This window comes from Sycon ciliatum, chromosome 5, assembly GCF_964019385.1.
Source record: "Sycon ciliatum chromosome 5, ocSycCili1.1, whole genome shotgun sequence".
In the NCBI taxonomy this organism is placed as follows: domain Eukaryota; kingdom Metazoa; phylum Porifera; class Calcarea; order Leucosolenida; family Sycettidae; genus Sycon; species Sycon ciliatum.
Genome location: NC_088647.1, coordinates 18,231,675 through 18,303,349, shown reverse-complemented (window position 1 = coordinate 18,303,349; position 71,675 = coordinate 18,231,675). Strand labels below are relative to the sequence as shown.

At 49.7% G+C, this 71,675-nt stretch overlaps 3 protein-coding genes across 4 annotated transcripts; 1 reads left to right on the top strand and 2 right to left on the bottom strand.

The window, feature by feature from the left end:
* Window positions 1–6,933: 6,933 nt before the first annotated feature.
* LOC135817918 (uncharacterized) lies at window positions 6,934–9,827 on the bottom strand. The gene is made up of 2 exons (XM_065331221.1): window positions 9,362–9,827; window positions 6,934–8,789 (listed from the first exon to the last, which is right to left on the bottom strand). The coding sequence occupies exons 1-2, from the start codon at window positions 9,409–9,411 to the stop codon at window positions 7,823–7,825; spliced, it is 1,017 nt and encodes a 338-aa protein (XP_065187293.1). The 5' UTR covers window positions 9,412–9,827; the 3' UTR covers window positions 6,934–7,822.
* Window positions 9,828–20,949: 11,122 nt separating this feature from the next.
* Window positions 20,950–28,102, bottom strand: LOC135816856 (circadian locomoter output cycles protein kaput-like). Its single transcript, XM_065329956.1, has 2 exons — window positions 27,798–28,102; window positions 20,950–21,130 (listed from the first exon to the last, which is right to left on the bottom strand). The coding sequence occupies exons 1-2, from the start codon at window positions 28,100–28,102 to the stop codon at window positions 20,950–20,952; spliced, it is 486 nt and encodes a 161-aa protein (XP_065186028.1).
* Window positions 28,103–28,779: 677 nt separating this feature from the next.
* LOC135817917 (E3 ubiquitin-protein ligase TRIM33-like) lies at window positions 28,780–65,755 on the top strand. Of its 2 annotated transcripts, none has more exons than XM_065331219.1 (3): window positions 28,780–29,443; window positions 33,154–34,086; window positions 64,707–65,755. In XM_065331219.1, the coding sequence occupies exons 1-3, from the start codon at window positions 28,901–28,903 to the stop codon at window positions 65,400–65,402; spliced, it is 2,172 nt and encodes a 723-aa protein (XP_065187291.1). In that variant the 5' UTR covers window positions 28,780–28,900; the 3' UTR covers window positions 65,403–65,755. The 2 variants fall into 2 exon arrangements, with proteins under 2 accessions (XP_065187291.1, XP_065187292.1); XM_065331220.1 differs by lacking the exon at window positions 64,707–65,755 and adding an exon at window positions 35,047–35,956 and having other exon boundaries at window positions 28,783–29,443.
* Window positions 65,756–71,675: the final 5,920 nt, after the last annotated feature.

The window sequence follows — 71,675 nt, the reverse complement described above, 5'->3', positions numbered from 1 at the left end:
GTAACAGTTGTTTCTGGTGGGGAATCCCCGGGATGCCTGAACATGTGCTACAGTGTATGTACACGGCGTATTGTGAAGTTGTCGGGCGAAGGCCTGCTTCTAACTTTGAATTCTAAGGTCGAAAGGTCATGGCACCGGATTAGCATCTATTACAGCAGACCACTTACATGTACATGTACACTGTGCATGTGTGTCATTTCCTTCCAGGATGTGCACGAACATGTACACATACGGGAGAAATACAGAGAAAGAGGTTCGATTGGAATTCGCTCGTAACTTTTAAGTTTCATGCTTAAAAGGCAATCATGTATTCAGTGGTGTTCAAACAGCTGATCTGAACCAATGAGCTGCGGTGGACCGTGCCAGTACACCTACTGCAGTGTGTCGTCACGCATTCGTACCCTGTTCCACGGACATGATTGTATGTTTCTTGCATGACTTGTGAGGGTCATTACTCGGCGTACATGATGCTCGACCGGCGTTCCAATTGCCACATAAAAGGCTATCACTCACGGGCCACGGCCAATACCTGTGTTTCACAGATGGTATTTGAAGAATACACACAAGTGGCCAGCATTTGCTCAGAACACTTGTCAGCACTGCTCCGTAACACAGAGGAACAACAAGCACCGTATCTTGAAGTACATGTACATGTACATGTACGCGAGTAGCATATCTTAGTTCTTGAAGCAATGGACATGCCTGCTTCCACCCCATCGCATACCATGTACATAATCATTATACAAGTATGTACCAGCGCTCTTGTGTTGCGTGTGTGTACGTGTGTGCGCGTGCGTGCGTGCGTTCGCAGGTAATTTTATTTTTACATGTATATTATGTGAGCGCATGTACATGTACATGTACGTGGGAGTGTATGACATGCATGTTTGTGCGTGTATTGTGTTGTGTCGGCTGCGACCCCACTAGAAGGAGCCTAGATAAGATGCCACCACACCTGTATGGCATTTGTCTCCGTCAGACAGGACACAGGAACTAACACAACACAACAGAAGAGCATCAGTGCAGTGGCCTACCATACAAAATTTAATGGCGTTTGTCACCCCTGATCGAGCGACAATTCTCAAGAACCATCTGCCAACAGAGTTTTCCTGCGCGTAACAGCGTCTTTGGGACAGCAACACTGGAAAGCCTCGACCATGAGCACAACAGGAAATGTGTTTTGAGGACAATACTTCACTCACATCACAGAAACACATGGCCTTAAATGATGTCCTAGATCGTGGTAGCAGGGCAACGACACGGTTTGCATACACAGTTTGAATATCATGCTCCCACATGTTTTAAACATCTTTTCCAGAGTCCCAACTAACGTGGACTGTGCACAAGTCAAGGAACACAAAGGAAAGGAACACAAAGGAAAGGAACACAAAGGAAAGCAACACAAAGGAAAGGAAGCTGGAATGCACATGGATTAGACCAGAATCTTGCCAAAGACGACGTCAAACCAGCAACCATTGAGCACTGTCTGTGTCGCGGCAAGGTTTAGCACCCCTCGACCCATGACAAATGTGTGACAGTAGGTCGGTTCTGACTCCGGCATGCCTGTGAGTGTGAGCATTCATATTGTGGTGTGAACGCCTCAGCACTCGCCAGAAAGCCTCTGACTCTTGCCATGGCGAGGATGAACAGCTGATCAAGTGTTGGCCTGTCGCGTCGCTTCCCTGCTTGATCGTATGCAACCCACACTCCACAGTCATGCACTGCGGTCTGCGATATTGTAGAACGCGAGGCTCTCTATGACTATTTCAAATTTTACATTTTGCTGGTGCGATCAGTAATCACGGATAAGACATGGTGTCATGCACATACCGGTACTGCCTACTGGTACTGTGCACCCGCATGTGCAGTTCTGGCCGGAGAAATCCGAACCACGAATAGAGTAACGCCGAGCTCAAGTGAGCAGAGTGGTGTTTGTGATGCTAGGGCCGCGTAGCCCTCGGCGCTATTGTATTCATCAGGTCGGGTTTCTCTGGTCAGGACTGTACCTTGGGTTCCTGACCACAAGGGGAAGTCACCGTACTTGCCACGGACCAGACAACAAACACCGTAACAATGCTGTGAGAGCTAGCAGAGAAGCAAAGTGCTAAGATGCTGAACATTTAACTCCGTACTTGAGGCAATGGTGCTATTATTTTATTAAGATACATGTGCTGGTCTGCACCATGTATCACTGGGAGTAAAGTACCACATAATTGTACACATGCGTGAACATGACGACACAACGATGTTACAATGTTTATCAGATGGAAAACACGGTACGCGGACCTGCGCAATTATGTCCAGCGGAAAAAAACTGGTATACAAGTCATGTATAATGTGCCTGATCCAAGCATTGCTCCAACTCAGACTTCTATAAGAACGCAGGCCAAGGGTGCCAGGTGTACAAAATACTGAAAGGATCAGCCGTAACTCAAGTGGGAGCTCTTGAAGAATCCCAGCACACGCCCTTCGCACTTAGCATGGACAGTAATAACGTTTCGTGACGTCACACAAGGGCCTGTTTGTCAGCTCAAGGGAGTCATTCATGGAGCTGATAATGGGCTCTTCAAGTTTGGAGAAGCTTGTTTCCGATCAAACCCGCGCTCAAGCGACACGAGCCAAGTGGGTAGCGCGTCGCGTTAATCAAATCCCATGTCCTTCGACGCTTGTTGTGCAAATTGCCTCAAACTGCTGTCGAGCCGAGGAGCACCACTTCAGTGACAGTGAAGGGCTGACGGTCTCCACTCAAGATAGCCTGAAACATGGCTCCGGATATTCAGCACATGCACACGATCCTTTCATGAAAACACTGTACTGTCGAATTCACACCAGGAAAGCACCATCAGTCTAATCCTAGCTTGCGTAATAAAATGGCCGCCAAGACTACAACAATGTGAGTTAAGGTGATGTGGTAGCTTGTTCCCATAGTGACTGCGCAATGTATTTATACACGGAGATCGACATGGAGAAAATGCGGATATGTCCCGGTTTCCCACTAACAATACGCCCTCATACCACGCTCCATACCCAGCACTGATGCTATCTTCTGTTTGTTTGTTTTTATCTCCCAAAAACTGCGATGAAGGCCAGAGAATGCCGCCTACTCGTACATGTACATGTTCACTCATGGAATTGTAATGCCACGGAAAGAGCAAGGAACAGGTTGGCACACTACTGGGACATTCCCAAGGACGCACGCACGCCGAACGAACAGGTGCTCATTCTTTACCGAACAGAAACCATTGATCGAACACACTCCTCCTGATTTCTACTTACCCCCCCCCCCCCCCTCCCCGCAAGCCAATACATGTACCGGCAAACATACGCCATTGTGGTAAGCAACCAGAAAAGCAGCTCCCCCTTCCACTGACAATATGGAGAAGCCCCGTGCCCACTACACCCACAAATGCTGTGTTGGAGATTTCCGCCTGGCATAGCCATACTGCCTATAGCACGCAACCAGGTGAACTGATCAGTGATCACCGCTACAAAGCCACCAACGAGGTATTCAGGGAAGATTTGGTGGGACACCGTCTACAGTACGATCATGTATTTCTACTCGGCAGTTTACCAATACAAACCATGGACTCTTCCTTGCGGCTGCATGCTTTTTCTGTGTACATGTACAACGTATAATAATAATTATTATTATGATTGTGCTTATTCTTGAAGTGACCACACATACAGGTACATGTACATGTACTGTACATTTACCGCATCAACAATGGATCTCTGGCCTATACATTCCACAGCGTTGACATTGTTCTCCCAGCTGCGCATGTGCACGACTGGTATTCTACCCTGCTCTCATGTATGCCCACTGTAGATAATGCAGCTTTTATCGTCACGAGGGTAACGTGCACGCAGATACACACACGCCATTCACGCCCGCAATGCTATTCACGTCCGCAATAATTTCACGAATTTGTGCTGACGAGCAAAGGATGGCTACAGCAGGGGATGGTCCATGCGATCTGGCGGAGGAGTTGTTGTCAGTATTATACGCCATCAAGGAGAACAAAGACGTTACATGATGTTGAAGTACATTATTTCTCATGGCTACATGAGGAGATCAAACGCAATTTGTCCTGTCGGCTTCGTTTTGAACGGAAATTCCAAAGGCGTGTTCTTTTAGTTCGTGCAGACTCATTGCAGTCATTGTTCCGTGAATACGATCTTCTGCTGATAGCTCCCCTTTAAAGCTTGCAAGCTGAAGACAAGCTATAGCTACCTCTGGTGTCGTTTGACAAGATAAAGAGTTGTAAAGACCTATTCTTGTCAGGATGTGAATTCAATTTGCCCCTGCAGGGCCTCGACTTGATTCTCCGCGCGCTCTTTGAACTCGTCACAGCGTCAGCGTTCATTGTTCTTGTACGTCGCAAAGGCGTTTCTCACGTCTATGCTGTGTAGGTGCGTGAGTGTTCAGATTCCGAACAGCAGCTCAAAGCACTGAGAGTGGAACCCCTCCCTGCTTCCCTTATCTGTGTTTTACATGATTGTGTGGAGCTCACCTTCCCTGGAGCCAGCTCCGATTGCCGTAAATCGGATGCCAAGAAACGGCTACTTGACGATAATAGTGAACTGAGATGGCTCCATGTCCGCCGTGAGTTGTGGTTGAAGCCTGCTCGCCGCCACGAAGAGAGACCGTTGTCCGCCATTCATGGGTTCCTGGCTTCGGGTATGAACTGAGTGCTGGTGCCAGCTTTGGTGGAGCCGCTGAATACTGACCGTTACGCCGGAGTCACGTTGCGATATCGAACAACAGGGCAAAGGGGCACAATTTGACAGTACTAAAGTTGTTAATCTATCTTTCCCATGTATCTGCCTATGAAACGTGATGAGTTTCTGAGTCGCGCAAAACCCCGATAGGACTCTCCCACTTCCAAAGGAACCCCATCCACTGGTACCAGGTCGAAGCAGCATAGCGTTTTATGCCCCTGCTTTCTGCTGGAAGAGTTTTGCCTATTCCCCAGAGTAACCCTTGCTGGTGCCATCGCCAAGGACGCCGGTAGATGCTCTCTTGATTCTTGAAGTAGAGAACGGGTGTACGCTGAGAACATGAACAATGAGGCCACCGGTATAACAATCCATTAATCTGCTGGCACGTACCACTACCAGAAGGTATACATGCATGCCTGTTAGCCACGCCACTGGCCAGGGATACAAGTAAGAGGCAAGATGTCGTACATGTAAACTCGATCAGAGCGCTCAAGAAGGAATCTTTCCTGGGCCGCGCGCGGAATGGGCCACCTGATCAATGGTATCTCATACCCATACGTGCAGTAGCACAGAAAGTTTCTTTTCAGTGCATTGTAAACGTGCACGACTGCAGATCTACCCTATCAACATTGCCATCAAGTCTACTTGTAGTTCGTGGGTAACTCATAATCTTATGATACAAATTGCAATCTGGAAACATACATGTACGAACTGCTCTTCTTATTGTCCCCGATATTGCGATTAGATTCTACCATTATGTCTATGTTCGGACGTGGTGTCACGCCGAATGAAAGAAAGCGAGTTGGTGATAGTACCAAGTACAGCGACCAAGTACTTCAATCTCCACCATTGTGACTTAATGTGCAACGACTGGTTAGTGCAATGCACACCGCCCACACTGTACTGCGACAGTCAACACTCCAAAAGTGACCATACCGGGTTATTAGAAGTAACCTTGTCATGGAACGTGAGTTTACTTCAAACCTCACCTTGCCTTGATAGGAGCTATCTCCGCAGGCGACTCCACTGGTACTGAGCAGGCCACTAATCCACAATCGCTCTACGAATGCAAAACAGTCTCTCTTGAAGCCGTGACACTTTTGCAGGCTAATGCGCTCCGGGCTATAATTGGATCTTGGGGAATTCAATATCCTACTGCGTACTAGCAAATGCTGGACAGCGCTGCTGCTAAAGTCACTCCGACTCTCAGCGTATCCTGTCAGGCGTTGGAAGGAGGGTCAGAGTACCTGGCATGACCAACTGATTCTAGAGTCTTTCCGAAGTGAGAAGTATTACTATTACTGAAGTAGTTCTGAGTCAATGTGGTTTGTGCAAGCGCACGTGATATCAGTGGGAAGTTTGACTGGCACTGACAAGATTGCACCTCGATCTCGGGGTAACTTTGTTGGCGAGGCTTCGAGTGCCACTGTACTGACGGCTTCCCCGCCCAGTGGAGCCGTCAAACGGGGATCCCCGCAAAGGGCACGACATAGGAAAACCGCACCAGCGGAACAGGCACGGATCTCACCATCCAACCCAGAAACTTGTCACCGACGTTTACCCAACTGACAGTTATCACAGTTCTGGCGCTAATTCTTAGTATCTACCTGCTCCCCCGTGGTTCCATCCTCGGCAGGATGTCTCCATGTTCTTCACAACATAGCGGATACACACAGGTCGATGCCCGGGTCTTACCCAACTGGTCAGTCGTAGCGGATCAACACAGAGAACAGGTGGAATCACTAGGAAGGATCTTGCAGGCTGACAATTTACATGTTGCTAACAATAGGCCTGGTGTAGATGTAGCTCCAACTAACTTCTAGAGTTTGAAAATAGGCAAAGCATTCTAAAAATGACCTCACATTGCTTACAGGTGATATCCTGTTGTACCTGTTCTGTTTCGCAGTGGCGGATCACTGGGCGACCAAGCCTCCACCAGCCACCGTCACGGAGCATTTTATTTCCGGATGTTTTTAACTTCTCATGGCCTGAGTAAATAGGGTCTAGTTGCTGGGGGGCTTTTGAAGGTCCTCTATGCCAGGCTCAGCCCAAACAAGACAGGGAGATTACGCACGGTATGGCCCATTCGAAATGGGTGTGAATTGCCAGAAAATATTTTTTTACCGCGAGTTCGTGTAATCATAGTGATCCCCTTCTTGCCACATGGAGACCCCACAGTTGCCCCACTCACCCCTCAACACACCGCAACAAGGATGAGGTCTTAATACCAAATTTTCTTTCTGGCAGATCCAATCCAACATAAATATACAGCGTGAATGCTACCACTGTACCGTACGTGGTATTGGGATAATGTTGCTACTTTTGTTCACGAAAACGATTCCTGATCCGAAGAAAACCTGGTGATAAAGGTAGATAAAAGGATAGATTCCGAAGAAGCTCTCGCCTACTATGAGTGTTGCAGGGATGCAAAGGTGTGACTGAAGGAAGGATGAACACAACAGTATAATAGTATCTCTCGGCTGCTGGCACACGGAACGCATGCCGAGCAGCCAGGGAAGAATCTGACAGGCTTCAACGTGGAGCAATCGGTGCGGAAGAATCGAGCAATCAAGTCCTGGAGTCTGCGATGCCAAGCCTGGATCTGGGTTGAAGGTTTGTGAGCAAGGGGGGAAATAGGTCTCAAGTGCCTGGGATCATCTGCCTGAGATGGATCTGTTAGAATGCTGACAGTGCCACTGGATATCGCGAGGATCATCCCCCGACTATCCTGGGGGAAACCAACTGTCTGTAGCTATCAGTAGTGGCATCATCATCAGCAGCATCAGCAGCAGATGCTCAGATACCGTATGCTGTGCTTGAAGTCAGCAAAGCCAGCCGTGGGTTTATGCCAGCCCGCATGCCAGTCTGGCGCACGGCCCTCTGAGCATGCGCAGTCAAGCCGTAAATGGCTACTTATGGACTCTTTTGCCTCTCGCTCTTCAAGGCCGATGAGCCGGTGTGCTGGACCCTGGGGGCACTTTAGCAGGCTGATATTGCATAAACGTCATTAGCGGCAACACGTCCAGGGAACTGATATAATTCTCATTGATGTGTGGATAACTGGAAATGATACAAAGCTAGAATGTGTTCTCTGCTGCACGGATCAAGCACCACACGCCGAGCATGCACAGGTGTCGGCTTGTCGCAGCCAGACAAAGTCGTGACTGCCATCAGAACACCTACGGTGATGTTTCACTAGCCGGGACGTGTGCGCTTTACAGCATCGGCAGTGGGACGCTCTGGAAATCACGTCACGGTGCTCGATGTCCATCGCCGATACGGGCACGGCTTGTAGCTCAATGACCGAACTGCATACTCCTCTGCACACCGGCACGTAGAACGTCTTCGTCTCCTTGCCTTTGCACAGGCGCTTCTCCAGCCGCTTTGTGGAGCGCGTGCAATGCTCGTGCTGCCGCAGTTCCTTGGTGAAGGCTGCTAACCGTTCTGGGTTGTGCGCTACCACCGGCGGATCTGTTTTCGTCTCCGGCACAAGGTTCCGCTCTCCGAATGGGATAATGCCCGGTATCCGGTCCGGGAGTGAGGCCGTGCTGACCGGGGTGCCAAGTGTTCCGCTTTCTTCCGTAGCTGCAGTGGTTCTTGGAACATCAAAGCCCAGCAGGTTTCTCAGTAGGTCTCCATTGATGTCACCGTCCGCGTACTGGCGAATCTTGCCTCCTGGATGATTCTGGCTCAGGCTCACTGATGCTTGCTCTGCACTGGTTGATTGGGTATTGGCAGTTGCAGTAGCACTTACTAGTGCGTTATGGTCTTCAGCTCCAGACTCTGTGCTGTTCCCAGGAACTGCTGCAGTGGAACTGTCAGTTGGTCTGTCAGCCATGCCTGTACTTGTACTGGTGGGCAAGGGGCTAACCAGGGCCACGCACGCGGAAGCCAACAAGTAAGCCAGCACCAGGTGAGCCAGCGTGCATCTGCTTGACGTTGTGAAACAGCTTCTGGCAGTAGTGCCGTACGGTGTCGACCGTCTGCCTAATGAGTTCCCCTGCAGTGACACTGACAGCCTTCCTGAGCGTTCCCCTGCTGATTGGGGGCAAGAGCGGTCCTCCCCAACTCTGTACGAACAAAAGCAAAGAAATGCAAGAAACAAATTATTGTTAGGAAACGTCAGTGTCTGCACGGCTGTAGGGCTGGACAGAACGATCTAGGATCACTTCATTCCAACCAGGTGCCGCCCCGTAGCCTGCGCCGCGAGCGATAAGGGATCGCCAATACAAGAAACATGCCCTTCTTTCCTGAGGGCAAGACGAGCAAGGAGCGAATTGCAACTTCAGCCTGGCGGTAGAACTGGTCGTGCGCAGCGAGGCCGACTCGACCAGACTGGGTTTCGGAGGTTCGACAGAGTCGAGGCAGGTAACCGCCAAGGCCCTTGCATGCTGTCACGCATATCGCTACACAGCGGACGACATGAGAAACTTGGACGATTGCCAAGAAGATGGATGGACTACACGTGCCCAGCAGCAAGGTGTAAAGTCATTGAGCATTGAGAGCTTCTACAATGGCTCCATATTCGTGTGCGCACACCCACATGCATTTCTGATGGCGCAAGCAAATCATGGGCACCACATGTCATTCGCGAGCCAAGCAGGAAATTATCCGCAGGTACAAGCCTGTCATTATTCCTTACCTTACAACTCCTTGCGCTTGAGCGTGGCGTTCTGAACGTTCGACAGCCATTGTAATTTTTTGCTGCAGTCCACCAAACGAAGTCGACTTGAAAAGGAGCGTTGGGACCGGGATGGCGTGCGTTTCAAGGCCCCACAGGCCAGTGTGAGTGATGGGAGCACACGCGGATTGCCAGGCAATCCGTAGAATCTACACGCTGGGCATGTGTGTATGCGCGAGTACGCTGAGGGGTGGTGTCTGGGCTCGACACTCCGCACTGGGAGTGGGACTCACTCTATGCCGCTCACAGAACCGTGAGGACTGATGGTGTTCGCAGGTGATATGGATGGCACAACCAAGCTCTGCAGTTCCAGCTACTGGCCATACGAGAGACCAGCCCAAGTAGCAGATAGAACTCAGCACCAGGCGGCTGCAGGTCAGGCTCCTCAAGGGCTGTGTGAGAGGTGAGCCACTTCCGAGCGTTGACAGTTCAAGAGCTCTCAGCCTCCGACGATTCGAAGCGAGCAGACCACTGAAGTCGGCTAGGCTAGCTGTTGTGTAATGACCTCTCGCCTCTGTATCAGTGTATGCTATGCTATGCTGATCAACTGAAAGTTGGGTCAGATTGGTACGATACCGTGCTGCACTGAAGGGGTCAAGTCTAGGACTCCGCCGTTTGCGCAAAGATCTCACAGCACGTAGACTCTACAGAAAAAGACTATTGTCCACGAACCCTAGCTAGCTCACCTTTTCTGCGCCAAGCAGCCCGTCGACTGAGCCAGGGGAAACTGATGAGTGTTAATTATAGGGACGGCCTATTACTCCAATTCAATGGCCACTGCTATCAAATTGATAAGTGCAAGGTGACACTAAAGCGTCCTTGCCCCTGTCTTTTAGAATAGCCCTCCTTCCAAGACCAGCGTTCGGATGCATGCGGTGTAACGTGGTAGGCCACAACTGGACAGCGGAGACGAGCAAACTTTCCGACGCTAGGCCAAAGTTCATGAGCGGCTGCGGCAGACCGATAATACAATGATTAAGGGATGTGCGAATGTCGGATGGCCCATATAATCTGGATTCTTGTGGCGGTGTGAGGAATTCGCTTGTGAGAAGGAACAGGGACAGCATGGGGCTCACACGATGGCCACATATGCAGCTTGGGTTGTGTTTCCTCAGTCTTTGTTTGCTCGCGGGGGCGAAAGAGGAGAAGTCCGTCATGAATATTGTTGGTCTCATCCCTGCGTCAGCAGTTCCACTGGACCAGTCTAGCCCTAGCAGTGGGAGCCGTGACGGAGATCCGTTAATTCCGTCTGTACACTTGTAATTGTGGAGATGAGTGTGGCGTTGTGTATGTAACTGACAGCTAGCAGGTCTGCAGCGATTTATCACAAGCGCACACTTGAGCGCAGACGTTCCCAAACAATGCGTCTCACACTAACAGCTCAGATCCAGTTTTTTATCAGAGTGCACGCGCTAATTATAATAATGCCTTCGGTCTAACTCACCAAATGAACTAAACCGGCCAGATCCGTGGAAAGGTATGAGTGTGTGTGTGTGGGGGGGGGGGGGGCAACACGCAGGTCCACGCTGAGATGCGCTAGGAAGAATGACCTTTCTCCGGCTTTTGGGCCCGGAAGAAACATCGTTGGTCAGAACAATGGATTTGTGACTGTTGCGTGATGGAATCTTTTGAAGACAATTCATTGTGAAGTGAGCGCGTGAATCATGTCGTATACCGGTATATGTACATTAGCAGCGTGATCGTCATGTAGCTACAGGTATGAAGTATGCGATGTGCCCACATCCCAGCCTGCTTCAGTCCATGACTTGAGGATTGCGTATGTGTTGTGACTGATTGCTCAGTACATGCACCGCCATTACCCACTCCTGATGAGAGGTAGAAAGAGCATGTCATGGAGCAATACAGTGAAATCAACATGATTGTGTCCAGTTGCTAAAACTTGCATCCGAATCGTGTCGAGGGGATTGAGGTAGACAGACAGGCAGACAGAGACAGTGGAAGATACAGACTCACGATGTGAGGGCTGCTGTTGGCGTTTGAACAATGGGGCGAATAAGGAGAGGCACGGTGGCATGAATTTGTGAAGAGAGAGAGAGAGAGAGAGAGAGAGAGAGAGAGAGAGAGAGAGAGAGAGAGAGAGAGAGAGAGAAAGAAAGAGAGAGAGAGAGAGAGAGAGAGAGAGAGAGAGAGAGAGAGAGAGAGAGAGAGAGAGAGAGAGAGAGAGAACGAATGGGTGTGAGATACTCATAGGTAGATGATAAAAGCAGACCCTAGTGCAAAGCTAGCTGCGTTTCTCGCAGTTAGCGCGCTCTGCTTTCAAAGTGATTCTTTCAAATAATTGCTCTGTTGTTCTCTAGACGGCCTTGCAGTCGGTTCTGCCAGCCACTACAAGTCTAAGCTCCGGCGAGCAGGCCTAAAAAGGTCGAAACAGCTACATGTAGATGTAGAAATCGAGGGTACAACCTCACCACGGGACACCACCACTGCCACGATTCCGGTTGTGCGTGCTTCCCCTAGCTGCATATCATGTTTGGCATTTTAAAAGTGGTCTTTGTAAAAAAACAACAAAAAAAACACTTAGCTACAATAATACTCAATCTGCGGACAGAACTGTTTCGTCCTTTGTGGACTCGTCAGCGCAGCACAGAGGAAATGAGGCCGAACCTGATAGCAATGGAAATAAAAATTTCCAATCAGGTCCGAACGTACCTTGCCAGAGTGCTCAAACTGACAAGTCAGTGAGCTCTGCATAACGCAAACAGCAAAGGCACTACCCCACGCAAGAGTGCTCAACTGCTACAAGAGCAGGAGCGAAATACTCAATCTGCGGATAGACGGAGAGAGAAGGGAGAACATTGTGTGCCTAAAGCTGAATATAAAATACTTCGGGGCACCATAAAGTCACAATGATGATACTCGATCGAGTCCAGTCCCTTTACTATGGGCTATACACTGATGATGCACATGTACATGTACGTCAGAAATTGGCTCCTCGAGCATAAGAGACACAAATCTGAGCGGGGAATATCTATTTGGACATGTAAAAAAGGTTCCCTAGCCAGCGGAGAGAGATCAATACAATAACGTGGAGCACTATTGCACACAAAAAGGAACGAAGGAAGACGGTTTGCGGAAACTCCAAGTTTCTTCCTCAATGCAATCATGACTTCACGAGGCAACACAGAAACTGGTGATCATCCTTTGTCCTTCTTGTATTTTTAGAAGGGTTATTTCGAACTGACCAAATGAGGGCATATTCCGCATATTCATACATGTATTTTGTTATACACTGTAGCTAAGAATACAATGCTGAAGTTGTATTTTTCTTCTTTTTACTTCAAGAAGTTTACGATAGGATATAAAGCAAACAATAATCATGTATTAAAGTCTTGTGTTTTAGGCGTACTGCAAGGACACTGCTGCATCTCCCAAACTCTATACCGTGCACAATCGATCAAAACGTATTTGACGTATTTAACTAGCCGATTGGGATGGTGATCTCTGACTCTGAGCCTCTTTTACTGGCCAGATATATTTCTCAAGTTCTAAATAAAATGAGCCAGAAACCACAAACACATTATACGAGCATACATGTACTGTTGTAGTACATGTAGGTAAGCAGTAGCAAGTTATCCAGTCAAATGAAAATGTAAAGATGTGTAGCATAAAAAAATTAATGATGTTATACCGCTCAAAAAAACCTTGAGTCACCTCCACCATTATACCGCTCAAATAATATAAAATTAGCCCTGTACTCGGGCCGTTGCCACTGCTAGTGCAGCAGAGATATCACCCACTGCCAAGGCAGATGACTGACTAAAGTGAAGAGCCGTCTGCATCCACGCAGATTGGGATCGAAGTACATGTATTACTACTATTAGTTCCTTCCAGATGTGGCTTGTCTAACCGGGAGCCCAGGTCTTAGAGTTCATCAATGGGCCGGAGGTTTCAAAGAAAGCGCTGCCTGGTCATCACTGATTCCAGTGTGTGCGGAAGTGCATTGTGTATCTTGAAACGCTGAGCCTAACTGTGTACCATCTGCGTATTCCAATGAAGTGAGCGCTTCCCAATGGGTTGTCCCCAGAGCGCGGCCTCACACTTAAGATATTGTTTGTTTGCCATGTTTATGCATACGTGTGAGGAACGCATCCGAAACACTCAGGTTTCAGAAAGTCGATATCCCCATTACGGAGAATGCCGTCATTACATGTGGGCTGGCCTGATAAGTAACCGCATGAATCCTTCCGGAAAGACGAGAATGATTGAAAGACATCGCTATTCATTCCCATCAAAATGCTTCGTGTCGTCGGATGACATGAGGCATACTGTATGCGGTGTGTGTTCAATGTACGCACGTTGGTCCTGTTTTAAAGATTCGGGAATTTCCCTACCTTGGGATTAGACTTAGGCCAGCACGTTAGGGTTCCCTCTGCCCTCTGGCATTCTCGCGCTAGTCGTGGAGCCTGGAGGTGGATGATGTTGGTGGGAATATTATTAAATCGAGGTTTGCTTGACAGTGTGGGCCACTATATTATTGTTCAAGTGTTGATGCTTTAGCTTTGCGCCGCTAGTGCGACTGTGCAGTGTCTGTGCAGCAGCTACTGTGCAGCTGTGTGTGGCTTCTGTGCACTGAGTGTGCAGTACATGTGTAAGATTGTAGGTGTGCAGCATGGGCTGTGATCACTGATCAGCCTACTACTGAGTAGTACTCCAACTACATGTACATAATTCTCCGAGAAAGTTATTAAATTTTCATTCTGGAGGGTTTCTGCTCTCTGGACACTGAGTATTGGGTACTACTGGTCCGTGCAACTTCATACATGCACATGTACATGTATGCATGCATGCGCTCTCGCCGCCGTAGTCTTATTACTCGTCTTCTATTCTTCTTTGCTTCTCTCTGTTATTCACATTCCTCTTATTGCGGGGCATGCTTGCTTGTTTTAATCGCGAATTGAGATCAAAGCACACATTATCAAGGTGATGAGAAAATCGTACATGTACTAGAAAGCAGTGTGCATTGCCCCTTGGCCTCATTGTAACACCAAACATACACACACGCGCGCGCGCGCACACACACACACACACACACACACGTACACCCCCCCCCCCCACACACACACACAGAGTATGATCACTACCATTTACGCTCGTCAGTTGGTGATTTATTGCATGCATGCATATTCCTGTAGCAGCCGATATCAGTGCTAGGCTTCTATTCAAGTCCGGCTTCTATTCGAAACACGTACTGTACTTCCTCCGCGTCATCGAAATTGTCGCAGTTTGACTTTTGATATAAAACGGGGTATTTACTCACCAGCACTCGTACCACAGGTAAGGAATCGGACATAGGCGACGGTCATCAGTATGAAGTACATGATGTACATGTACATGTACGTGTATCTCTGTATATGTCAGCACTAAACCAGGCTCATGTGCTGAAAGTGTTTCAGGCTTGTATTCAAAAGAGGCTTTTAAACAGTACACTACGGTAGGAAGAAGAGGTTGGTGCGACTTCGGCGATAGTCAAGTGAGAATTCAAGTCGGCAGGAAAACCGCGAGCTCTCATGCAGGGAGCAACACACTCTTTCCGCACTACAGTATGTTTGTTTGATAGTGCAAGGCGAGAAACAACGCGGAAATACACTCTTTTCAATCCTTACAAGATGCGGAAAGTCGTTCCAGAATCCAGATGTACAATGTGCCTGCACTTGTATCTTGCTCCAGATTTAAAACTTATTGCCAACGGTGAGTGCTACAGGATAGCCGTAAAGCTAGGCCAGAGTGCTCAATTCGAGTGCTGAATGGTTAGCACACCAGAGCTTTCACAAAGATGAATGTTAGAACATAGCCTCGTGTCATCACTCACTATTATCAGTCCTGGTGGCTCATAATGATGCTACACGGAATGCAATATTTGACCCAGAATGAAGCGTGGGCTGACTGGAAAGATGTCATGTATATGTACATGTATGCAAGTATACTTGCACTTCAGTATGAAATGGACTTTCAAAGTACCTTTCTGTGTGTAAAAGGTGCTTTAACATCGTCATGCTAGCACTTAAAAATGCGAGAGAAGAATGGGACGATAACAGTTAATGACGGTAAACATGGAACAAATAGTTATTCATAAAGTTGACCATGAATGCTTCCGTGCAAGGCAACTTGGACGTTTTGTTTGCCGAGAGATAAACTGCAAGACATGCTCTCGATTCTACCTCCACAACAATTAGCCTGAAATGCTGTGTTCGCTGACGATAAACAAGGTAGAAGTGGAGGCAATTGACCTTCCTGTAACGAATGCTCTCATTACATGCATACATGTCCATGTCCACATACTTGCCATGTGTTTGCCTTCATTTCCTGCATAAGCATGCAGCTTACATTCTAAAGGGGATGCATGCAGAGAAGCAGAAAATAGTCTTACTCAGCTTTAGGGTCCGGCGGATTCTGCCGGCAGAAAAATTGGCAGATTTCGGTACTCTTTCTGGTAAGTTTCATGCATGTTTGGTATGTGGATAAAGAAATGGAGCAGAATTCGAGGAATTGCCCGCCGTAAGGTTTGTACGGTTCTGCCAATTTCACTGCTTTTCGAGCAGAATCTGCCACCTTTTCGAGCAAAATCCGCCGGTCCCTACTCAGCTTTTTTGGTAAACATACAATGAACACTAGCAATGTGCAGTCCGCCATCCCGGGCAGAGTGCTCAATGTCAATGAACACAGAGCACAGTTGAGTACAATGTACATGTGCAAACAGGTAAATGACGATGAACAGTGTTAGTCGTGACTCAAGAGTTGCACGCGCTTCAGACGACCGTCCACAACATACACTAAATGAACATCAGTGCAGCTGGGGATACCACATCGCAGAGAGGGAAATTGGGCCACGATATTGCTCAACATTGTAGATGGATCATAGATCGGCGTACAGAGACGGCTGTAAATAGTCACACTCACACAATTGCCAACAAGTCAGCGCAGAGAATGTGTTGAACGCTTCTGTCCAGCCTGACTCCTCACAGGACTCCCTCGCACGTACCTAATGTTGAAATCTACTTTTGAAGTGCATGTACAATCAGGCTGAATAGACCTGCAGAGTACATGTAGATCAGAAATCATAGTCACAGTCGCTACACCATGGGCATTCACTCACGGAGCATGCATGATTCACCGGTTAGCGCCATTTTCGATGCTAAAGAGTGCGAGGGCAGTCTATTGCCACACAACTCTTCAAAATCAACCAACTGAAAACTACAATAGTTGTTGCAAAACTTGAAAACACACCACGCATGACGCTGAGCTCTAACAGAGAGCTATGACTACGCGAAAACCATTTGGCTGATGTCGTCTGACGGTGATTGTTACGTGATGGTGAGGGGGCAGATACCACAATGCTAGTATCAAGAGTACATAACCCCACTCTTGCTAGTATTTGATCTTCAGTCCAATTAGGCTTTGTGATGTCCTCGTGTGATATACAACTGATGGAAGGTGTTGGAATGCTTACACAGAGAGTTACAGTGGCCAAAACAATAAGGGCGAGAGGAGGGGCACTGCTATGCTTCAATGTAAATGTTCAGTTGCGATACTAAAGGTCTCATCCGTAAGTTGAATGGCTGTCTGCGTGCTTGAGAGCAGTCATGATCAAATCGTTAGCCAGCTAGACAGCAACTACACTCAGTATCAAACATCCATGTACATGTAATCATGCAATGCATTCCACAAAAAGAAAACTTCATATCCGTCTCAATATGGATCGGTGCACATGTAAAGAGAAACAACAATATAGCACAGGATAAACGTGGAAAAGGTGTACATGTACTCGGAGGTGTTGACAAAATCGTGAATGCACAGGCAAAGGATCGGATTCGTCAACGGGCAAAGGATCGGATTCGTCAACGGGCAAAGGATCGGATTCGTCAACGGGCAAAGGATCGGATTCGTCAACAATATTAACAGATGTACAGCTCATCTTCTTAATCCGACAGCTCCACGTGCTGCATATCAGCAAATACAATTCTCTCAAGTGTGCACCGATGGTGTTTTGTCACTGAACACATTGCAAACAGGAGAACCACTGGTGCATGCCGGTGGAAAGTACATGTTTTTACGGATGGTGGTCAGACCGGTGTTGCAGCTGGCGACGCCAAATCCGTGACGGAAATAGAACGCTGCGATGAAAGGACACTATCAAGTGCGCTCAAAGCGGAATAGTGAGACTTCAACTGTGCTTATGCCTATTCGACACGCTCACAGATGTCACGAACATCAGTTATGACTATCACGAATCAACCCTTGGAACTGTGCCTGACTCAGACTGTTAGCACTCCTTCCATTTCGGACCGTTTCCTGCTCCACAAAACCTCCTCCAGTCTGCTTCAACCCTGCTCAAATTCCCCTCCGGAATACCAACTACACGTACACGAATCTCCGCTCCAATATAAGCAGTGTATCATTCGCTTTCTTTTTAGTAAACCAGCGCAACGATGCTGTGTGAACCAGTTGAATTGAGTGCCGCGAGGCAGTAGGCACTGGCGGATTCTGCTCGAAAAGGTGGCAGATTCTGCTCGAAAAGCAGTTAAATTGGCATGCAGAACCATACAAACCTTATGGCGGGCAATTTCTCGAATTCTGCTCCATTTCTTTATCCACATACCAAACATGCATGAAACCTACCAGAAAAAGTACCGAATTCTGCCATTTTTCTGCCGGCATAATCCACCGGTGCCTACCAGGCAGCCTTCTTCACCACATGCCTTCTACGCAGCCTGTTCTGCGAAACATAACGGCATTGTATACGCAACGTCCGCTGCTTCATTTAACTTTTTTTCACACACTCACTTTAGGGTAGACGTCTACCCTGTAACAACACCTACATGATTTGATGATGATGATGATGATTGTACATGTACATATTTGTATAAGATATAGATTGTAGTCTGTGGTCATTGCCCTAATAAGATAATAAAATTAATATAACAACGATTGCTGTCGTGTGGCTCTAAGCTTCCTCGGGTTCTACACTACAGTAGAGGCGAATGCACCACCATAGTCCATACTACTGTCTCAAGAGTCACATGACTGTACATGATTGTTGTTTGGTTGTGAGAGCTTGGACAATCCACTTGTCCGGGCAAGAAGGCAGCAATGCCTGTTCATTCTGGCGAAGTAAAATAAAATATACCATACCAACGTCATGTTACTACAGGGCGGAGGACGCACTGTATTTGAAAACAGTGCTCCTTACTACAACCTCCACGGTTGGCAGAGCCCCAGGTTTGCGCAAGACCACCTGAACCGTACGGGGGTTAGCCCTGGTTCTCACCCTCATTATGCTACTAGGGAGTTGTTTAACCCTTCTTGCTTTTGATTTGTACTCTCAGTTGTGTATTCATTGCTCGTTCCTTGGACGTGAGTCCTGGGTACAAATGTAAATCCTCTTGATCCTTAGTCCATTCTATACTCTTCTCTTTGTTTCTCCAACTTCTGCCAATGGCATCCTTCTCTCAGCTCGTCAGCTGACAACAGTCACTGTCACCACTATGACACTGTCGTGAGAAGGTGCTTGCAGAAGAGGTTAGTGATGTCCCGGCGCGGTCATAACAACTTGTTTTCAACCAAGCAAGGCTTATAGATTGAGTAATATGATAGTTTCAAGGGTTGAAACTCTTGAAACTATCATCATTATAAACAGTCGTATTTTTCAGTTTAGAAGCTCACAATGAGCTACAGTCAAACTGTACTGGGTCAGTGAACGTTGACCGAGGATGTTGGTGTTTCAACACGCGCAATGCCGAGTCGCTGACCAGTCGGATCGCTTTGCCTAACACCAACTCTGCCCTAGGTCCATAAAGAATGAGCAGAAAGAACGGACCTTTTCTCAGCTGCGGACCCAGCGTTGGATAATACTTGACTGACATTACATTTTGCTAGGGACCTCAACTTACGATGCTGAAATACATGTACAAGTGCTTGGATACTCATTGTGCATATTACGTTTGTTTGTTTTCCTCTAGTTTTCTTTTGTTTGCGGAGAAGGCGGAGAGCCGGAACGCAGAACCTTAAAATTTTTTCATTGAGAAAGCGGAGAGCCGGAACGTGCCTGCCCTTGTATCACACTGATGTCCTGATTGATTGTTTGAAAGACGATGTGCTATTCATTGTGCATATGCATGACTGTACAACATGTACAACGTACATGTTGTACAAGTAAATGCACATCACGTAGCAGATACGGATGATGAGATGACAGGTACAAGTGTGTTGACAATCACCGTCAGTACTTGTCAGGTGAGTTTGAAAATGAGGATACAGCACGTCAGCAGTACAATCATGTACATGTACATGTACATGTACAATCATGTACATCATGAAAAGAGGATACAGTATTCTCTGGTGATCCCAAGCGACCCTCTGCCATGTAGTACAAGTACATGTACGTGTAGCAGAGGTTTACGTGAGAATTAAAACTTTTTAGAGATTGTTGTTTTACGTGTGTATCTTTCGCCTCAAACAAAAACACCGACACTGATATTCATCATTGTACATAATACATGTACTTTGTAAGCGGAGCGTTTAATGTTTTAGTCATTCTGTGAAACAAAGGAAATAGTAGTTCTACTCACGCGATCCGGTGCGTTGGTTTAACTACTTGTGTTTCCTTTTAGTTGAATGCGCAAGCCGAACAGACTGATGCACTGATACACTGATACAGATCTAATGACAAGGAAGCGCACGAGGTCTGAGTATCCAAGACATGTCACGAGATACTAAGTCTTGGAAAAGGGCTGAGCCACGTTAACATTAGAGCAACATTGGCACAATCTCACTCGTCACATTTTTTTTAAATTCTTTCAGAAAGCCACTGTACACACTGTACATGCAATTCTCAGGCAAACTTTTACAAAAGTACAGTACTAGTCCGTAGAGGAAGTCCTTTTAGTATCAGCTGAGTGATACTGAGCTGAGGGGAACGAGGTAGAATACATGTACTATCGGTCTAGCGCAAAGCGAAGACAAACATTGCAGCATAATACATGTAGAATACAGTAATGTGCATTTACGTCGCTCCTGTTTCTTAGCAGCAGGCCACCATACATCATTACATGTGTCGTGCCAATGACAGACACTTAGCCGCAACAATATTGCACAACAAAGAGCTGAGCCTCTGGTTCTTGAGGTGCCGATGGGAGTCGATCCGAAATTTGCGCGCCTGCGGTGATGGCTAGGCGCCAAGATGTGTTAGCTTACCACTTAGAGTGCACTAACCTATGAGCTTGGCTGTCAATTACCTGAAAGTGAGGGATTTATTTGCATAGGAAAGTGCCTCCGCGCTCCCATTCATTTCGTGATCGAGCCGTTCATTATACACTGTGCATGTACAGGTACATGCACAGGTAAGCGATACGTAGCACATTTTGAGCATGAATGTACATGATGTACATGATGTACATGTACATGATGTACTGTGGATGTGTGATGTAGCGATAAAGTAAGTAAGTAAGTACCAATAATTATGGATGCTGCATGGTTTCTGGAACTACTAGTATCTGAGAACCATGTCCAGCCATATTTTATAAACCCATAAATTAGCCAGGTTGTTGTTGTTGCTGCTGCTGCTGCTGCTGCTGTTGTTGTTGTTGTTGTTGTTGTTGTTGTTGTTGTTGTTGTTGTTGTTGTTGTTGTTGTTGTTGTTGTTGTTGTTGTTGCGAAAGGAAATGGTACATAAACATCAGTACAATGTGGGAAGTTGCAGCAGGTTTTATACCACTGAACAGAGCATGTACAATGTACATGTACATGTACATTGTACACCAACTACCTTTCTACAAAACTCAATCCAATTCTTTGAAGATGGCAGTTGGCGGTCACGCTGCAACAAAATCACCAAACGTGAGCACTAACAATGTTGAAACATGGTTGCAGGAGGCAAATTACAAGTAAGCAAGCAACGCATACAAAGAAACAATCAGACAATTAATACTACCTTTCTACAGGTACAATGTACATTGTACAATGTGCATGTACAGTACATGACAAATGCTAGACTGCTGGTCAGAGCAGGTCAATAAAATTCAAACTAATGAATAAGTTATTAGTTAGCGCCCTTCATCAGAGTAGAAGCCAGTGCCAGTGCCAGTGGTCTCAGGTTTTGGGGAGGGTGGTGGGGGGGGGGGGGGGGGGCTGAAGGTACAACTCCCGCGCTTTTAGGCTCACACGCTCGAGAAGCATGCATGTAGCTAACAGGATTGACAATTATCTGTTCGTTACAACCAACCTTCCGTTTTCTTTCTTTCTTTTCTTATCTCTACCTTTCCATAATATTAAAATAGAAGAAATCACATGGAAACGAGTTATGAAACAACTATCCACGACTGTAACAAGATAATAAGCAGTCAGAAAGTGCGATAACAGGGCACGAAACTGACATGTTACTGTGACATTCAACAACCTGAGACCTAGCTCTCACACACCTCCAGTGACCTTGAACCTTGCTGGAAGGCTGTTGGTTTGCGCACTGGAGGTGCATGAGAGCTACATGTAGGTCTCAGGTCGTTGAATGTCAAAGTAACATGTCAGTTTTGTGCCCTGTTATCGCACTTCCTGACTGCTTATTATCTTGTTACAGTCGTGGATAGTTGCTTCATAACTCGTTTCCATGTGATTTCTTCTATATTAATTATATTTATTGGCTCAGTATCCGAGTTAAATTTCCATACTATCCTTAACGTTTTCATACACAATGGGTCCATTGTTGTTTGGCGTATTCACTTTGCCTGTTTTGATCACCACTGCAAATAAGGAATAATTAAATTATACAACAACAATTTCAACTGTACGTGGTGTGGCCAAGGACTGTTTGTGTGTTGCGAGTTGGGTGTACTGAAAAAAACAAACAACAACCAGCACTGTTTAACATTACAATCGGATACTGAGCCAGTAATAAATGTGAAAAAGAGAAAAAAACACATGAGAACGAGTTTTGCAGCAACTAACGACTTGTGTGCCCTATTACGCGTATCGCACTTTCTGACTTTTTATCATCTTGTTACAGTCGTGGATAGTTGCTGCATATACATGTACATGTATGTGTGTGTAACTCGTTCTCATGTGTTTCTTCTCTTTTTTTAAAATAACAATAATCTTTATTTTCAGGATTACCCAAATGCTAACGCCTATCTGGGGGATCTCTTATTTGTGTATGTACTTAAAAGCACTGTACTCTTTTGATCGGCACCTGCATGTGCATGCTTTGGCCAGGATATGGGGAAATACTAGCTTTATGTACATGTATACTAGCTATACATGTACAATCATGTACATGACGATTGTACACTGTACATGTACAATGGCATGTATACATGTTTGTTTATGTATGCGCTAAGGTGCTGGTCTCGATGCTGCAGGTCGTGTTGCCTGTTGAAAAGCACGAGTACTGGGCACTTGACTCAAATCCGGTTAGACGACGCCGTAATGTAATAGTGTCACACTGTGTTCTTGGGCAATCAGCACTCAAATCAGATGCTAACTCAGATAATCGGGTTTAAACGTGCAAAAACACAAAATTCATAAGTACATTAGCCCCAGACGTACGTGCATATTTGCATTGTACATTGTGAGTAACCCACTCCAGAAAACGTGTACAGTGTGTAGGTCTTGGTTTAGTGGGTATCCTCTGCATCTGCATCTGTATCTGTTCTGCTATTGAAAATGCATGTACATGTACATGACTGCATGTACATGGACATGGACACGCACGAAAGAATATTTTAAAGGTTGACGCAAACCAGAACAAGTGCTTTCTCTCAAGTCTCAACCAAGACGAGGGAGTGCACTCTCAGGCTCCAATGCATGTAGTAGAATATGCATGGCTGGGTCTGGAAATGACCGGTCTCATAACCCTTGCAGGCGGTGTATACTGGTACCCGTTACTTGCCACCTCTGTTGTTGCAGAGCTGCTACTGAAATCCGATCGCGTGGGTCCAGCTTGCGCCTTGCGCTATTTCTCAGCCCAGGGTTCGCAGGTCTAGGGCTGCGCAACGCCCGGCGCGTGCTTGAGTGGCTCGATCGGATTTCGTTGAGCTGCACTCTAGTACTACAGCCAACTTCGCTTATAACGACTGCGGATATAACGACAATTCGCTAATAACGACAATTCGCTAATAACGACTGTGGATATAACGACAAATCGCGAATAACGACATAATTTTCATGCCCAGAGCAAAGACCCATCCAACTGTTACACATACAGTACAATGAGACTTCGGGTATAACGACACTTCGCGAATAAGGACATTTTTCTGATGCCCCGCCGAGTGTCGTTATAAGCGAAGTTGACTGTAACTATCCCTGGCATGGTAGTAGGTCATCGAGTATGAAAGCACCACCTAGCACCTGCCTTATGAGATTGTACGTATCCTTGTGATTGTTGTCAGATGTGGGGCTGTGGACTCTTGTTACTGTACACCCATTGGGCCACCAGCAAGTGTCCATAGCCCCACTATTTGTTGGCCCCACTCTCCTTCTCTCGTCCCTTTCTCCTTCCCTCCCCCCTTCTCCGCCCCCATTGGGCCAAGTGAAGTCTCTGAAAACCCTGCTGGTGGTTTTCAGAAGTGATAGCGAAAGTGAGATTTGATCAACTAAGTTTTCCTTACCCCTGATCAGAAGATTAGCGGAGATAGGCAATCAAAAGAGGGCTTCCTTCGCGTGTTTTTCAAGCATTCAATTGCTGTGGTTTCTGAGATGAATGGCCACAAGTCCTGACAAGACGTTTTCAACTTATGGTTCCCTGGAGAACAATGAGTTGGGCCAAGCCTCAAAGCTGGCGGTGTGACAAAGAAGATAGTGTTTATCAGTTCTGAAGTTGATTTTGTCACAGCTTGAGGTGAAGTGATCGCGACCTTCTCTCACTGATTATCAGTACTAGTAGTTTCAATGCTGTAGAAATCTCCAAATCCCATGCATTCGCTGCATCTACATTGTACAAGACTACATGTACATGTACATTGTTTGCAATCCTTGTGCCAGATCAAGAGGTCACATTCAGCTGTGGGTTGCAGCACGTACCCTCTGTTTCTCTTACCAGGCAATGCTGCATGAATATCTGTTTATCTCCTTATAATCGGTTTTTCGGGCCTCTTTGTAGTAGTGACTTGCACTGTGGAGCCACCGAAGTAAAACAAATTCCATACAATTCATTACAATACTACACAATACAATACTGTGAACATAAACGTGAAGAGAAATTGCTGCGCAGGACGATACACTAAGTCTATCACACGTGCAGCCAATATAACTGCCTTTCTAATTGCGTGATGAACAGGACAAGCTGAGTTATAACGGCTTAAGCAAGCCCTGCTAGCATGGGACATCCACTACCAAACCTCCCCGCCACACCTGCAACAACCACATATTGTACCACAACGTCAACACCAACCATACACCCTTCAACAGACAAGAACCTACTCCATCGGACACGCACACACAAACAGGCATCGAGATTCCCTCATCAACAGTGTCATCACCCTCTACAACTCACTCCCTATCGACATCACAACCCAACATCGTAGAAATTCTTTCCGAAACACTACATCTAGTCTTCTTTTGAGCCGTACCTATTCCTGCTCCGCGCACCCCCCCCCCCCGGCTTCTGATATCTCGAAAGTGTAATTCATCATCTCGATCACCCCTATTGACCCCGCTTGTTTTTCATGATCCTTGACCAGCACCCTGCTCATTTACAGTCACCTAATTGGTTTAAGTCAGGTGGCACCACCCGAAGCTGCGTTCGTCTCCCCCTAGCTAGGTCTACCCTATTCGTAAATTCCCCTTTCTTTTCCTCCTACTCCACGTGGCTCCAACTGCCTCCCAGTGTTAGACGAGCTCCAGATATGCCCAAATTCCGTACCCTCGTCAGACAGCACTTCAGTATCTCCCAGTAAACAAAATCACAGTCACCACTTCCGCTGCATAGCTCGCTGAGCATCCCATTGCTTTGTAAGTTGCTAATCCCTTCCCACTTTGTGTACGTGCTCTTCATTTTCTTTTTTCTCTTCTTCGTGGTTGGTCTCACCCTCTCCTCAATTCAATTGGCTGTCTTGACATGCCAAGAGGTGCAGAAAAAAATAAAAAAATAAACAAATAAATCCATTGCTTCTTGCCTCCCCGATAAATTTCCATCTACTTGTTAGCTGTTTCTGGCTAGTATGAGTTCTATCACACTTATCAATCGTCCTTATTGGCGTCACGCCATCGTGGAATAAAAGTATAATAATTCCACCATTTTGTTATCATAATCCGCCGGAGCCTAAGGTGTAGTCGTCATCCCAGTGCAGCAGCAGAGACCATACCGTTTAACAAAAAATTAAATAAATAAACATGCGCGCTAGCGATACTCGAACTCGGCATGCACATGCATGGCCGGTGTTCTCACTGTGCTATGAGATGCTGTAATAAATAAATAAATATATGTACTAGTACTAGTCATGTCTACACTACAGAGTACAGGCAGTGCTGCTCCATGGAATCTTTTTTAAATTTACTAGTCAAGATTTTATTTTATTTATTTTTATTTTTAGGAATGAACTCCTTGAGCCTCTTGTACGGGCAAAATAACACATTTGTGAAGCATAAACACAATTACATAAAACGAATCATCGGATATACTTGCGACGTATTATTATACGGACTCAGTAGCTTGGATCACTCCAGGTTCACTGGATGCGTGCCTCAGCCACCACTAGCACTGGGAACACGACAGGTCACCGCGAGACAGCTCATAGCTAGGCTCCAGGGGATTATGCTCGCGAAATCATGGAATTATGCTTTCATGGATTCTCGCATTATGCTCGCAAAATCCTCATAATTATTATGCTTTGGCACCCGGGGATACATATTCACTTTGTTGCACTCATGGAGCCTCAAAGTTCGGAAAATTGTGCCTTTTTCGTACTTGCAAGTGGCCATAAGTACAACCAAATGTTACACGAGGGCCATAGTAGGCATACCAAGGTGTCCATTCATGCTAGAGATCAACATGGAAAAGAGAAAACATTGCTCCTTCTATTCAATAGTTGACTTTTTTTCAAAAGATTTTTTCATTGCCAAATTAGTTTGAGTTACCTGTGAAAAATATCATGTTCAACTGTCCTCGTGACTGATCGCCATACTCGTCCAACCGCTGTCACCCTCACCCTGCGAATAATCTGCTCATCTCTCCCGTAGCTCCACTTCTACTACATCATGACCGAACATCAACTATACCTCTTCAAGTTTTTTTAACTATTAGAGCAATATCCAAAGCCTGCAGTGCACAGTCATGGATGCTAAAATCCAGACGTGCGTCATGACTTTGTCACATGCATAATGTAGATCTACATGACTTGTTGTTGTACGCGGAGTTTTGCGGTCTACCCCGGCACTATCTCATCTAGTCCGCGGATGGTCCGCCCCAGGGCCCAGGGGCCAGGATACCTGATAAAGGCTGATTCACTCGCATCTGCTAAATGTACGGTATCAACGCGAGCAAGAACTTTGAAGAAGACGAGTTCGAGCATACAATAATGTATTGCCATGATTCCTACCCTGCTTTTCATTGAAAACACTATCAGCTGTATGACCTCCAAACCCTTTACCATGCAGCCCACCAGCACTGATTAGGTGCATTGTACAAAATTGTGTAGCCTACATACTAGAACTGTGGTACAATCATGTAGCTACGCTCCTACCTCCGAAAGGATGCCAAATTATGCTCAAAATTTTCAACCACCAAATTATGCCAATAATTATGCCGGCATAATCCGCCGGTGCCTACTCACAGCACGACAACTCACAGCCGACAGCTCACAGTGTCGTCAACTCACAGCCAAGACAACTCACAGCGCGACAACTTACAGCCTCACCAACTCACAGAGATAATCTGCGCGTATGGCTCCTTGCTCTTCTCAGCCATGAGAGAGGCGATCCGCGAGAAAAGCGCATTGGCATGCTTGCCATAGCCACCAGAGGCAGAATGCACAACGGGCACGAAGGAGGCATGCTCGACTTCGCGTACTCGCTCTTTTCCTGTTCATGGCGTCTGTAGCTAGCAGCGAGGGAGGTGGCACGATTCGAAGACGCAAAAGGGTTGAATACCCGTACATCGATAAAGATGCGCTCGAATCGGCCACCCCACACACCACTAACCGCAACGTCCGGCCGTGCCTGCTCCTCCGTGACAGCTGTGCGATGGCGGAAGGCCTCTCCGGTGACGGGCTGGAGGTGGGGTTACACCGTCACGTTATGAGCGACCTGTCTCAGAGCTCTGGCGGTGATGTCCCTCACATCGTTATGTCGCAGCGTCGGAAAGCCACCAAACGGGCACGACAGGGCGTGACTGACATTCAGCGGCTTACTGCACGCGCAGAGGCTTGGGAGCCGAGGAGGTGTCCAGCCGTACCGGAGGCACAGGCCATCCCGAGAATCTCCCTTGCCGAGGGTGAAACCATGGCGGCTGAGGGGGCGGCAGGTCAGCCAGCTGCAAGCACCCTTTTCTGAGGCCAGGTCGAGAACAGGGGCCAGCTCCCGGTGATCCGAGCGAAGGGCGTCAGCCACGAACTTGGCCGCGCTCCGCTTCTCGGCACGAACCGTCGCCTTGACCGTCCGGAGCCGAGTCAGCGAGTCGCCAAGAGACGACTCCCGCTCCAGCAGGCGAGACACGAAGCCAGCCGTGATCCTTCTGGGCGAGGTGTACTGCTCAGCCATCGAACAGGGGTTTGCCATACCCAGTCCCCCAAGCCGGCAGGGCAAGGAGAGAGTAAGCAGCGAACAGTTGTCCCAGGTGGAGCTTGACCCGTGATTGCTGAGATGAGCCGCTCGCTGATTGCGTGTTCTAGCGGTTCAAGAGGGTACGGCGGAATGGAGGAGGCCCGGCAGAGGAAGGACCACTTGTTTTGCAGACCCTGCGTGAATGTGGAGTAGGCGGCTTGTTGTTGCGATGCAGCGATGGTCGTGAGCTGCTCAACTTCCTCACACCAGGTGGCGACCTTGGATTGGACGAATTGTTCTACAAACTCATATCATCAGTCAAAGGACGGTGCATCAACAGATCAAGGTGGCGGCATCCATTACATGTGACCTGTAGTCTGTACACCGGTACCGGTCCATTCGAACGTCTCGACAGCAGCTGCGTACTTGGAGGGCTCCGTGCCAGTCCATGGAATCCAGTCCTGTCACTCAAGTACATGTACGCGCCGGGCGTTGCGCAGCCTAGTTTCTAGACCTGCTGTGAAATGATGCAAGGCGCAAACTGGAAAAAAACTGGAGTGACGCGCCTGGATTTCATTGAGCAGCACAATCATACTACGAATAGTAGCGATACCATGACTACGAGTCCGAGCTATGTATGAACGGTATTACCGGGATCTCACGTCGATTCTGAGAGAAATACAACTAACTTTACTTCAAGTCGTAGAGTCTCTACATACGCTTAGTTTCTTCAATCATTCCGAGTTCACGTTCCGGCAAGTTCTAACGTCAGTATTCATTGTTCTCGCATGAGCAATGTCATCACCCGAGTGGCTGTGCAGCGGTTGTGGCTCATCGAGCACCAGTCTGAAATATATTTCCTGCCTGCACACGCTGTGCGCGCCGTGTGTGCAAAACAGTGTTTCTTTTGACGGTTCAATCAAATGTCCGAAATGTTGGTCAACCACCCCCCTGCCTATGAGCGTCGAGCCATTGCGATCTCTACCCAGTGTGGTGTCCCTGGGAGATGCAGGCTACAGTGTAGCGGGCGAAGACACCCAGACAACGCCAGTGTGTGAAGAGTGTGGAACTCGCACCACCGCCACCAGCAGTTGTGAGAACTGCCATGTGAGAATGTGCGATGTTCATGCTGCTGGTCATCAATTATTCAAAGCCAACCAGGGACATATTGTCAAGCCGTTATCCCAAGTGAAGCGAGCCTCGTCTTCTGCAGGATCGACCAGTAGATCTGCTGCTACACAGCACAGGTGTGTACTGCATACAAGTGAGTTTGTTGATGGATTCTGCGTACAGTGTAACCAGTTGCTGTGCCCGAAGTGCAAACAGGCACATTCTCTCCTCTCTGACATCCTGCGGGAGCAACGTGCTCTTACGGAGCGCTTCGATGTCATGTCATTGGAATTTTCGGCCAAGATCGATGCTGTAATGGCCGAAAATCGGGCATTGAAGGAGAAGCTGGACATCTTCGAGGCTCGCCTTACTCGTCTTGAGAGTACAGGTACGGCAGCGTACCGTAGATCTACGAACGGTGAAAAGGACATGCCGCCCCCGGAAGGGGTTGTTGGCACGTGCAACGTCGTCAACTTTGCTGCTTTGGTGCAGGAAGAAGTTGACCGTCAACAGCGCTGCAACAACGCCATTGTTCGCGGCATCCCGGAAGCGGACGACAGCCTATTTGACGACTGCATCCGGATCCTGAAGATAGACTCCTATGAAGTCGCGCACGCAGAACGGATTGGAACTGAGCGGTCTCGAGGTCCCCGTCCTGTACGGATCAAATTCAAAAGCCAAGCCAGCAAGTCTGCCGTATACCGTACACGATTCAACCTCAAACTACAAGATGGAACTCCCATATATATGGCCAATGACCTGACACGACAGCAACAGACAGCCAGGAAGAACAACGTGACGAGCTACAAGGAGCTTCGACGTAGAGGCGTGAAGTGCTCAATGCCGTACGACGAGATTCTCGACGAAACGTACCAACCGTACACCCCCCAGCAGATCACACACCTCCTGCAGGAACGAGGCTCTGCTGACAGGGGTGCACTGGAACATCCGGGCACGCAATAGGATCGTCCTGGGAGTCCCTCAAATCCTACCACCTCGTCGGTAAGCCACCGGATCATTGCTCACACTAATACTTGTCGTAATGTCACTTTAGCTCTTATAAATATTTGTAGTCTCAGAAATAAGGTTCAGGATATTCACAAACTCTTGCACGATCATAAAATTCACATTCTATCCATTAACGAGACACACCTGGACAGCAGCATTCCCGATTCTCTTTTACACGTTCCTGGCTACACATTGTATCGACAAGACAGAGATCTACATGGCGGAGGAGTATGCATGTATGTGCACGCGTCTCTTGTTTCCTCTCCTGCCCCAACGCAATGTATACCGGGAGTGGAGTGCATATTTGTACGTGTTCGCATACCGTCTTCCAAACCCAAATCCAACGAGCTGGTTGTGTGCAGCGTGTACCGTCCACCCAACGCAAAGGTCGAGTTCTGGGAACTCTTCAGCCTTCAACTCGACAACATTCTACGTCAGTTTTCGAACATTATTGTCCTCGGTGACCTGAACACGGATGTTCTGCAGCCTCGCAGTGGACACTACAAACATCTCCGGAATATGTGCTGCGAGTTTGATCTCAGGAATGTTGTCACTGCTCCCACTCGTCATGGGCAGACCTGCATCGATTTGGTACTTGTTTCCACTGGAGTCCAGCTTACACAGACAGCAGTGCACCCTGTGGACGGTATCAGCGACCACGACCTAGTTATAACCCACCTAACATATCCAACCATGTCTACCTGTCCACTCTACACCAATATCAGGAAGCCGAGCGCCACAGAAATAGACCGGGACGCTCTATGCCGAACCGTGGACGAACAACTGACGTCATTCCCCCTTGCAACAGATGTAAATATCTTGGCGAACAGCCTAACAGCCGTCCTCACGTCAACTTACGACAAACTTTGCCCCGTCCGTCGCATCTGCGTACCATCCTTCAGCAAACCCAAACCTCAACCCTGGCTGACTCCTCACCTGCGATATCTTTTACAGCAGCGTAAGCATTTGCACAGAAAGGTTCGGTCACGTCCCTCTGATCAACAACTAATGCAACGGTACCGGGCAGTGAGAAGGGAAGGGACACTTCTGAACAGGCGCCTGAAGTCGGAGTTCCTAATGCAACAGTTCAGAAACATGAAGCGTGACCCCAGAGGCCAGTGGTGTCTCTTAAATAAGCTCTCTGGTCGAGCCACCACGAAATCCACCCCTGCAGCGCCACTTCCAGCACTCACTGCAACATTTGCGGCAGTTGTCCACGACCCAGCCAGGCCAGGAGTGTTGCAGATACCAGCCGACAGGGATCCGACAGCACCTAGCACCCTGACTGACTTCACCTTGGTCAACACTGAAACAGTTGAGGCTCTACTGACTACTCTAAACTCCCACAAGGCCGCGGGTTCGGATGGCATTCCTCCCTGCATCTTAAAGTCATGCAAAGCAAATATCACGGCCTCACTAACATCCATAATCAATCAGTCCCTACTTTCTGGCGTTTTTCCAGCCTCTTACAAGCATGCACACGTGTGCCCACTCTTCAAGTCCGGGGACAAACTTGCAGCCACCAACCACCGGCCAATATCTCTGCTGCCCGTTGCCTCCAAGATATTGGAGAAGGTTGTCCACCGGCAGATTACTGAATTCTTCCGTGACCACCCAGAGCTGTCCGCCTTGCCGCTGGAGCAGTTTGCGTACCGTCCAAAGCACAGTTGCGAAGATGCCCTCGCTGTTTCCATAGACAGGTGGACAAGAGCACTGGACAATGGCCAGCGATGCGCGATACTGTTCGCAGATATGAGCAAGGCTTTCGACCGTGTACAGCATCAACAACTGGTCAACGAGCTGGCTGACGTAGGGCTAGGCGGCTCGGTGCTGAAGTGGTTCGCGGACTATCTGTCCTCCAGAAGTCAACAAGTCGTGGTCAATGGGGAGCGTGGTGGGACTGTGCCCTGCACCAGGGGAGTTCCGCAAGGGTCCGTCCTTGGCCCCCTCCTCTTTTGCGTCTACATCCGCAAGGTTCCACAGATTGTTCGGAACAGTATTTCTCAGCTCTATGCCGATGACATCGCCTTTTTCGTCATTGGAACGGACCTCTCTGTCATGCTGCGAAAGCTTCAGGATGACCTTAGCGCTCTGGAGCTCTACCTTGATGACAAAGGACTTCTCATGAACCCTGACAAGACGCAGTTCCTGGTCCTTCGGCGCCCACGCCAACCTGTGCCGCATCTACCAATCCCCCTAGTTTGTAAAGGCAAGCCCCTCACCCCTGCAGCCACCGTGAAGTATCTCGGACTACTCATCGACGAGCATCTCACCTTCCAGCCGCAAGTCGAGAAGGTCTGCGGTGCGGTGTTCGGCAAGATTGCCGCCTTCAGACATGGCCGAAAAAACCTAACACCTGAAGCGAAGAGGACGTTCTATTTATCCATTGTGCAATCGACTCTCGACTATGCCAGTAACGCTTATCTGCACTGTCTCAGCGCCACCCTGTTCAATAAAATCGTGACGGTCAGTCACATAGCAATGAAGAAAGTTTTTGGGTTTGACCGTATGATGTCTACTGAAATTGTTCTCCGCAAATATCATCTCTATTCTTTTGAACAGCGCACAAATCTTAAACTCTATGTTTTCGTGTACCGCTGCTTGACCCCACATCTTGCTAGTCCCCTTCTCCAATCCTTGTTCCAGCTTAGGGCTGCTGTGCCTGGACACCAGGCTCGCACGCGCGGCCAGGCACAGCGCGCATTAGTTCTTCCGCCTGTTTCTACGCAATATGGCATGCGTTCTATTTCTTTCCTGGCGGCAGACAGATGGAATGCTCTTCCCACTGACTGCCGTCAGGCCCCGTCTCTTACTCTGTATGTAAACATGGTAAAAATTCACCTAGGGTTCCCAGTAAAAAGGCAACGCCTGTTGGGACTCCCCTAGTAAAATAATAAAATCTACTACTACTACTACTACTACATTCACACAAGAAAGATCATCAAGTCTTGGATATAGCCAGTGCTGGTCAAAAGACTCGGGATACGCTAGCAGATAAGCTTGGCAGCAGTACATCAACATGTGATGGTGTTACAAGCCAAGCGTTGTACAATGTTCAAACCAATATTGAAAAGCTAAACAACCAAACAGAGCAGGCCTCGGCAAAAGTCACGGAGTTCTCCAAACTGTTGGTCGAGGCAGCTGAGAAGCGTCAGAATGAACTCCTTGCTGAGCTGGATGACTTGCGATATAAGAAGATACTGTCATTGGAGAAACAGCGAAGTCGACTTCAGGAGTGTCTGTCACAAGAAGAGACTGCCGCACACATTGTGAAATCATTCGCTGACGATGTTGACCTGCTCCACATATGGACATGGGTCGACGAGTCGTTGAACAAAGCAATGCGAACAGCTGAAGAAGACACAGTTCCATGTGTGTCCAGTGGGCTTGTGTTTGCCAGCACTGACATCACACAACTACTGAATGACATTGGCAAGTCTGGTACTGTACTGGATGTAGCTGATCATGCTGTACTGAATTGTCCAGAAGACGTCACGACTCACGATGATGTCACACTCACGGTTGAAGTGATGTCGTCACCAACTGATGATGCTGTCACTGAGAGTGCTACCAGTATTAGCAGTGCCGTAAGAAGGATTACTATCCCAGTTTGCAGTGTCAGCAGGGATCAACTCGACAGCGTTGGACTGGAGATTTCCGTACGCAACCTTGATGACGACGGAGAATTTCATCCTGTGCGCACACGGTTTGAATCATTACCTGGATGTGTGGAGATGGGATTTGATCGATTGCAAGCTGGCACATACTCTGTATCAGCGACGATTGGCTGCAGGCACTTGCAAGGCAGTCCACAACAACTCCTGGTAAAATCTACTGAGGCTGATAGAAGGCAACATAATACGGTAAGGTTCAAAGAAACAAACTGGCAGTATTCCACAGCTCTAGCCAGGTCAAAAATTGGGGGGGGGGGGGGGGGGTGGGAAGCGCAAACAGTTACCCCGTAACCCATTGATCAAATTTCAAAATAACTGTCTGGCAATGCGAAGTGGAATGTACAGGACGAACACCTGACTTCACCCCAGACAAATATTCCTTTATGAACCCTCTAGTGTATAATGCTGACTATCGACTGCATTTCCGTTGAATTCCATTAAAAAAACACAGAAATCGGAAAATGAGTGGGGGGGGGGGGGGGAGGGGGTCGACACCTTTTCACAGGGGGGGGGGGGGGGGGGGAGGGGAAGCTGCGACCCCCCCTCCTGTGAAGAAGTGCCGGACCCCCCCCCCCCCTTACCTTCCTTTGGCCAGAACCCTGGTATTCCCTCCCCCACCCCCGTGCACACACATTTTTCTCTCTTTCAATGCATCGAGTACTCATCTGTTTGAGGAGTTGGCAAGGGCAAAATTCCGAAGAAAATTTGACTGTCACCACCTGGACTCGAACCAGGGACTTTCGCTTGTATAGGCCAGCAATGCTCGAACTAAGAAGTTATCGTATATTCTTCCTCCAAGAATAGACCTTACAAATTTTCTTCTGACTTTTTAACTCACAGTTCTTGCTATTCGAAATGCTAGTCTCTACAGTTATTCCGAGTTTCTCCTTGTCAAGGTATGAACAATGCCAGCACTTTGCAACAGTTTCAGTGTTGATATTTCATCAACTTTATTATAGAAGTTGCAGTCCTTTGCCACTTTCGGCATTCCCTGCATTATCCCTGAAGAGGAGGGAAAAATTCAATCCTATGAGAAGTGTGCGTTCTTGACATTGCACGGATGCCTGTGATCTTCACCTGGCTTTTAAAATATTACGTGGCTCTGGCATTTATAAAAAAATTCTTTTCTGTCAATTATCGTGCTTGTAGGCCTGCGAAGTCAACCAACCTGAACAGATGCAGCACCAGCAGCCATACCAGCAGGAGTGGCAGCGGCCATACCAGCAGGAGCGGGAGCAACCATACCAGCAGGAGCGGCAGCAGCCATACCAGCAGGAGCGGGAGCAGCCATACCAGCAGAAGCGGGAGCAGCCATACCAGCAGAAGCGGCAGCAGCCATACCAGCAGGAGCGGGAGCAGCCATACCAGCAGGAGCGGGAGCAGCCATACCGGCAGGAGCGGCAGCAGCCATACCAGCAGAAGCGGGAGCAACCATACCAGCAGGAGCGGCAGCAGCCATACCAGCAGGAGCGGGAGCAACCATACCAGCAGGAGCGGCAGCAGCCATACCAGCAGGAGCGGGAGCAGCCATACCAGCAGAAGCGGGAGCAGCCATACCAGCAGTAGCGGGAGCAGCCATACCAGCAGAAGCGGCAGCAGCCATACCAGCAGGAGCGGGAGCAGCCATACCAGCAGGAGCGGGAGCAGCCATACCGGCAGGAGCGGCAGCAGCCATACCAGCAGAAGCGGCAGCAGCCATACCAGCAGGAGCGGGAGCAGCCATACCAGGAGTACCACCAGAAGCGCAGGTGCAGCGGCAGAAAGTGCGGCGGCGGCAGGCGAGGCAGCAAATAACAGTAGCACCACTGAGGTCGGCAGCGGTACCAGAACCGCTGAAGCGAGAAACAAAAAACTGCTGCAGGGGCAGTGGAAACAGAGCCAGATAACGCATCCACAGCAGCGACGGAAGACACTTCAGGCTACAGGTCATATTAGACCGTGGTCGGTCCACTAATACCACACCCCAGTGCATCATACGAGAGTTCCTCTCGGAGCATCTTCAAGAAACCCCGCACAGGGGCAGACAACACTGATGGCGTATGTATGTATGTATATTTTTATTTGAATTCGCAAGTACACACGGGCTACAAGCCCAATTACATGGAAGCGAATGCCATAATGAGGCCAATTAAGAAAAAAAAAAGGTGGAGGAAGGAGGAGGACGGTAGCAAAGCAACAGGGAGGACAAGTCAGGACCAAAATCAACAATTGCACAAATGTGAGAGCACCTGAGACCGAGGGTACCTGTGGAGCGATAAAATGCCAAGCAAACAGAAGAAAGGAAATCGCAAGCCAATACACGCTAAACTGCACTTGAGTTAGAATGAAGGGGAAAACCGGAGCTCAAGAAAATTATAACGTACAAAGTCATAATAAGAAGTCAACTGGATGAGAAGTAGCACAAGCAAACATTTCCTGACAACGAGAGGGGCTGTAACTACAGCCACAGCAGTAGCTGCTGTAGCAGCAGCAGCAGCAGCAGCAGCAGCAGCAGCAGCAAAAACAACAACAACAACAACAACAGCAACAGCAGCAGAAGCAGCGCCGTGCAGACTACAACAACAACAACAACAACAACAACAACAACAACAACAACAACAACAACAACAACAACAACAACAACAACAACAACAACAACAACAACAACAACAACAACAACAACAACAACAACAGCAACAACAACAACAACAGCAGCAGCAACAACAACAACAGCAGCAGCAGCGCCGTGCAGACTACTCCAAGGGGAGTATGGGACTGTGAACACAGAAGGCGGTAGAATTCACGGAGTTTGCAGATCTAGCCCGCCAGCGTGAAGGGCAGTGCAGCTACGGCGAATTCACTGGGACGATTGAGTAGGCGAACTTCGCTGGGGAGGGTGTTCCAGAGGATGGCACCACAGTGCGATGGACGGGATGTCCCTGCTGCTGACCGGGCTAGCGGCAGGCGCAAACCCTGTCCTTGCTGGAGGCGGGTGGTGTTTCCATGAGCACTTCGAAACTTGTCCTGGAGGGCTGGGCTGGCTCGATTGTGCTGGCAACGCCACACAAACCTCAGCATCTTCTGCTTGTGCAGCTCCTGAATGCTGTAGAGCTGCAAGCTGGTCAGGAGGGGTTGAGCATGAGAGCGGGGTGGCTGGCCAAACACTGCCCTGGCAGCTCGGTTCTGGAGAACTTGCAAGCGAGAGACTTGCTCCTGTCGCAGGCAGGCGAAAAATGCTGTCGACCCGTACAGCAGATCAGGCATGATGATGGACTTCATGAACTGTGTACGGGCCTTCAGACTTAATGCTCGCCTAGATCGCCAGAGCGCCCCGATCTTCTGCGATACTTTCTTGGCGATGCTGTCCACGTGTTTCTGCCAGTTGAGGGAGCTGTCCAGCAGAACTCCGAGGTACTTCGCAGTGCTTGCTGCTGGCAAACTAGTCCCATTGCAATTTACAGGAATGGCTTCACTGTGCATTCTCAGGACTTGGCTCTTCGTGGAGTTCAGGATGAGGTTGCGATCCTCTAGCCAGTCAGCCACTGCAGACACTGCCCGGGTAAGCGCCGCGGAGCATTCAGTAGGCAGCCGGTGGCTGAAGTACAAGCCAATATCATCCGCTAACTGTACTGTGGGCACTTCACCAGCAACCTCTGGTATGCCGCGCGTGTATACACTGAACAAGATTGGTCCTAAAACGGATCCCTGTGGAACACCGCATGTGCATGCATTACAGGGTCCGTCCTGGGTTCCAATGCGCACTTGCTGGGTTCGATGGCTGAGATAGTTGGCAAACCAACTTAATGCCGTTCCAGAAACGCCAATGTCGAACAAGTCCTGCAGCAGCGTAGGGTGACTGACTTTGTCAAACGCCTTTGACATGTCAAGTAGGCAGATGCAGCAAGGCAATGCAGAGTCCTTTGCAGTGAGAACACCATCCGTTAGTAGCACAAGTGCATCTTCAGTGGAGTGATCCTTCCTGAAGGCAAATTGGGTCGGTGGTAGAACATTGTGTTCATCGAGAAATGCCACAAGCTGCCGCTGCACGAGCTTCTCTAGCAGCTTTGAGGCAATCGGCAGCAGGGATACTGGACGATAGTTCCCAGGGGATGTTGGGTCTCCAGACTTGTACAGAGGCCGGACCAGGGCCTTCTTGAAGGCAGAAGGTACAATGCCCGTTTCAAGAGACTCATTGAAGATCCGTGTGAGGGATGGCGTGAGGATATCACTGCAGGATTTGAGAAGCAGCCCAGGTATTCCATCACTGCCAGTTGCCTTCTACGGAATTATCGCTTGCAGAAGCTTGTTCACAGCAGCATAAGATGCTGGTCCCAGACAGCTGAGTGAGTGTTCAGCTGGGGGTCCATTCGGTAATGGCAAGTGGGCTGGCCGATCAGGGTCAGTTACAATGTTGCTAAATGCCACGCTGACCTTGTTCACATCACATGCAGGGTCTTGGTTGCTTCCTCCTCTGCCAGTGATGGAGTTTAACAGGGACCACATCTTCCTTGGATTGCGATTGTTGACAACACATTCATCACTGAAGTACTGGTTTTTCCTCCGTCTGACAAGGTTTGCTGCCGCCGTTCGAGCACGTTTGTACTGGTGGAATAATGCTATGTTAGCCCGGTCTCGCAGCCATCTTCGGTGCAGCCTGTTCTTTGCCATCATTAGCTGGTAAGTGTCTCTGTTAAGCCATGGCCTTCTTCTGGAACGCTTCTTAACTGGGGTCATCGGGGCATGATGGTCCAGTACACGCATTATGCTAGCGTGCCAAGTGGACCACATATCGTCGACGCTCGCATGTGGAGGAAAAATGTGAAGGTCTGCTGCAAGCAGGTCAGCGCGGAGAGCTGCTATATCCACTCTGTGCAGCTGCCTAGTGAGGAGGGAACTCGCTGGCTGGCTTACTTCAGTAGCACAGCTGAGTGAAGCACTCACAGCAAAGTGATCGCTGATGTCACATGGTACGATGTTCCAGGATGTTAAGCTGGCATGGTTGACCAAGACTAGATCTAGTATGGTTCCACGCACACATTGGGGCAGAACACGAGTTGGTGCTGTCACGACGTTCTGCAGTCCATAGCTTCCACACGTGTCATGCATGTGGCGCAATTGTGGGCCAGGAGAAACTGGGTCAGCATTTACATTGAAGTCGCCCATTATAGTGACCGATCCGGTGTTGTTGGTGGCTGCCTGTAAGACAGTCTCTAGTCTGGGCCAGAACGCAACTGTTTCACTTGGCGGCCGGTTCACACACCCTAAGAGATGAGGCGCTCGGGCACCTTTAAGCTCGATCCAGGTGCACTCTACATCATCCGCCGTCAAATCCGGGCGAGGCTTCACGGGGAGGGTCGACCTGAAGTAGATACATGTTCCACCTCCTCTTCCACCGGCACGGTCCTGACGGGCAATACTGAAGTTTGGGATCCGGATTTCTCCATCAGACACTGTGCCATCAAGCCATGTTTCAGCAACACCGACTATGTCCCAGCACTGGTCCGCGATCAGCTGCTCCAGGGCGTCGACTTTGTGCCGAAGGCTACAAATGTTGATAAAGCCAAAGCGTACCCAGGAATTTGCTGGGGCGCCTTGATGGGACCGTGGTGTAAATGGTATGACATTAGGGTTGAGATGTCTAGTGAAAAGACCCGGAATAGATGGGGCGGCATTAGGATTAGGTTCGAGTCCTGTTGGAGAATTAGGGTCACGCAGTGCTGCCATCATTCTTTATCACTGGTCGGATCTGTGGTGGAATGTTTCCCATTGCTGCTGCCAAGATTGTCTTGTGATGCTGCATTCTGATGTGGGTCACGGTCTTTAAACTGCCATGGTCTGGCGTACACAGGTCTTGGCCAGAAGTTTGGGGATACAACAAGCAAGAGGGCACTTGCTTCAACCATTAGTCGTGCTGACACCTTTCCATTTTCTGCTCTGTGCATGCTGCAGTCATGCACAGTGGTCTCTGCTCCAGCCTTGGCTGACCTTTGTTTCACGAAAGCTGCTAGACTCTCCTCAGTGCAGGACTCGCTCAGATTCCCAACGTACAACATGGCTTTCTTTGGCCTGGGTGGCTCCGCTGACACCAACTGCCAACTGTCATCTGCAATGACATCCAGGATGGCTTTACTTCTTCCTTCATTGCGCTTGGCCTGCTGGAGCTTGGAGCCTTTACCTGCTGCAGGGTGTGTAGCTTCCTGATCACTGCTTTCAGTGTCGTCAGTGTCACTGACGCTATCACAGACGCTACGGTGTGCAGTTGTAGTACTCATACAGTTACTGGGGTCATTGGTGCCCGTAGCTGCACGGCCAGCTTTCCTGGCTGAGCGTCTACGGGATGTCTTGCTCGTACGCTGGCACTGGGCCTGGGGAGAGACACTCGCCGAAACAATGGCGGCTTCTTTCATTGAAACAACATCCTCACTGAGTGCATTCACTTGCTTCGTCAACAGATCGATCTTGTTCAGCAGGCGTGTCTCCCGGTCGGCCGACTGTGACACGAGGGAGGACAGTGTTGTGACTAGTTCTACGACAGAAGTCTCAATTCCTGGGAGGGAACTCAACAGTTTGATCTCCGACTCGGTCATCCCGCGAATGGCGGTTTTTCCAGATCGGGACATCTCGGCCCACTAAATGCTACTGCTAGGCTGCTACCTAATGAACTATCTATTACTAATTAACTATCCAGTACCTACCCTTCTCCAGACCGGCCTACTGCCGGCTGGCTACTGCAAAACCTGCGAAAACTGCGGAGCTCAAAAAAGCTAACTGCATTCGCGTGTTGATGGTTCACAACGTAAAGCACAACAAATCACTCTAATTGTGCATTCAGCCCTTTTCCGAGAGCATATTTGCAAAACAAATCAGTGTTCAATTGTCCGTCAACTCCAACACAGCACCTAACACAATTGAACATGTAGTCAAATAATCTACGTGGAGATAATAATTAAAATAAATAATAATATTATTGTTATAAACTACACATACACATATATATCAAACAAGTAACGTAGTTGCGTGATGTCGGCGGCCTTCATCCTATTCATAGCTATACTACAAACATAGTCATTGCACATAACTTCTCCACCTCCCAAATGGTCCCATTGCTGCATGCGAATAACTGACATTTCATTAAAGGGGAAGTTAAGGCAAAAATTAAAATTTCACCAGTTGTAGTCTGCGGGGTGCTGAGTCGAATGGTCGTGGTCCGAGGAAGCTGAGACGCTCCCTTCCTACTTGAATCCCAATCGAACTCGCGCACTTCCACCGAAACTGGGTGACTGCGCCCTACGAGATGGGGATTTGTATGCAAAATGTCACTAAAAGCGCCATTTCCTTCTTATAAAAGCACGGATGACCGCGATTGGCCCATATGTTGTAGTCTTTTGGACGCTGAGTCGACTGGTTTTGGTCCGAAAAGGCTGCGATGCAGCGTTCGCCCCTAATTCCCAATCGAACATGGTTGAACAAGCGGTCACGTGCTCCTGCGTACACCAGTCACCTGGTCACCGTGCCTGCAGGGTACAACTTACAGCCTGTTTTGACCTTTTTTGGGTGCAGTCCTGTCACTCGAGTTGAACCTTGGTGTGAAAGTTGTCGCCTGCTGGCGTGGTGACCAGGTGATTTTGGCACCCAGGAGCACGTGACCGTTTCTTCAACCATGTTCGATTGGGAATAAAGGAGGAACGCTGCATCGCAGCCTTTTCGGACCAAAACCAGTCGACTCAGCGTCCAAAGGACTACAACATATGGGCCAATCGCGGTCATCCGTGCTTTTATAAGAACGAAATGGCGCTTTTAGTGACATTTTGCATACAAATCCCCATCTCGTAGGGCGCAGTCACCCAGTTTCGGTGGAAGTGCGCGAGTTCGATTGGGATTCAAGTAGGAAGGGAGCGTCTCAGCTTTCTCGGACCAAGACCATTCGACTCAGCACCCCGAAGACTACAACTGGTGAAATTTTAATTTTTGCCTTAACTTCCCCTTTAAGCTTCGAGCCTGACCTATCATATCATCAGGTTGAAGTTCCAGAGAACTAGACTTGAAGAAAAAGGTCCCGTACATTTTACTTTTGGATTGGGTAATAGTATGGTGATGGCATGCGAACACTGTGTAGACTAAATCCAGGTGTGAATATGTGAGGGGGTCTATGAATCGCAAGTAGTTAGTGTCCTTGTGTGTGTGTGTGTGTGTGTGTGCGTGTGTGTGTGTGACTTTTCTTTCATTCTCCTGGGTGGTTACCAGGTTACCAACAGCCAGTGCATACCGGAGTATCTGGTGTGATGTGTGTGTGTGAAAAAAAGAAAGAAGAAAAAAGAAAGAAAAAATGAAAAGACGAAAAATTAGGGATTCACTGGTAGTCCATCGGCCAAGTCTCAAAATCGAAAGTGGTGATGCACTGAGCTTCCAACTAAACGCGACCATACCCAGCACGTAGAGAATATATCAGAGAACACTATTCCGTTTGTTGGACGTGCCGAATTCAGTCCAGGGCGTCGATACGAAGCGTTCTTCGTCGCCGAGTTTTTTACTGTGCGCTCCATTTGAGAGTGCGCAGAGTTCTGATCGAGAGTTTTTTGAGCAGATTTTCAAATTTTTGAGGCTGTCAGCTGACAGCTGTCAACCCTAAATGGCACTTAGTATGTGACAGGCAATAGGTTTTGGTGCCTCCGTATGCCTTCTAATAAGTTCTATCTTCCTTCGTTTCACTTCGCCCACCACCTCAGGAGATGACAGCGTACCTGCACTAGTCAGCTCTCGCTAACCCTGTCTCTCTTTCTCCGTCTTAGCGCTCGTCATTCGTGTCCTACTGCTGGGGCGAGCTTGATACTGTTGTGTCGTATTTTTTAGGCGGTAATCATCTAGTTTAGGGTCCCAAATTATTTCACACTTTCCCAGTGTTCTGTGTACTTTCTGTGTACGTGAGAGCGTGTCAACCCCAGAAATTTGCAAATCAAGATCAAAAACACAGTAGCTGTTGATATGGATTTTTTTCATCAGAACCGATCAGACAGGGTACTGCTGATGAATGCTGCGGAGCAGGTAGCCGAAGGTGTTTCGTTCCTCTCGAACTCTTTGCCTCCACACGAACTCGCAGAGGTAGGTTGGAAACAACTCGCGAGACGTGCCGAAGGCGAAGTTGCGTTGAGCTGGCGCTTTGCACGCATCCACATATTCTCGACATTATTGGTATGGATGCTCTTGACATAGTGGCAAGGTCTGCATCTCCAGCGAAACCCATCGTGGCTTTCCTGCCTCCTAGTGAGGCCACATCGCGCACCACATGTGTCACAGAGCATTTCGTTCCTGATAAAGCGCCGAGCGGCAAGGAACTCGAGTTGGCCAAGTTGGGTCCTGGAAAAGATCGGCACAAGGGTGAACACGGTCCACTGCTCCATCAAAATTGCATCATTATTTTAGTATGTCTCCCTGAGGGACATTCCGTATCGGCGCACCGGGACGCCCAGCCATTATCACAAAGTCAAAGGAAACAACTCTAACTAGGACACAAAACTTCGAAACACACTCAAGCACGCTCTCACGTACACAGACAGTACAGACAACACTGGGAAAGTGCGAAATAATTTGGGACCCTAAAGTAGATGATTACCTTTTAGGCAATAGTGGCTGTTGTTCGCGTGACGATCAGGATTTATGGAGAAAGACGACGACTCGTCAAGTTCCCATGCAGCCACAGACGGCGTAGCAATTCTTACCGCCAACCCTTCGAGCAACGGAACCGACCTGAGTTGGAAATCGTGTCTGTGTAATTGTGCCACGATACGGATGAAACACACAGGCTCACATGTGACGAGATGAAGATAATCTCAACAGGCTGACGGAAATCCAACAGGCTCACGGGAACGCTGCAGTTATGGTCGGAGACGCGGAGTTATTTAGTCACTGGTAAATGTTGCATCGAGTGCTGTGTGCTCTAACACAGTTGTAAAAATCATGAAAAAGCGAAAATAATGCAATGGTGGGGCTGAGTGGTGTTCTGTGGAGGAGACGTCGCTGTCTCAGTATTCAACGCCGGACCCTGTATTTCAAGTCTGTGGTCATGCTCGATCATAAGTTCCTGTATGGCTCCAGTGCCTTCTCAGCATTGTTGGCGGGTAAGCACCTGGATCGTGTCCAAGTACTGCGGCTCTGGTGGCTTGAGGGTTGTACGGGTGCTCGCCGTGCACCCCTGCCGGCAATCTGCTAGTGAAGCTCGGTACCTACTGTGTCTGGGAGATTTTCATCCAGAAGCTGATATACCTAGGCTGGAGCTGCTGCTACTCCTGTGCTAGCCCTCAACCACTGGCGCTCCTACTCGGCTCCAGTGTGGGCCATTAACCACCCTGCCCGATTTCGCACTGTTGCTATTCCACAGCATTTAACTCTGAGGTCAGACCTTGATCCCTCCCACCATATGCTATCTGTCTGTCTGCCTCTCTCTCACACACAGATGTGCGCGCATACATACAAACACACATGCACACACACACATGCACACACAGTGACACAAACATACACATAGCCAACTTCTCTGTGTTTGGTGATCATCATCTGTTTTCTGATGTGCAAGCTCACCTCTGATGCCGATTACTTCCTTGCTTAGACCCGGTCTGCTATTAGACCAGTCTGCTCTCCCTTCACTCGCTTGTAAATCCTACTTGGAGCAGTAAGGTTGTGTCACTGCTCCTACTGATGTCATTGTTGTGAAAGCAATATGATCGCCATTGGTGGTAATTTTCCACCGTGCATGAATCATTAACAATCATCATCTATGTGTCACGACCTAACCATCCTCGTAACTCCCCTCATCGTGACTAGTGCTGTACCGTTGAAACCTACTTTGCTTCAGTGTATATTCGCTCCAAAGCTCTTGTTTTGTTGCATAGTGATCTGACGCAGTGTGCTATAGCCTATCGGGTAATATGGATAAGATTAGTACAGTCGGCATCGCCTATCGAGTGACCAGGTACATGTATAAGGATACTAGTACATGTATACCGGCTTAACGATATTGGAACACAAATAGCACTATGTGTGCAATATTCCTTTCTAAGCTCACGCTGTGCGGTGCAGATAGGTCATGTGTCGTTGCCAACTTGCCGCATGTGCATGTGCAGCAGGAAGGCACCACATGTCGACTACTACTTATACTGTACAGCATTGTGTGCTTACATGCATCTACGGCCTTGTGGATGCAATTGAGTCTCACATACATGTACATGAAATATTGCGTGTAGTGCGGCATCAGTTAACATACAGTGGCTAAATATTTTTCTCGCAATAATGACCGTATTCACCACAAGTGTGTTTATGTCCAGAGCCAACTCAAGTCCTGTATTATTTATGACCATGACAACAAGATTTCCGGGCTGAAATTCTTCTATGACAGGCATGAACACTTGCCTTACAATTGTTCGTGATTGTACGAAGTACATATTCGCTGTTGCATCAATTTTGCACCATTTACATTGTAGTGCCACTAGTGGTATCACCTGCATGCGTATTGAGTCAAACAAGGTTACCTCTGTATAATTATGCTTATCGTGGCTATCAAGAGCTTCGATGCAAATTCCCAGCTGACGAATGGTGTCCAGCTTGTGTTCAGCTCAGCTGGCACTCACAACTCATAATAATTGCGTTCTAGACGCCAGATGAGATGTTTCAGTTACAATGTAGACAAAACGTCCGTGTTCAAGAAAGCCGTCACTTCATCTTCTGTCCATCCTCAATAGCACGTTCAAGCAAATACGTCTGAAACACAGTAGCGACAATCCGACAGCGGCGACACGCCGTCTTCTCCGAATGAGCTTCTACCGTTCTAATTCAGATTCCCCCAAAAATGTCAAAATAAATAATAGATTTCCACCAAGCTCGCTAGAATCTTGCGAAACGTCAACATGCAGGCATTTCAAGTGTTCGAGCGTGCGTAGATTCTGCTCAGCGGCTCAAGAACATTCGCCAAGCGAAAAAAAGTCGATGAGAAAGATGTAATGGTGGACGAAATTACGAAAATCGGAAGAAGGTATTCGACCCAGTTCGACTATCCTGGACTGGATTGGCAACGTCCAACAATCGGATTCGTATTCTATGGGGTCTCATGAGCTAGTGTGCCCAAGGGCGTTTAGTTGGAGCTTCAGTGCATCACCTTCGCCGAAAGAGGCCCTTTCTGAGATTTGGCCGATGGACTATGGCCAGAAAAAGCCACTTCATAGCTGTGTGGTGTAGACCAGGCTGAATAGTGGCGGTCAATTCTTCAGCCTTGCAAGCTGTTGAATTGTGCAATCCCAGCACAAGCTGCTATGGCTTCTGCTGTAGCATCGCTAGCTATCACCACCTCCGGCGATGGGCGTCCAATGGTCCAATGGTGTGTGTGTGTGTGTGTGTGTGTGTGTGTGTGTGTGTGTGTGTGTGTGTGTGTGTGTATGTGTGTGTGTGTGTGTGTGTGTGTGTGTGTATGTGTGTGTGTGTGTGTGTGTGTGTGTGTGTGTGTGTGTGTGTGTGTGTGTGTGTGTGTGTGTGTGTGTGTGTGTGTGTGTGTGTGTGTGTGTGTGTGTGTGTCATGCACCAACCCAATAGACATTCTTTTTTCCATATGGAGGCGTCCGAGAGTTGGTGTCGGTGGAGCCAGAGTGATTGGAAATTTGTGTAGTATCTCAATGGCGCTGTCACGATTGGGAAGTGGCAAACCCGGCTTTATGGGTGGTTGTTACACTCTCATGTGGAACATCTGGACTAGAAGGAGATGGTGCCTCGCTCACAAATTCCACCAGAATTCAGGCTTGCTTCTTCAGATACTTGCTTTTTGACATTAGTGGTGTTTTGAAAGTATTGAAATTATTGAATGACTACTACAACATAGCTCAGTGGGTAGAGCATCGCTGGCCTCAAGCCAGGTTCGAGTCCTGGTGGTGACCGTCAATGCTTCTGCGGCCGCTAGCTACACTGCGCTACACTGTTCGCACGCTTCGCGTGCTCAGGGCAGCGCTGCTCCGCAGCGCTTCAGCGTGACACAAAAACACACGTCACAGGTGCCTCTTCTCTATAAGGAGCGTGACACACAGACACACGTCACAGGTGCCTCTTCTCTATAAGTATAAGGAGCGTGACACACAGACACACGTCACAGGTGCCTCTTCTTTATAAGTAAAGATGACATAGATGAACTCTACTTCTCTTGTATGTCATAAAACCCAAAAATAATTGAATATAAAATAAAGTTGTGAACGGGTCCATTCGGCTGTTCAACAATGCAACAGTCTCTGCACCTCTTCTCCTCCATGCGCATGCGCAGCTGTCAGAAGGAATATCATCAGTAACAGTACTTGAAGTACCCGTAACCTCTTTTGTTGAATTGTTAGTGTGTGCAATGGCTGCTAAGGGTAGCCGGCTGAGAGCGCATGGAGGAGAAGAGAAGAAGAGATTGTTGCATAATTCAATATTGACAAGAATAATACAAAATCAAAAGAATTGGCTCGAGCCTTCATGGCAGGCCACCAACGTTATGTCGATTGTGAGCTAAGGTATATCAGGGAGGCAATTTAAACCTGCCTGGGGCCTGGGCTACACGTTTGGAAAGAGCAAGGAGTCGTCAAATGTCATAATGTTACGACTCTGCATGGTGGAGAGTAGCGTAGGCCAGACTGGTGCATCTATGCTATCATGGTGTAGAAGTTTCTGGTTCCTTCACGGTTTATTTCATAGGTCTGCAATGTTGACATTTTAACCATATCCTTATTATTATTATTATTATTATTGTTGTGACATTTCTATTAGGGTAAACTAAGGGCAAACAGAATGGTATCATGTGAATGCTCGCCAAGTACATGTATGTGGGAAGGTCAGGTAGAAACGATGAGTGTGGAATTAATTTTGAGATACTGGTAGAATTAGAATTTCAAATTTGAACTTCACGGAGAATTTCAAAGTGTTTAGGAAATTAGAGGCCACATGCCACGTATCTGGCTTGCAAGTGTTGAGTTTCGGAGAGAAAAGAGCAGTACGTGGTAGAATTAGAGCCCGATTAATCTGGCCTTGGGCTCAGTGCTGGGTTGTGACGGTTTCCGTGCAATGATTTCTACGGTCAGTGTTTTCCATAATTTCACTTGCGTTTTCCAGATGCTCGGACGTTATCGCCGCTTTTCGTGACGCTCAACTGCAGCACCAGCCCGTCATCTCATAATTATACAGAGTGTGATGCCTTTAATGTTCTGCACGTGACGATGTCCAAGACGGTGGGTGGCACTTCGAATATCACGCTCACTGAGTTACCTCAACTGGCTCAAGAGCCGAGACAGTTCATTAACCAAGACCGTGTGGAATCCGCATCTATTATAAATACCACTCATATGGCCCAGTTCTCATATTTCGTTGGCTATCCCCATTGAGCAGGACTGTTGTTCGGCACTGCCCTTGCCGCCTAACACTGCTTCACTCCTTGCCTTCTAACTCTTCTCTTTCTACACTTCCCGGAACCTCTCACTCCTCCTTGTCATTGCTTCCTTTTTTCTTCTTCTCTATCTTCACCCTATCTCTGATGCGTGCTGTTGGTATTGAGGCGGAGACCATAATCATTCTTGGTTTTTCCCTTCCTTCTGTGCTATCCGTTCTTGTCATTTTCTTGGTTTTTTCTTCCTTGTGAGTGGGTGTGTGATTCTTTAAAAAAATTCACGGTTCGCGTGAGACTCGGCTGGAAGCCGAGTTTTCCGCATCCGCCGTGGGAACGCCACCACCCTCTAGGATCAAAGGCGCAGATGCAGCGCCTAAACGGTGGGAGGTGAGTAGATCAGACCCACCACCAAGTGGTCAAAGACCGAAATCCCATTAGCTGCATCCATGTTACCCTCGTGCCAGGCCACGAGTTCCCAATTAACTGTGGGTCGCAGCACGGCTGGAAAAATTCCTTCCGCTTCCAAGCAGGACTTGAACCTGGTACCCTCTGATTCTCAATCAAGGTCTTAGACCATCCCACTATGCCTGCCTGCCTGTCACTGTGTGATTCTTTAGTATTAAAAAAAATGGATACAGTGGAAGCCACACACTGGCAGCAGTATATTTACGCAGAGTGTAGCGCCAAGAAGATGCAAGTTAGGCCTCGGTCACACATGCACTTTTTTTGGCGGTTCCGCCAAAGCGTAGCTTACGCTTCCGCCGTTGCCTCGGCAACGGCGGAGGCGTAAGTTACGCTTTGGCGGAAAGTTTGGATTTCGCTACGCCAAAAATATGCGAGCGGAACCTCCGCTATCGCGGATCCGCTTTGGCGGAACCTGCGTGGTGATGGCTTTGGAGTTTGGTGTGCTAGTTCTGCGCTGAGTTCTGGTGTTGTTTGGTTGCCGTTTGGTATTCAGTTTTCATATTGTTCTTCTTTGCCTATGTACTGTACGTTCTGGAGATCTCGCAAACGATACTGCATCGTTATGAGTGGATAGTTGGTGAGGGATCCGTCTCCCAACTCATTGGCCCCGATCGCGGACGATCTCCAACTCTCTCCTTCTCTCTCCAAGCAATGCGTCCACCAGAGTATGCAACACTAGGACTGCAACCAGGGAGTAGTAGAGTACTCTGCCACACCCTCACTGCAACTGCAGGCATCCACGCAGTCGCTGGGGTCGATGATGGATCATGGAGGAGGCAACGACACCCTGCTATAAAACTATTTGATATTGATGTAAACTAAACTAAGGCCACCCTTTCTTTTTTCGTTGTTTAACGTCCGCGCCCGCGTACCTTTTTGCCTCCGACCGGAAAAAAACAAGAAAGTAGTAGTACCAATAATATGCGAAGTTGTAAATACATGATTGTGTAGTTTCACAGTGTGCCGATCATGACCTTAAACTTATAATCTTGCCTCCCGGGCATGCCTTTGTCTTGTGTTCTTTTTCTTTTTTTGTTGGCTTTTAAATATCGTACGGTTTGTGTCCTAGTAAAAATCCAGATGTAATGAATTCATGACATGCTAACTCCATGCTATGTACCTGTTTCGTTGGATTCATCAGGCATGTGCTCCAATGTACCATCAAAGAGTGTTGTTCTATGCCTGCAAGTGCCGTTAGACCGAGAAATATTGTATATATCACATGCTTTACTGGTCAAAATGTTTGATTGGGGTTTCCAGTTTTTGGAATGGGCTTTTGTTTTTTTTCCGCCCTCCCGCGTACCTTTTCGCGAAAAAAAGGACGTTAAACAATGAATTAACAAAGGTTGGCCTAATATTCAAATACACCTGGACTGGGCCGCAGTGAATGTGCCCCAAATCAACGAGTGTACTTGACAGGAGACATTCAGCAGCATGTCAGCGATCCACGATAGCTCTACTTGTACTAGCGAAGGTCGCTTCAACTCGGACAAGAAGGAGGCAACAACACCCTGCTATACAACTATTTGGATTTGATATTGGGTAATCATCTAGTTTAGGGTCCCAAATTATTTCGCACTTTCCCAGTGTTCTCTGTACTTTCTATGTACTTTCTGTGTACGTGAGAGCAAATTTGCAAATCGAGATCAAAAACACAGTAGCTGTTGATATGGATTTTTTTCATCAGAACCGATCAGACAGGGTACTGCTGATGAATGCTGCGGAGCAGGGAGCCGAAGGTGTTTCGTTCCTCTCGAACTCTTTGCCTCCACACGAACTCGCAGAGGTAGGTTGGAAACAACTCGCGAGACGTGCCGAAGTTGCGTTGAGCTGGCGCTTTGCACGCATCCACATATTCTCGACATTGTTGGTATGGATGCTCTTGACATAGTGGCAAGGTCTCCATCTCCAGCGAAACCCATCGTGGCTTTCCTGCCTCCTACTAGTGAGGCCACATCGCGCCACATGTGTCACAGAGCAGATAAAGCGCCGAGCAGCAAGGAACTCGAGTTGGCCAAGTTGGGTCCTGGAAAAGATCGGCACAAGGGTGAACACGGTCCACTGCTCCATCAAAATTTCATCATTATTTAGTATGTCTCCCTGAGGGACGGCATTCCGTATCGGCGCACCGGGACGCCCAGCCATTATCACAAAGTCAAAGGAAACAACTCTAAGGACACAAAACTTCGAAACACACTCAAGCACGCTCTCACGTACACAGAAAGTACAGAGAACACTGGGAAAGTGCGAAATAATTTGGGACCCTAAACTAGATGATTACCTGATATTGATGTAAACCAAACTAGTAATAATAATTCAAATACACCTGTACTGGGCCGCAGTCAATGCGCCCCAAATCCACGAGTGTACTTGACAGGAGACATTCAGCAGCCTGTCAGCGATCCACGATAGCTCTACTTGTACAACTACAAGCGAGGGCGCTTCAACTCTGACAAGAACATCTAAAATTTCATAGGTCGTGCTGCATTTGCATTCTCTCCGCCAAAGCGGAGCGTTGAGGAGCACAGTAGTCTACATGTATGTGTGACCGTTGCATCGTGTGGTCCGCCAAAGCGGCTGCGGTAGTTCCGCTTTTCGCCTCCGCAAAAGCGGTGCAAGCTTTTCATGTGTGACCGCGGCCTTACATGTACATGTATGTCACCTCTATGCAGAGTACATGTGTGTGTGTGTGTGTGTGTGTGTGTGTGTGTGTGTGTGTGTGTCTTGCTCTTGAGCAGGACGGTTTGAATTTTTTGAGCTCTTCCGTATCTGGTCTTCTTTACCGTTTCATAGCTGGGCTTTGCCCAGCGGGGCAGCTCTGGGCCCTCCAGAGTTGTCCTTAGTTCTGCACTAGGCAGGTTCATCGGGGAGTGGGTTCACGGCACAGTCGCCAGGACAAATTATTTTTGATATTGTCACGGCTGTGTCGTCCACTCTCCGCCATTCGCAGTGGGTTGGCGACCCCTCGGATGTGTATCTCTTTAGCTACGACGCGACCCGAGTCATGTGTCGGGGGCAGAAGCGGAGAGACGAAGACGAAGAATATCCGCTTTGCGACGTGGAACGTCCGAACGCTTGTCAATGCTGACGGCTCTGTCGAGACTGCCGCTCGTCGGGGGCGCGTGAGCGAGGATAGAAAGATAAATTTAGTAGTCCGCGAGGCCGAGCGCTTGGGTCTGGAGGCAATTGGACTGCAGGAGACGAAATGGTTCGGCGCTGCGTCGTACTCTGTTGGTGATGCGTTGGTTATATCGTCGGGTCGACCTCTGCCGACTGAGAATTTCACTCGTGGAGAAGGAGTCGCCGTCTTGTTGAGGCGGCGTGCCAGAGCGGCGTTTGAGCGCGGAGGCTCGCAGCAGAGTGCTGTCTCGTCCAGACTTATGACATGTAAGTTGAAGTTTCCTCTGTGTACTGGCACCCAGCGGCAGTGCCCTGCTGAGAGAGCCTCTGTGTGGGTACATCTGGTTGTTTGTTATGCACCCACGTTCCGGGCCAGTCGATCAGTGAAGGACGCATTCTATACAGATTTGCAGCAGACTGTCATGGCTGTTCCTCTCTCAGATCATTTGATCGTCCTTGGGGACTTCAATGCACGTGTGGGTTCTGCTGTTGAGCCTCAGTCTTCTGGTTTGTGGCGGGATGTCCATGGAGGCTTTGGCATTGGTGAGCGCAATGATGCTGGGATGGAGTTGTTGGATTTCTCGTTACGCAATAACCTGACCATCTGCAACACCCATTTCCGGAAGAGGATGATACATCTGGCTACGTGGCGGCACCCGAGATCCCAACGTTGGCATTGTATTGATTATGTACTTGTCCGTGTAAGTCAGATGCAGTATGTTGTGGATACCCATGTGATTCGCGGTGCAGAGTGCAGTACTGACCACAATCTCTTGTGTATGACGTATTGCCTGCCAGGGAGGATTGTGCCCGGCCGAAATCAGAATCAAAAGCGCAGGAACCGGCGGTTTGCGGTTCAGGAGCTGCTGACTGTGCCAGGTATGACTGACGAGAGGCGGGAGTTAGTCGAGTGCACCCGAGCGGAGTATGGCCACTGTTTGTCTGGTGGCTTGGAGAACTTTGATGCTGGCGGACTCATCGAGGAGCAGTGGTCCTGTATTAAGAAGGCTATAACGTCATCAGCTAAGGCGGCAATCGGGCATGAGAGGCGTAGCAGTCCTGACTGGTTTGTCCAGAGTGCGGCCACATTGGAGCCTATTCTGAAGGCCCGGAATGATTTGTATCGGAAATGTCACTCTGGTTCCCGGGCGGATTTGGTTGCCTACAGGGAGGCCCATGGTGAGGCCCGTGCGGCTGTTCGTTCCGCAAAGGAGAGTTGGCTCAGTAAACAAGCTGACATCGTGGAGGCTGAGCGGTTTAATACCAAGAGTGCCTGGGCTGCCATTCGGGCGATTCAGCGATGCTTTGGGGGCATCACACCCATGAAGGTGCAATCCATCCAGGACACCGATGGCATTGTATGCACGTCGTTGGAGGCCATCTCGTCCAGGTGGTATGAACACTTTTCAAACGTCCTTAATATCAGGAGCCTCTATGACTTGGACGTTTTCGGTACGCTGGAGGTCAGGCCCATCGACGAGGAGCTCGCCATCCCTCCATCTCCTGAGGAAGTTGGTCGAGCTATACGTGCAATGGCTAATGGCAAGGCAGCTGGCGCATCGGGGATCCTGCCCGAACTTGTGAAGTATGGCTCCAGTGAGCTGCATGAATGTTTGCTGGCCTTGCTTTTGACTGTCTGGTCCACAGGTGGTGTTCCTCAGGAGTGGCGGAATGCCCAGCTGGTGCCAATCCCAAAGCGTGGAGATCTATCGCTCTGTGACAATTGGCGTGGGATCTCTCTTTTGGAGGTGGTGGGCAAGATGGCTGGTCGCTTGATACAGAACCGCCTTCAATCCAGGGCCGAGCATCTCCTCCCGGAGTCTCAGTGCGGATTTCGACCCAACCGTGGCTGTGCTGATGCTGTGTTTACTGTCCGGCAACTGGTGGAAAAGGCATACGAGCATCGTACAAAAATATTTTGTATCTTCGTGGACTTGAGAAAGGCATATGATTCTGTGCCTAGGGCTGCACTGTATCGTGCTCTTTCTGTCCTTGGTATTCCTCCGACTCTCCTCAAGGTCATTGAGTCATTTCATGATGGCATGGTGGCGGAGGTGCGTGTGCCTGGAGGTGTCACGGATGAAATTCGTGTGGAGAACGGCCTGAGGCAGGGGTGTGTAATGGCCCCAATCCTCTTTAACCTCTATCTGGCTCTGGTGGTGGAACGTTGGCGGTCTGTTCTCGCTGATCGTGACCCAGACATTGGCATCCAATTTCACTATCGCTTGGATGGCCAGTTATTCAACCCAGCACGACGAACCCGTACCTATCAGCAGACCGCTGTTGTTGATGTTGAGTATGCGGACGATGCAAACTTTGTAGTTGGTTCGCGGGAGCATGCTGTGTTGGCCTTGACGGCGTTCCAGGATGTTTCTGCTGAATTTGGCCTCACTGTGAGTATACCCAAGACCAAGTTTATGGTGGCTGGTGTTGGTGTTACTTCAGTTGACACTGCTGGCATTCCGCTTCATGGACAGGTGGTGGAAAATGTTTCCTCCTTCGTTTATCTGGGTTCTGTCATCACTCCGGATGCGCGTTCTGCGGGAGACGTTTCGAGGCGTTTGTCACTCGCCTCGCGTGCCTTTGGATCGCTTCAGGATGTGTTTGCTAATCGTGATCTTTCACTCCATGTGAAGCGCCGATTGTATAACGCCTGTGTGATGACAGTGCTACTGTATGCTTCGGAGTGCTGGTGCCCTTTGCAGGGTGACCTCCGGCGCCTCGATAGTTTCCACCACCAATGCATCCGTAGCATCTTGTGTGTTTCGCGAACACAACAGTGGGAGGAACGCATCACCAATGAGCAGCTCCGAGAGATGTGGGGTGATACATCGCTATTGTCCTCCCGGCTTCGGAAGCGGAGGCTTGAATGGCTTGGCCATGTGGCCCGCATGTCGGACGTTCGTGTGCCCAAGCAGCTGTTGTTTGGCTTCCTACCGTCGCCTCGGCCTGCGTGTGGTCCCCGTCGTCGCTGGAGGGATGTGATTTCGGCTGATCTTCGGCACATCGGCATTGAACATCTAGCTTGGTATGGGATTGCTCAGGATCGATCTGCCTGGCGGGTGTCTGCCGTTGGGCCGAGCCTCGGCGGTCCTTCCCATGACCAATCTCAACGGGTGGACTGTCTTATCTGCCACCGTTCGTTTCGTCGGCCAGGTGACAAAGCAAGACACAAGTGTAGCGCAGAACGAAGTCTCCCCATCCAGGGACAGCGTGGTGCTGTGCAGTGTGGTACATGCAGGAGGTGGTTTCACTCTCGTGGTGGCTTGCGTGTACATCATTGTTTGCCCCTGGAACCATCGGAAGCGTCCGCGCCGGCATCACCTATTCCGCTCAACGTCCCAGCTTCTCTCTTGTGTGTGACATGCAATCGGCAGTTCAAGTCAGTGCCTGGTTTCAGACGTCACAAGTGCGACCGTGGCCATCGAGCAACCAAGTCTGATAGAGCGTCGTATGGTGTTCGCTGTTCTCGCTGCAGCCGTCAGTTCCGTCGACAGAGTGACCTGAGTCGTCATCTCCGTTTCTGCTCCTGACAATGACTCTGGCTCCTTTCGGAGTGGTGTGGCCCTTGTGGCAACCAAGCTACAGTAGTAGTAGTGTGTGTGTGTGTGTGTGTATGGGGGGGGGGGGGGTACAACTATGCACATCACGGAGAAGAAGCAGTAAAAGGCTGTTGTTGTTGTTGTTGGAATGGAGGAAGCCCGGCAGAGGAAGGACCACTTGTTTTGCAGACCCTGCGTGAATGTGGAGTAGGTGGCTTGTGGTTGCGATCCAGCGATGGTCGTGAGCTGCGCGACTTCCTCACACCAGGTGGAGACCTTGGATTGGACGTTCTACAGTCGGCCGTCCGTGCCCGAAGGTGCACAAAGGACTAGGTGGCGGCATCCATCACAGTCATGCGACCTGTAGTCTGTACACAGGTCCCGGCTTCGAACGTCTCGACAGCAGCTGCGTACATGTGCTCCATGGAATCCAGTCTTGTCACTCAAGTACGCGCCGGGCGTTGCGCAGCCTTAGTTTCTCCTGTGAAATGATGCAAGGCGCAAACTGGAAAAAAATGGAGTGACGCGCCTGGATTTAATTGAGCAGCACAGACCCATACTACTATTACTAGTTACTAGTACTTAGTAGATCTACATTGTACAGTGTAGTAGCAATACTACGAGCAATACTACGAGTCCGAGCTACGTTTGAACGGTATTTATCATCCTTTTTCTCACTTCGATTCTGCGAGAAATAACAACTAATGCTTCAAGTCGTGGAGTCTTTACACGCTTAGTTTCTTCAATCGTTCCGAGTTCACTTTCTGGCAAGTTCTAACATCAGTATTCATAGTTCTGGCATGAGTAATGTCATCCCTCGAGTGGCTGTGCACTGTGCAGCGGTTGTGGCTCATCGAGCACCAGTCTGAAATATATTTCCTGCCTGCACACGCTGTGCGCGCCGTGTGTGCAAAACAGTGTTTCTTTTGACGGTTCAATCAAATGTCAGAAATGTTGGTCAACCACCCCCCTGCCTATGAGCGTCGAGCCATTGCGATCTCTACCCAGTGTGGTGTCCCTGGGAGATGCCTACCGAGTAGCGGGCGAAGACACCCAGACGACACCACCAGTGTGTGAAGAGTGTGGAACTCGCACCACCGCCACCAGTAGTTGTGAGAACTGCCATGCGAGAATGTGCGATGTTCATGCGGGTGCTCACCGCACACGGTTTGAATCATTACCTGGACATGCGGAGATAGGACATATTCTTTTGCAAGCTGGCGCATACTCTGTATCAGCGATGATTGGCTGCAGGCACTTGCAAGGCAGTCCACAACAAATCCTGGTAAAATCTACTGAGGCTGATAGAAGGCAACATAATACGGTAAGGTTCAAAGAAACAAACTGGCAGTATTCCAGAGCTCTAGCCAGGTCAAAATAGTAGGGGGGGGGGGGGGGGAGCGCAAACATTTACCCCGTAGCCCATTATTCAAATTTCAAAATAACTGTCTAGCAATGCGAAATGCAATGTACAGGACGAACACCTGACTTCATCCCAGACAAATATGCCTTTATGAACCCTCTAGTGTATAATGCTGACTATCGACTGCATTTCCGTTGAATTCCATAAAAAACACAGAAATCGGAAAATGAGTGGGGGGGGGGGGGGGGTCGACACTTCTTCACAGGGGGGAGGGGAAGCTGCGACCCCCCCCCCCCTTGTGAAGAAGTGCCGGACCCCCCCCCCCTCCCGCAATAACCTTCCTTTGGCCAGAACCCTGGTATTCCCTCCCCCACCCCCATGCATCTGCCGCTAGGGTTTATCGGGTGTTAGCGGCCGTCGTGAGTTCCCTTCGGGAACGGACCCGATAATTTACTTCTTCTTTTTTACCCCCATGCACACACAGTTTTCTCTCTCTTTCAATGCATCAAGTACTCATCTGTTTGAGGGAGTTGCCAGGGAAAAAAGTCCAAAGAAGATTTGACTGTCACCACCTGGACTCGAACCAGGGACTTTCGCTTGTATAGGCCAGCAATGCTCAAACTACTAAGTTATCGTATATTCTTCCTCCAAGCAGAGACCGTTCAAATTTTCTTCTGACTTTTAACTCACGCCACAACACTCCACGGAAGATGCATTGACCTTGGCACTACCTGTCGTCAGCAGACCACCAGCTACGTACTGGCGCAGTACTAGTGGACATGGGCAAGGCATTCGATAAAGTACGGCACCAGCTCATGATCCAAGATTTGTTTGCCTTGGGTGTATCTTCGACTGCATCACATTGGTTTACGAGCCACTTCATGGACCGTCGACAGAGAGTAGTTCTGGCGAGTGGGCAGTGCTCGGGCCTGACTTCATGCGAGTGTGGGGTACCTCAGGGTAGTGTACTGGGTCCATAGCTGGGTCCATAGCTGTTTTCACTATACCATGGACGTCCATAGCGTCACCAACCCAGCACACTCCCAGCTGTTTGCGGATGACATCCTTCTCGACACCGCAAGCAGATCCGTAGCAACCCTAAATCAAGTCTTGTCAGTCGCTGTGTCAAACTTGGCTGACTACCTACACGGGAAAGGCCTGGTTTTAAACCCCGACAAGACGTAGGTCTTAGCCATTGAGGCATCACGCAGCAGTACCCTGGAACTCAACGTTGACTGCAACGGGACGCCTCTCACCCAGACCACCACTGCTCGCTTTCTGGGCCTACAGATCGATTCCTGTCTTCAGTGGGCCACGCAGATCTCCAGCATAGTGCGTAAAACTTCCCATAAGCTAACCATCCGCCCGTCGCTATCTGAACGCCAGTCGCTCCTCTTCTATTCTGCCCGTATACTTCCTGACATGCTTTATGGATCAAATGCGTTCTTCTCTGCACTCACGGCTCAGCAGCGGCACCAGCTCACTGTCCTCGACAAGCGATGTGTTCGCTGCGTAGCCAATCTGCCCTTCCCGTCCCATACCACTCCTATATACACTCGCCTTTCGCTGACCCATGTAATTGAACGTGTCAAATGCAAACTCCGTTTCCTTCTGCACCATGTCCACACCGGCAGCATCAGCCCTCTTCTGAAAGATAGAGTAGCCCGCCAACCTCCCAGTAACACCCGTGGCAATGACAATTGCAAATACGTTGTGCCGCTAACTTGGCGAACATCTGACGACAGACGACCATTGGTTACCGCCGTGAAGCTTTGGAACACCCTGCCACAGGAACTCACGTCCACTTGTCGTCCAACCCCGTTTAAAAGATTGCAGAAAGAGTTTTTCTACGGTTAATATGACCGAATAGTACCTCCCTCTGGCATCGGTCTTCATCTTCCTATTTCTCTCTGACTGTTAATTCTGTTCAAACTTGGCTTGTAATTACCGGTCCATATATTTCCTACAGAAAGTGGTGAACATCACGCAACTGCATTGTAAATAAAAGGGTGTTTGTCAACTGATAACCGCTCCATTTAGGTGCTATTCACTCTTTAGAGGAAAATTATTTTATTAATGATGTTGACAAATTATTGACGTTTCGGGCCAATCACCCATCATCAGTGACTGTTTTCTCATTTTCTCAAGTACAGTTTTATCAGGCCACACTTTTTTGTTCTATCGCCATCATAATATTAGTGTTACGAATTTGTATTACGACTATGATTTACGCATGTCGTTGTATTTGGTTCTTGTCTTGTGGAGTCCAGTGTCTGATGTCATATATGGTCATATATGTATCATTGCCCTTTTGGTTTGCGATGTAAAATAAAACTTCAAACAAACACTTCTTGCTACCGGTATTCGAAATGCTAGTCTCTTCAGTTATTTCGAGTTTCTCCTTGTCAAGGTATGAACAATGCCAGCAGTTGCTTACGCAATATGGCATGCGTTCTATTTCTTTCCTGGCGGCAGACAGATGGAATGCTCTTCCCACTGACTGCCGTCAGGCCCCGTCTCTTACTCTGTATGTAAACATGGTAAAAATTCACCTAGGGTTCCCAGTAAAAAGGCAACGCCTGTTGGGACTCCCCTAGTAAAAATTAATAATAAAATCTACTACTACTACTACTTGCAACAGTTTCAGTGTTGATATTTCATCAATTTTATTATAGAAGTGGCTGTCCTTTACCACTTTCGGCATTCCCTGCATTATTGCAAGTTTTGCGTAGCTAAAGTATGTTAACGCGGTGACGTAATGTTTTCACTGTATGCTGATGTCTATCACGCGCGTGTTCGCGCCAGCTCACGGATGCGCCGTTGTGCGCATGCGCAAACTCTCCAACCAGCTCGCTTTGCATACGTACACCCTTCAGCAGCCTTCGTGCCTGGCTCTCTTTGTTAGTTGCATTGGCTTGCATGACTCTTGCTCCGTGTTTTCAAACTCCGGAGTTCTTCAGTTCTGTTCAGACTTCCTTGTACAAGGTGACATCGTCGTTTCGGTCTCTTTTTGCCTAGTTGTGGTGTCCAGTCCCTGGGCGGGCTGGAATTCTGAGTGCTGTATCCGCGGAGTGGTTTACTCAAATTTTCTCAAATTTTCCCACGCTGAGGCAAGAGATGTCGCGCAGGTCCGCCAGGTCATCTTCTAGCCCCTACGCTAGAGCAACATCCTCCTCTGCTCCTGGAACCACCCAGGCCGGAGCCCCGGCCCAGAACCCCGCGCCGCCTCGTGCTCCGGCTCTACCTGGCCAAGTGCCTCCGTCTCAGTCCATGCCGGCCGGCCAACCACCCCAGCTCACGCTGGCGAGCCAGATCTCCGCCGCCGTGGCTGTTGCTATTCAGCCTCTGGCCGACAAGGTTACCCTGCTGGAGCAGGCTGGCGCGGCCCAACTCGCCGGCCCAGGAACTGGCGTAAACTCGGGACTCGCTCATGTTCCGACGTTCAGCGGGGCCTCGCTTTGTGCTGCCGGATCAATCGCCACTGCAGCGCCGGTTTTACCAGTATCAGTACCGGCTGCCAGCCACCCGCCACAACAGTGGCCGTCATCTGGAGACCTCCCCGTGGTGCCGCCTCGCCTTCGAGACCGGATTGTGCGAGGTGAGTTCACAGAATTAAGCGATTTGCTGCCTGAATCCCTGGGTTTCGAGGGAGATCATGATGTGATGCAACTCGACGTGGGCGCGGGCCGATCTGTGCAGCTCGTCCCCAAATCTTCCCACCGGCAACCCGCCAAACGACACATCTATGATCTTGCCACTTGGGTGGAAGCGTTCACCACATACTCGAGGGTGCTGGCCGACGCCTCACCACAGCTGGCAGGTGATCTCTGGGCGTATCAGGCCATCATTGTCGATGCCAACGTCCGGTTCCACAATGATGCCTGGCTGTCCTACGACCGCAAATTCCGTATGGCCAAGGCGTCCCTCCCTCACCGCTATTCCTGGTCCGTCATTGACCCGAACCTGTGGCAGTCTTGTCTCACGGGCCGTGGGCGGCCTCCGTGCCAGCGTTGCTCCATGGTCCATCCAAGTCAGCCCAGCAGCTGCCCCTTTCGTGGGGGGCTCCCAGCCCCAACAGCGCCTACTGGGAGCCAGTTCTCGCACCAGCCTCGCTTTGACGGCAAAGCCATCTGTCGTAATTTCAACTTCGGCAGCTGCTTGCTCTCCCCCTGCTCCAGAGCACACGTCTGCATGCAGTGCCGCGGCCGTCACCCCGCACGCCAATGCTCCAAGTCTGGTGACTCGACCAAGAAATAACTCTCACCCCAGTGGTGACGCTGCTTTACAGGTGCCCACTAGCACGCCTGTTCATGTTCGGCGCTTTATCAATCTTCTCTCTCCTCATTCAAATGCAGTATTTCGCTCTTATGTTTCACAAGGCATGCAGTATGGCTTTCGTATTGGCAGCTCTCGCCCCATTGCATCTTCTGTTATGTCTCCTAATCACCCTTCGGCTTGTGCTTGCCCTGCTGAGGTTACTACTCATCTGCTTACCTGTTGTGACCGCGGAGAAACTGCGGGCCCATTTGCATCTCCGCCATTCCCTCACATGCATATTTCTGGTTTGGGTGCTATCCCGAAGTCTAATGGCAAACTGCGTATCATCCACGACCTCTCGTCCCCTGCCGGCTTGAGTGTGAATGACGGTATATCTCGGGATGAATTCAGCCTGCAGTACAAAACTGTCGATACAGCTATCTCTCTGATCATGCCGGCAGGGCGTAGCGCTCTTTTGACGAAGGTCGACATCAGGAATGCATTCCGTCTCTGTCCTGTTGCCCCCTGTGACTGGCCCTGTCTAGGCATCTTCTGGCAGGGACAATTCTATCATGACAAAGTGCTACCATTTGGATTGCGTTCTGCACCATACATATTCGATAAATTCGCCACAGCAGTCCAGTTTATTCTCGAGGATGCATGCCACCTAAGCCAATTACTCCACTACCTGGACGACTTTCTGAACGTTAGTTCGCCCCACCTGCCCGTTGCGGAACATCATCGCTCACTTATCTTTGACATGCTCTGCTATTTGCAGATACCGGTGGCCTCTGAGAAAGTCGAAGGCCCATCCACATGTCTCACCTTCCTCGGCCTGGAGCTGGATTCGCTGACGTTTGAGATCCGGTTACCGTCCGCCAAACATGGGGCGTATCTCGGCAAAGTCAACGGCCTCCTTCAATCAGGCATGGCGTCCCGGCGCGAACTCGCCTCCGTGTTGGGCAATCTCTCGTTCGCGGCCCGGGCTATTCCTGCCGGTCGTACCTTCCTGAGGCGCCTGTACGACCTTGACCGTGCAACAAGCAACCTTCCAAAGCACGAGGTTCTCACCCTGTCAGCCGGAGCAGTGAACGACCTCAAATGGTGGCAGCGTACCCTATCAGTCTGGCCAGGGAAGTCGTTCTTCCTCCTGGACAAATGGACAAAGGCGCCCAACTTGCAATTGCAGACTGATGCTAGCGGTAACCAGGGCTATGGAGCGTACTTCCAGGGACGATGGATCCGTGGAGCATGGTTGCCCCACCAGCATTCAGAGTCCATACAGTATAAAGAACTGTACGCTATTGTCATCGCAACCAGTACATGGGCGTCAGAGTGGAAGTCCCTCAGTATTGAGTTTCAGTGCGACAACTCAGCTGTTGTAGACTGCATCAAATCCGGCACCAGCAGATCGCCACCCATGATGTCTCTAGTTAGGTGTCTGTATCACCTTTGCGTTGCTCACGATTGCCTGATTTCAGCAGTGCACATCCCTGGTGTTACTAATACCATTGCCGATGCTCTTTCCCGGAATCTGTTGCAGGAATTCCGCTGCCTGGCACCCACGGCACAGCTCCATCCGGACATGCCGATCTTGCCCACACCGGACTGACCGAAGACTTGACCAGGCTGGCGTCCCTGGCAATAGCACCGTCATCCAGGAGGACATACTCAGCTTCAGAGCGGCGGTACCTGGATTTCTGTCAGCAGCATGGCATCGTGGCCCTGCCTGGAAGCGACATTACGCTGTGCTACTACGCAGCCCTCCTCGTGCGCACACTGCGGCCGGCCTCGGTTCGCACATATATGTCAGCCATCCGGAACTTACACGTCGAAATGGGCCTCGAGTACCCGAATCAGCCGACGTCCCTGCTGTCACGAGTGTTAAGAGGCATAGCCCGTTCGTCGGGACCTGGCCGCCCTCGTTTGCCTATCACAACACCCATCCTCCGGCAACTCTGCCAACGCCTCCAAGTTTCCTCCATGCGGCACCCAGTTGACCAGGCAATGCTGCAGTGCGCCTTCACCCTGGCCTTTTATGGCTTCCTGCGCTGTGGTGAGCTCACCTCGTTGACGTTTGGCAACGTGGCCCTGGACCAACAATCATTTCGTATCACCATCACGCTGCTGCAATCAAAGACGGACCCGGACGGTAGGGGCACGGTAGTCCACGTGGGCGGCTGTACCCATGTCATCAGCTGCCCTGTTACGGCGATGGTGCGGTACCTGACGGCAGTGTCGGCGGAGTCCCAATCTCCTAGAGATCAGCTGCTCGTCTACCACAATGGCCAGCCTCTGACACGAGCGGACGTCACGAGGGAGGTGCGGACCCTCCTACCGCTTTGTGGGATTACAGATCCGTCCAGCTATGCCAGCCACTCATTCCGGATCGGAGCAGCCACGTCTGCAGCTATCGCAGGCGTACCAGAGCACGTGATCCGCCATATGGGGCGATGGCGCAGCGACGCCGTGCTGCGCTATATCCGTGTTGAGCCATCCGATGTGCGGCTAGTATCAGAAGCTAGCCACAGTGAGTGACTGACCAGTAGCGCTGCACCTTGACGAATGTCTCCTCCGGCATACATACCAACTCTCAGTACCGCTATCGGTACCTAGATTTCTTGACTGCTAGCAGCTCCTGCTATACTCCTCGTTCAATGCTCGCGTTATTTCTGAGCACTGACTTATTTGGTTGGCCCACCAGGGTAACTAGCTTGGGCACTGAACTCTCAGTAGCTGGCAGCATTCTCTCTACTCTCCCAAATCACTCTATTCGGTTACTGCCCTTGGCAGGTCAGCCGCCATTTCGGTCTCACTCTCGGTCCCCGCCTCTGTCGGGTCGGCCGCCTCCATGGTTACACACTGCCAGCTCCTTCGCCCAGTTACCCTGTGGTGCCAACCAACTACTGCTGTGTCTGTGTGTGGGTCGTGTATGCCTCCGCGTACGGAGCATGCGTTAATGCAAGTTTTGCGTAGCTTAAGTATGTTAACGCGGTGACGTAATGTTTTCACTGTATGCTGATGTCTATCACGCGCGTGTTCGCGCCAGCTCACGGATGCGCCGTTGTGCGCATGCGCAAACTCTCCAACCAGCTCGCTTTGCATACGTACACCCTTCAGCAGCCTTCGTGCCTGGCTCTCTTTGTTAGTTGCATTGGCTCGCATGACTCTTGCTCCGTGTTTTCACCCACCCACCCACACCGACTTCATTGTGTTACAATTCTCATTCTGTAGCACCCCGTTTATACTACTAACCTCATTCGTCTTCCAAACTCACTCTGCTAAACAAAAACAAGCAGGGATTGGGCACTGAACTCTCAGTAGCTGGCAGCATTCTCTCTACTCTCTCGAATCACTCTATTCGGTTACTGCCCTTGGCAGGTCAGCCGCCATTTCGGTCTCACTCTCGGTCCCCGCCTCTGTCGGGTCGGCCGCCTCCATGGTTACACACTGCCAGCTCCTTCGCCCAGTTACCCTGTGGTGCAAACCAACTACTGCTGTGTCTGTGTGTGGGTCGTGTATGCCTCCGCGTACGGAGCATGCGTTAACCCTGAAGAGGAGGCAAAAATTCAACCCTATGAGAAGAGTGCGTTCGTGACATTGCATGGATGCCTGTGATCTTCACCTGGTTTTTAAACTATAACGTGGCTCTGGCATTTATAAAAAAATTCTTTTCTGTCAATTATCGTGCTTGTAGGCCTGCAAAGTCAGCCAACCTGAACAGATCCATCAGCTTCAGCAGCCACATGCGCAGCCAGCCATGCACCAGCAACTAATGCAGCAGCCGCACCAGCAACTAATGCAGCAGCAGCAGCACCAACGACTAAACCAGCAGTGGCTAGAGCAACTAATGCAGCAGCAGCAGCAGCACCTGCAACAAATGCAGCAGCAGCACCAGCAACCAATGCAACAGCAGCAGCAGCGCCTGCAACCAATGCAGCAGCAGCAACACCTGCAACCAATGCAGCAGCAGCAGCACCTGCAACCAATGCAGCAGCAGCAGCAACACCTGCAACCAATGCAGCAGCAGCAGCAACACTTGCAACCAATGCAGCAGCAGCAGCAGCAGCACCTGCAACCAATGCAGCAGCAGCAGCAGCAGCAGCAGCAGCAACCAATGCAGCAGCAGCAGCAACACCTGCAACCAATGCAGCAGCAGCAACACCTGCAACCAATGCAGCAGCAGCAGCAACACCTGCAACCAATGCAGCAGCAGCAGCAACACCTGCAACCAATGCAGCAGCAGCAGCAGCAGCACCAGCAGCAGCACCTGCAACCAATGCAGCAGCAGCAACACCTGCAACCAATGCAGCAGCAGCAGCAGGAGCGGCAGCAGAGGCGGGAGCCAGAACCGCAGAAGCGACAAACGAAGCCACAACACAGAGCCAGATAAAGCACCCACAGCAGCGACGGAAAACACCTCACGCTACAGCTATTCCAAGACCGGCAGCCGGTCGCCCAGTACCGCACACCCGTGTGTAGAGCATGCAGATTCTTCAACCTTGTACCTGTTGCATTGTAGTCTAGTGCCTGTGTCACTGTAGCTTGGTGTGTTAAAACCTGTACAGTAATAAGACTAGTATCCTTTGCATGTGAAGTTCGAACCTACCTTTTTCAGAAGCTTTCCTTTTTTCTTTAGTTTCTTCCAATACATGTCTTCTGATTGGCCGAATCTGTGCCATCTCTCTATCTCCTGATTGGTCTAAACCGTTGCTCGTTGTTATGTGAAACCTGAACTCTCTTAGTCTTGGCACAAATAAAAAGCTCTGTCTCTGAAGAAAGATGATCCTTCATTTCTTCAACCACTTCTCCTTGCTCTGGTGAGACTTGTTGGTTGTTGTGTGCCCAACCACTTGGGCGCACAACAACTGCCAAGCCTCTTATACGGGCAAAATAAACACAATTACGAGTGCAACCTCAACAGCACCGGAAGAAAAACGAGCAAAAAATGGCTGTGAAGACAGTCGAGAGAGCAAAAAATTAATGGCTGTGAAAACAGTCGAGAGAGCAAAAAAAGGCTGAGAGCAAAAATGGCTGTGAAAACAGTCTAGTACGGAGCCTCGGGAGGGAGCTTTAACCGATGCTGCTCATGGCAACCGCAAATCGGGCCGAGTCATTTGCATCTGAGGGCACGCGGTGCCGGTGGCCTCGCAGACTGGCAACAGCCGCACGGATGAGGGCAAAGCTGAGCTTACATCGGATGTAGGACATTGTGGCAGCGTACGGCTCCTGCTTCTTGTCGGCGAGCATCGATGCCAGCCGAGCATAGAGTGCTGTCGCAGCTTTGCCATACCCTCCAGTGCAGGACAAGACAACTGGTGAGAAGGAGGCGTGCTCGACGTTGGTGATCCGTTCCTCGTAGCGGCGACGCTTCTCCTGCTCATGTCGCTTGTACACAGCGGGCAAGGCAAACTTGGCGTTGGTGGGGGCGTGGGGGTTGAAAACCCGGACATCAAAGTACGAACGCTCGTACCGACCTCCCCAGACTCCACTGGCACCGATGTCTAGGCGGGCGTTGTCTTCAGTTGAAGCTGACCGTAGCGTCATCCTCTCACCTGTCAGCGGCTCTAGCAGCGGTTCCACCACAACTTGGTGCGCAACTTCCTTCATGATGGATGCTGTGAGGTCGCGTACCGCGTTGTGGCGGAGGCTAGGGTAGCCGCCGGTTGAGCAGGAGAGAGCATGGGCCACGGTGAATGATTTACCACAGCTGCAAGCAGAGGGCAAACGCTTCAGAGGTCAGCCATATCGCAATGTAACCGCATCGTGAAATGCGCCCTTCGATAGCGTGAAGCCAAACATCTTTAGTGGTTTGCATGTCAGCCACGACGAGGCACCCTTCTCCGCCGCCAGCTCCCTGGACCGCTTTAAGTCCGAAGCGATGCTGTCTTCCACAGCGACTAGGGTCTCCTTCTCCCTTACGGAGTGGATCCTGCGCACCTTCGCCTTCTCTGCCTTCATGGTGTGGTGAACATCACCTAGGTCCGTGTTTTGCACGATGATCCGCTCCACCAATGGCTGCGTGATGGTCCTGGAGTCATCCAACTGGTTGGCGAGATCGCACGGGTTGATTAGACCCATGCCCCCTAGGCGACAAGGCAGAGCGAGGAGAGTGCGGGTGGTCTGATCAGGAGCGGGGTGTCCTGTGAGCGCCGGGATAAACTCGCCGTGGATAATCTCCTCCAGTGGCTGGAAATTCTCCGTCGCTTCTGGCATGGTGCGAGCGAGGAATGTCCACTTGTCCTTCAGCCCTTGCGTGAACGCCGTGTACGCTGCTTGTGGTTGCGATTGGGCGTACCTGGTGAGGACTTGCAGTTCCTTTACCCATTCCATGACCTTCGCTGCAATAAACTGCTTGCAGAAAGTAGCAGTGCCCAGTCCCGCACCCAGATGACGGCAACCATCTTGCATGATCGCGATGTTAGTCCCATGGAACACTTCCTCCGCGGTTTTGGCAAACTGTGGTTTCACCAGGAGAGTGGACTTGGAACCATTGATGAAGTATCCGTACTTGTGGCCCTCCTCCTCGAGCACGCATACGGCCTGCTGCTGTGGAATCATCCGCAAACCAGATGTGCTGTGCCGCTGAGCTGCTCGCCGCCTTCTGCACGAGTGGGAGGAGCCCAATGGCATACATGGGCATTGCCATCGGGTCTCCCTGGGTGGTGCCCTCCTCAGAAAGAAGACACTCCCCATCGACGAACAGCCGTGCGGGATGCCGGTAGGTGTTGGTGACGGCACCCGCGATGGCCGGACAGAGGTGACGGATGTTGTGCAAGCACACACTGCGGTTCAGCCTGTTGAGCGCATTGCTCGCGTCTGCTAGGAGGACTGCTTCGGTCTCTTCCTCATTCCATAGGTGCCGCATTGCGTGGATTGCTGCTTCCACACCACATTCTTGGCCGCCACACAGCTGAAGCGACCCGACCGCCTGTTGGATCTGCTCTCCGATTATGGTGAGGATGGCTTTGCCTACTATCCTTCTGAGGACTTCACATATGCCGATTGGGCGCACCCCGGGCTTCTTATCCAGAGGCACCAAGCGACATGCCGTGAATGACTCGAGGGAAATTGGGTTGATGACTCCGGTGGCGATGCGCTTGGCGCAGGCGGCGGTGCTATCACATAGCTGGTCGGAGGACGCTCCGAATGAGGTGCACAAGCGTTTCCAGCTGGTAGAGTCCATGCCGGAAGGGCCTGCTGCTCCATTTGTCCTTAGCACCGATTCCAAATGATGTCTCTGTTCAGAGCTTCGAACAGCACCGGGTGCGGCAGTTCAGGGCAGGGGCCGATGATGAGGGCGTCTGCATGCATGGGTTCCGCCGGCGGGTGCTTCTCTTTCAGCGTTTGCCTCACGGTTTTACCATCAGCGGAGGAGTCCAGATTTAGCAGCCCACCCGAGGGCGTTGCTGTCAGGGACTGGAGAGCTGCGCCCGGTTTACCATTTGTGATGAGGGTAGCGAATCGTCGCGCGTCATCTGGACTTTGGGCCCGTTTCCCGCCACGTTCCTTGGTTAGTTGGCGCTGGATGGTACGTGCTTCCCGTACGAGTTCATCTTGGGCCACGCTACAACTGGTGGCAGCGGTGGATGTTTCGGGTTTTTTTTCTTCATGGTATGTTTTTGTTGTTGTGACAATGTGAAGTGATTCCTGGTTCGGAATGGCCCAAGCACAGCCTAACCAGCCGCCGGCCCAGCCGCCCCGTCCGGCCCAGCCTGCTCAGCCAGCCCAGCCAGCCCAACCCGTTCAGCCAGCCCAGCCAGCACAGCCAGTTCAGCCCGCCCAGCCAGTGCAGCCAGCCCAGCCAGTTCAGCCCGCCCAGCCAGTTCAGCCCGCCCAGCCAGCTCCCGTTCGACCCATCCGGCCATGGGCAACTCCGGAACGTTTTGATGGTGGAGCAGCCTCGGACTGGACTACTTGGCGTGACCACTTCACTCAAGTTTGCCTGGTCAATCAGTGGACGCCGCAGGACCAGGCACAGTACATCCCGTTGTACTTGATAGAGAATGCGCAGTGCTACTACCAGTCGCTTCCTGTCGCGACACGCCAGGATGTTCAGCAATTACTGGTAGCTCTGAAGGGTCGGTTTGCTCCACCCGTCAGGACCGACCTCCACAGAGCAGAATTGAAGGCCAGACGACAGCGAGGTGATGAGGCGTTGTCTGATTACTGCGAGGTGATTCGCCGATTGTCTCGCAGAGCGTACCCTACCTTGCCAAACCTCGTGCAGGACCAGCTGGCATGTGACCAATTCATTGAAGGTCTGGACAGCAGAGAGTTGCGCATGGAGGTACGTCGCCAAGACCCCCGAACTCTTGACCAGGCACTGCAGCAAGGACTTCGAGCACTTGCCATACTCCAAGCAGACGCTACTACTAGTGCGTCTCAGCCAGCGGCCGCGGCTGTCTGTGCTGCCAGGGAAGATCGTTTGGATGCCTTATTAGTAAGGATGGAACGATTGGAAACCGCTCTGTCATCTTTGCAGCGACCGCAGCAGCAACCCCAGCAGCAACCCCAACAACAGCGCCGCTGTTACCATTGTGGGAGTGCCGAACATCTGATTGCGTACTGCCCGACTGCACCTCCACCCCGGGGACAACGTCAGCGCCCTTCGGGAAACGGCCGGGAGTTGGCATAGAGGGTCCAGAGTCAGCTCCAAACCGCCATGGCCCGGAAGTGCTGCCCGCCGCGCCTTCCGATGTAGTATGCCATTCCGTTGCTGTTGCCAGTTGCCAGTATGTTATCGGCAAAGTAAGTTCAATATGCATAACTGATGTCCACATGTTAGTTGATTCTGGAAGTTCGATTTCGTTTGTCAGCTCAGCATTCTATCAACAACATAAGCATATAAAATTAAACAAAATTTCTACATCAGTCCGAAGTGTTGATGGCAGTGGCGTGACTGTGGAAGGAGCGGTGGATGTGCAGCTAGAGTTTGGCAGCCTCCAACTTCAGCACACTATGGTAGTTGCAAACATTGAGCCTGACGTACTATTATGCATAGACTTCCTCCGTAGGCACGGTTGTATTATGGATCTGGGACAAGGCTGTCTGCGCTTGAGCAATCAGACCCTTCCATTAACACAGGGAGTTGGGCCCAAGCACCTTTCATGTCAGAGAGTGGAAACAGACCCCATTCCAGTGCAATTGGCTGAATCTGTTGTTCTACAGGGCTATTCTCAGTTGATAACGCAAGGTAGATTACGTGACACTGAGTTTATGTCTCCATCGTGCGGAATGGTAGAGCCAACAGAGTCGTTCGTAGATAAATTTTGTGTCAGTGCAGCTAGAGTGGTCACGACCGTGAGTGAGAACAGTACTGTTCCCGTCAGGTTGCAGAACCTGCTACCACGGCCTGTCACTATAAACAAGGGTACAGTTGTTGGCATGTTCGAATCTTGCTTTGTTGAGAAAGCCGCAGAAGCCGCGGATGAGCGTGATTGTACTGCTGAAAGCTGTAATGCTGCTGATATGTGTTCTGACCCTGTTGAGTTGTTTGACCTTAGTCATCTCGATACAGAAGAGGCAGCAGCCGTCAGGTCTCTTCTCTCGGAGTTCAGCGACATAATTTCAACGGGAGCAATGGATCTTGGCTCTACCGGTGTTGCCAAACATGACATCGAGACCACTAGCTGTAACAGTCCAACTAACTTCAGTAGTCATTCTTGGAATAAGCAATGATCCTTGCCATAATGCATTCTTATATACATGAACAAGCAATGATGGACATAACACCTAACAGCAGCAGCGTGATAATAGCAGGTGATAAGTGTATCCTATTCCTAGTGTTAGTAGTAACAGTGAATCTGTTACACCATTCCCCCTTCTCAACTGTCAGAACAGTACCAATTCGAAGGAACAGTTATGGTAACTAATGATCATGCATGGATATGTGGAATGCATGGTAGCCGAAAACAACACTGATGAACTCAAGATCCAGTGCATGTCCTCTGCAAATAACGCCTGGCTGGCAGGGAAGCACTATCCTAATCATGCAGAATGCTACATTTCTATTGCAACACGTAGAAACTAGCAATACAACTGTGGCTGCCAATTAAATAGCGATTTTATGAAAAACGGTCCAGGTAGGTTTTCAGCGGAATAATAGCGTTTCCTGCTTCATCCATCAAGTATTCCTCCGGCTCCCAGGTGGCATCTCGGTAGCCCTTCCATTTCACTAGGTACTGCGTGCGCCGTCCTCTCTTCTTGTGCGACAACACCTTTTCGACAATGTACCGCGTATGGCCATCCGCATCGGTTAGGGGTGGAGGTGCCGGCTGAGTACCGCCCGGTATCTCATTGCCATGGTACAGCTTGAGGGCAGCAATATTGAACACTGGATGGGCCCGAATGATTCTTGGAAGAGCTAATCTGTACGCATTCGGGGCCACTTTCTTCTGCACCTTGAACGGCCCATACCACTTGAGCCTTAATTTGTGTGAAGGCCTGTCTCGTTCCTCGGGCGTCAGCAGGAAGTCCCTGAAGACCAACACCTCATCCCCCTCCTTCAGGGCGTCCTCCACCCGTCCTCGATCCGCATACAATGATTGCCGGGCCTGCGCCGCCACGATGGCATCCTGTGCCTCACGTAGTGCCTCTACGCGGCCATCCAGCCATGACAGCGGACCATTCGTGTCCATGCCAGCTCCAGCTTTCTGCTTCGTCA

Coding starts and splice junctions, on each gene's coding strand:
- LOC135817918 (XM_065331221.1), bottom strand. CDS start 9,411: ATGGCTGTCGAACGTTCAGAACGCCACGCTCAAGCGCAAGGAGTTGTA. Junction 8,790..9,361: donor CAAGCGCAAGGAGTTGTAAG/GTAAGGAATAAT, acceptor TTGTTCGTACAG/AGTTGGGGAGGACCGCTCTT.
- LOC135816856 (XM_065329956.1), bottom strand. CDS start 28,102: ATGGCTGAGCAGTACACCTCGCCCAGAAGGATCACGGCTGGCTTCGTG. Junction 21,131..27,797: donor CGGGATGGCCTGTGCCTCCG/GTACGGCTGGAC, acceptor TGCTCTGTTCAG/TGGTATAAAACCTGCTGCAA.
- LOC135817917 (XM_065331219.1), top strand. CDS start 28,901: ATGTCATCACCCGAGTGGCTGTGCAGCGGTTGTGGCTCATCGAGCACC. Junction 29,444..33,153: donor GCAAACAGGCACATTCTCTC/CTCTCTGACATC, acceptor CTACATTCACAC/AAGAAAGATCATCAAGTCTT. Junction 34,087..64,706: donor ATAGAAGGCAACATAATACG/GTAAGGTTCAAA, acceptor TCGTGCTTGTAG/GCCTGCAAAGTCAGCCAACC.